Below are 56,693 nucleotides of genomic sequence, written 5' to 3' on the forward strand. Positions count from 1 at the left end.
CTTTATCAGATTTGCTCAGAATGTTTGTCCATTTAAAAATTAGGTTTAACAAGATGCTTTCGTAGAAAAGCACATGTCTCCCCAAAGCATAGTGGTAATAGGCAAGAAGTCAACTGGACAGGAGCGAAAGCCAGACACTGGCGGTTGGCTTAGTGACTGAAATGCAATAGACATCAATTACTCGGCATGTCCAATCATCCCATGAAGTTTCAACATTCTGGGTTATGGTTTTCCATGTCCTGGCCCCTGTGACCTGGACATCTGAATGAATGGCTCCAAGATCAGAAGGGGTCATCTACTACGCATGTCCAACCATCCTATGAAGTTTCAACATTCTGGGTCAACTGGTTTTCAGGTGCCTGTGGTTCTCAAGTTATTGATCGGAAATGAAGTACGACAGACGGACAATGTCTCCCCCAGCGGAAAGGAGACATAATTCGTAACTGGGTCACTTTGGGAAAAACTACTTCACAAGGGAAATTATAAACATTTTTAACACTTTAGAGGCCTTTTCGTTAAATTCAATAATCATAAATCTTAGAATGTTTGTATGTATGAAATATAGGTCAAATTAAAAAAGTTGGATACCAGAGGTCAAAAATATGTCACTAGGTCAAAATATTGAAAAACTTGGTTAATGATATACACATGTTTAAAAGTTTCTCCATGCAATCTAGGCAAGATTACATACTAGGTTAACTGTATCTGTGGGAAGAACAAATTAAGTCGGGTGAGCAATACAGGACCTTTATGACCCTCTTTTTTTCGCTACAGGTAGCAGGGCATTTATTTTCCAAGGAAATTTGATGAAATGTCCATTAAAAAAATTGTATGTACTTTCCCAAAATGTAATGGTCAAATATGCACTTAGCAGAGTTATTCAATTTTTCATTATAAATTTCTCATATCCTCGTGTCAGAACAGAGATAGATTTGAAGATTGAATACTGCTTAAGCCGGAGCTAGGGGGCGTGGGCAGTGTTGCATTTTCCATTACTGCCCATGAACAGACTCAATCAAACAGTCTGCAATTTTCACTGTTTGCATTGTTCTCGATGCTTCCGAGGGATCTAATTTCCAGATTTTATTATTGATCCGAATTTAGTCAAAACATATACATAATGGAAAGCATAAACCTTTATTGTTCCAAAGGAAACCATTTAATTATCTATTAAAGAGTGATTTGTATGCGATGGCATCAGAGGGACAGAAAGCAACAGAACATAACAATAAAATACAAAATAGCCATTATGTCCGTGTGGAAATACAACAAAAGTCACTTTTCTTAAATTCAGAATTTATTCTTTAAAAGTTGAACAGTTAACATTGATCTCACTAGATTTGATGGAATTGATTTCTTCCTGGAAGTTCAGTAACCACGGTAACTGACAGAATTAAATAGAACTATAATATGAAGGGTTTGAATTAAAATGAATTAAGAAATGAGAACACAAAACCGAAGGACTGAATTAGCTTTGCAACTGTCTGTTGCATATTTTCAACATGGTAATGAAAGTGGTCTTTTGAATGACAACTGCTTTCATAAGAAAGGTGAAAGTTGTGAAGTGTAATTAATCCATAAACATACAAAATAACTTTTCTTTAGGAGAAAAATGGTCATTTATCAGCAATCAATCCAACATTTCAAAAACCACTAACTGAAATCAAGACTTCTACATCCACAGTATACATAATGAATTCAGTATAAAGATTATCCTTCCAACACAAAACAAATGCTGGAAAACACAAACAAATTGTGAATGAATTGCATAACAACTGCTTTTTTGTGTGGAAAATTCAGCTTTATTTATTCTTTTGAAATATTCAGCAGAAAAAGGGTATGAACCTTAGTCCAGTTTATTTTTGGAATATTCAGCAGTAAAAAATATGAACCTTTATAAAGTCTTCTAAAATAGTAACTAACCAAATTCTAAATGATGCCTGCATCTTCATAAGTAATGTATAAGAGGTAGGGTAGCTTTAATGGATTGTTTCCTTGTAATTGTAAACAAGAGGACCATGATGGTCCTGAATCGCTCACCTGTCCCCACATGAACTGAGTATGACATCGTTTATTCTGACCAATTTTCATGAAGATCCACTGAAAAATATGGCCTCTAGAGAGGTCACAAGGTATTTCTATTATCTGACATAATGACCTAGTTTTTGAAGGCATGTGACCTAGTTTTGTACTTGACCTAGATATCATCAAGGTGAACATTCTCACCAATTTTCATGAAGATTTCATGAAAAATATGGCCTCCTGAGAGGTCCCAAGGTTTTTCTATTTTTAGACCTATTGACCTATTTTTGACCGCACGTGACCCAGTTTTGAACTTAACCTAGATATCATCAAGGTGAACATTCTCACCAATTTTCATGAAGATCCATTGAAAAATATGGCCTCTACAGAGGTCCAAAGGGTTTTCTATGTTTAGACCTAGTGATCTAGTTTTTGACCACAGTTGACCCGGTTTCGAACTTGACCTAGATATCATCAAGATGAACATTCAGACCAACTTTCATACAGATCCCATGAAAAATATGGCCTCTAGAGTGGTCACAAGGTTTTTCTATTATTTGACCTACAGACCTAGTTTTTGACCGCATGTGACCCAGTTTCGAAATTGACCTAGATATCATCAAGATGAACATTATCACCAATTTTCATGCAGATCCCATGAAAAATATGACCTCTAAAGAGGTCACAAGGTTTATCTATTATTTGACCTAATGACCTAGTTTTGGACCACACGTGACCCAGTTTCAAACTTAATCTAGATATCATCCAGTTGAACATTCTGACCAATTTTCATGCAGATCCCATGAAAAATATGGCCTCTACAAAGGTCACAAAGTTTTTCTATTATTTGACCTACTGACCTAGTTTTTGATCGCACGTAACCCAGTTTCGAACTTGACCTAGATATCAATAAGACGAACATTGAGACCAATTTTCATGAAGATCCCATGAAAAATATGGCCTCTACAAAGGTCACAAAGTTTTTCTATTATTTGACCTACTGACCTAGTTTTTGATTGCACGTAACCCAGTTTCGAACTTGACCTAGATATCAATAAGACGAACATTGAGACCTATTTTCATGAAGATCCCATGAAAAATATGGCCTCTAGAGAGGTCACAAGGTTTTTCTATTTTTAGACCTACTTTCCTAGTTTTGGACCGCACATGACCCAGTTTCGAATTTTATTTAGATATCATCAAGATGAACATTCTGACCAAATTTCATGAAGATCTCATGAAAAATATGGCCTCTAGAGAGGTCACAATGTTTTTTCATTATTTGACCTACTGACTTACTTATTGATGACACGTGACCCACTTGACCTAGATATCATCAAGGTGAACATTCTGACCAATTTTTATGAAGATCCATTCACAAAAATGGCCTCTAGAGAGGTCACCAGGTTTTTCTATTTTTAGACCTACTGACCTAGTTTTTGATCACAGTTGACCCAGTTTCGAACTTGACCTAGATATCATCAAGATGAACATTCAGACCAACTTTCATACAGATCCCATGAAAAATATGGCCTTTAGAGAGGTCACAAGGTTTTTCTATTATTTGACCTACTGACCTAGTTTTTTATGGCACATGACCCAGTTTCAAACTTGACCTAGATATCATCAAGGTGAACATTCTGACCAATTTTCATGAAGATCTTGTGAAATATATGGCCTCTAGAGAGGTAACAATGTTTTTCTATTTTTAGACCTAGTTTTTGATCGCACGTGACCCAGTTTCGAACTTGACCTAGAATCATCAAGGTGAACATTCTGACCAATTTTCATAAAGATCCCATGAAAAATGTGACCTATAGAGTGGTCACAAGCAAAAGTTTACGCACGCACGCACCGACGGATGCTGCGCGATCACAAAAGCTCACATTGTCACTTTGTGACAGGTGAGCTAAAAACGTCTGCGCACAACTCATGTGCATGTCTTGTGTCAAGAGAACATGGACCTTCAAAATGTGCGCATTTCTATAGCAGTGTTACACATCTATTGGAATGAAAACTAACATTTTTTTGCAAAACGTGAACAGCAACAATTTAATTCAACAGAATTTAACACTTTAAACATAAAAAAACATAACTTTTGAAAATATCAGTAGATCTAATGGATTATCTAGGTAAAAAAACTAGGTCAAATAATAAAAATGATATACTCAGCGTCACTGAAAAGTTAACACTCTATTGACCCTTATATTTTGAAAATCGCACTGAACTGTGTTAAAAGCACATCGCGACAATGTTTTTGACCCAGCTTTACTGGTGTGATCTAATGCAGTTTATCTTGCTTCTTTAACTTTATATACTTCAGCAGATACAATGTATCCAATGTGTCAAAACTTCATCCAATAATTTGAAATCATTCCAGTATTACAATTTATAGTTTTCACGGTTAAAATCGACAAGGCAAAAAGTGGTCAGTAATTTATAGTTTTGTTAAAATCAAAGAATGAGAAAGTGAAGACAATATTTCATAGTTTTGTTAAAATCAAAGTGGAAGAAAGTGAAGTCAATAATTTATAGTTTTGTTAAAATCATAGAGGAAGAAAGTGGTCAATAATTTATAGTTTTGTTAAAATCAAAGGAGAGAATGAAGTCAATATTGTATAGATTTGTTAAAATAATAGAGGAAGGAAGAGAAGTCAATATTTTTTATAGTTTTGTTAAAATCAAAGATCAAAATGTGAAATACTCTGAAAGAACTCTTACACATAATGTAAACATTACTCAACTTGCAATGTGTAATTTTAACTTTTATTCTGTGAAACAAGATAAACGTTGCAATTTTAGAGCAAAATGTAAAAGTAATAAAAAAACACATTTAGTGTTATGCAGGTCTATTACATAATAATATTGCAAAATGGAATACGTCATTGTAATGCATTTTGAACAATGCACAGTTTATACATGTGTGAGAAAAATATCTGTAAGAGGAGCAAGCAGGTGTTTCAACAGGTGAACACTGGAGGCATGTTTCAGAAGTTTCTGCCGCTGTGGTATGGTCAATCTGGACACATCTGTATAGTGGACTGGCAAGCCAAGCACTCTGGAAAGAAAACATATATACATATTTAGCTATACTCTATGGCTGTTAAAAAATACAACATTCAGCTACAATAAACAGGTCTGAGATTTTAAAACTGGGTCTGAACATTCCCTAAAAATTCCAGCCAAATTCTGCGCTCTCTTTTGTAACTGACAAAGATGGTCTCAAAACTTAGTCTGATAAACTCAGACCCAGGTTATCATTAAAATTTCAATAGGCATTTCATGGTATTCTACATTATGCACTTACTGAATGGCTTGGTGGTAAATATTCCAAACTATTGCCAGAGGTCCAACTACTGAATTTTTTTCACTATTGACTGGCAAGCCATTCAATACTCGTTTTATTACATGACAATGGAAATTTAGTATTCAACTACCTATCAATTAAACACTTAAATATAGAGTTGTGTAATAATAAATTCAAGACAAAAACAGACATGCTTTATGTATTTAAAAGATAATTTTAGCTTAACCACTCAAAACAATATATATTTTTTTAAGAGATACAGAAATATTGCTTAGTTCTTCAGCAGCAAACATAGAGTAAAATCTATGTTAAAATCCACTTTTGAACAGAGACCACTTGATTATTTCATTTTTTTATGCAAGTATTTTAAGCTTATTTTGACATATGAATACAGATCAAAATAATGTATAGCGGGTTATTTCTACGTATGGGATATTTCTGCGTTTCTGTGGTCTCTCGGTATAATTGCAAAAATATTTCCAGCAAAATATTTTCCCAGCAGTCTAGGCCTTCTGGTTTATTTTTAGAATTTTTTTTAAGATTTTCCTATGTGAAATCAAGTGACCCCTGGATGGGGTCAATTTGACCCCGGGGGTCATGATTTGAACAAATGTTGTAGAGATCCACTAGGCAATGCTACATATCAAATATCTAAGCTCTAGGCTTTCTGGTTTATTTTTAGAAAATTTTTGAAGATTTTTCTATGTAAAATCAAGTGACCCTAGGGCGGGGTCAATTTTGACCCCGGGGTCATGATTTGAACAACTTTAGTAGAAGTCCACTAGGCAATGCTACATGTCAAATATCTAAGCTCTAGGGCTTCTGGTTTTTGAGAAAAAGATTTTTTAAAATTTACCTATGTAAAATCAAGTGACCCCTGGGGTGGGGTCAATTTTGACCCTAGGGGTCATAATTTTAACAAATTTTGTAGAGGTCCACTAGGCAATGCTACATGTGAAATATCTAAGCTCTAAGCCTTCTGGTTTATTTTTAAAAAATTTTTGAAGATTTTCCTATGTAAAATCAAGTGACCCCTGGGGCGGGGGTCAATTTTGACCCCAGGGTCATGATTTGAACAAATTTGGTAGAGGTCTACTAGGCAATGCTTCACACTAAATATCTAAGCTCCAGGCTTCTGGTTTTTGAGAAGAAGATTTTCCTATGTAAAATCAAGTGACCCCTGGGGCGGGGTCAATTTTGACCCTAGAGGTCATGGTTTGAACAAATTTTGTAGAGGTCCACTAGGCAATGCTACATGTGAAATATCTAAGCTCTAGGCCTTCTGGTTTATTTTTAGAACTTTTTTGAAGATTTTCCTATGAAAAATCAAGTGACCCCTTGGGCGGGGTCAATTTTGACCCCGGGGTCATGATTTGAATAAACTTGGTAGAGGTCCACTAGGCAATGCTTCATACCAAATATCTAAGCTCTAGGGCTTCTGGTTTTTGAGAAGAAGATTTTTTAAGATTTTTCTATGTAAAATCAAGTGATCCCTGGGGCGGGGTCAATTTTAACCCCGGGGTCATGATTTGAACGAACTTGGTAGAGGTCCACTAGGCAATGCTTAATACCATATATCTAAGCTCTAGGGCTTCTGGTTTTTGAGAAGAAGATTTTTTAAGATTTTCCCATGTAAAATCAAGTGATCCCTGGGGCGGGGTCATGATTTGAACAAACTTGGTAGAGGTCCACTAGGCAATGCTTCACACCAAATATCTAAGCTCTAGGGCTTCTGATTTTTGGGAAGAAGATTTTTAAAAATTTTCCTTTCGGTTGCCATGGCAACCAGAGTTCTGCATGGAATTCAATTCTTTGAACAATTTTGAAAGGGGGCCACCCAAGGATCATTCCTGTGAAGTTTGGTGTAGTTCTGCCCAGTGGTTTTCAAGAAGAAGATTTTTTTACAAATTGTTGATGCACGACGCACGACTGACGATGGACATCAAGCGGTCACAATAGCTCACCTTGTCACTTTGTGACAGGTGAGCTAAAAACAAGAAAGTAGGTCAGCAGATCAAGGTCAGTCAAGTAACATTATATTACTGGGGATCATCAGGTAATTATAATTAAACAGTCTTGGAAATAGGATCAGATAATTATTTAAGTATTTTTTCCTATATAACTCATATAATAACTAAATGACCCGAGGGCGGGTCATTTAGTTATTGCCTCTTTTAACCCAAGGGGCATAATTTCAACAATTTTGGTAGAGGACTACTAGGCAATGCATCATACCAAATATCAAAAACCTAGGTCGTGTGGTTTTAGACAAAAAAAATTCCTATATAAGTCTATATAATACTTGGGACCCCCAGGGCAGGGCCACTTTTCACCCCAGGGGTACATTTTGAACAATCTTGGTTGAGAACCATAAGACAATGTCACAAACCAAATATCAAAGGCTTAAGTCTTGTGGTTTCAGAGAAGAAGATTTTTAACATTTTTCTCCAATATAAGTCTATGTAAAACTTGGGATCCCCGGGACGGTGCCAAATTTGACCCTAGGGGGATAATTTGAACACTCTCGGCAGAGGACCACTAGAGGATGCTACATACCAAATATCAAAGCCCTAGGCTGTGTGGTTTTGTACAAGAAGATTTTCAAAGTTTTCCCCATATAAGTCTATATAAACCATGTGACCCCCGGAGCAGGGCCACATTTGACCCTAGGGCGATAATTTGAACAATCTTGGTAGAGGACCACTAGATGATGCTACACACCAGATATCAAAGCCCTAGGCCCTGTGGTTTTGACCAAGAAGACTTATAAAATTTTTCCTACTTATATCAACCGGTCACTGTGGCCCAGTGGTTAAGGTGTCTGCTTTGGGATCGGGAGGTCGAAGGTTCAAGCCCCATGGGATGTTTGTCATGGGACTCATTCCGAAAAGGCCGGTTCATGAGCCGCGAGCTAGTTAAATGAACGGTTACCAGCACCTGGCATAGTGGAAAGAGTTGGGAGGTAATTGGTACGCACAATAAAGGTGTCTCATAAGCCAAATTGGCAGGCCCTTTCAATAGGGGTGACACTATAATAAACAAGCCCTTTACCTTATACTTTAGTAGCCTTTACATAAACTTTATACCGGTATATCACAGTTTGCAGTTGTAATTTGTACAATTGCTGTTGTACTTAAAAACAGTAGCATGAGTATCTTACGATCACTCAAAGAGAAATGATATATCTGTTGTTCCTGAAAATGATAGTGGACTAAAAGGTTTAATTGGCGAGAGTGTGCTTAAGGAAGTAAATGATAAAATAAGGAATGTAATCACTTCTTAGTCTACCCTTGGAACTTCTGGAAACCTTACATCTAGGGGCAAATATGCATCATACACACCATCTGACCGCGCTAGCATTGCAAAATACTGTGCTGAACTGATTTAATTTACTGTTTTTCACGTGCTAGTCATTCTAACGACAATGCATGCTGGGAATTACCTCCTCCTTGGCATTGAAAACACAGAAATTTCTCTCCCTTTTATGTAAAAACGTAGAAATTTCTCTTCCTTTTATGTGAAAACACAGAAATAAAACACCAGAAATTCATTCCACAATTTTCGGTACCAAAACGCAGATTTTTTTGACAGCAGAAATAACCTGCTATACAGTAAAGATCAAATCTTACCTCTCCAATTATGATTTTAATCTGCAGGTTTGACTGTAAATATAATTTCAGTTGTGCTCTAATAAAGCATGTCAATTCTTTACCTTCAAAATAATCTTAAAATAATTTAACCTTTCAACTTCGCCTATCCAAATGTTGGTACTCATTCCATCCATTTGAACTGGTAGAGAAAACATAGTGCTATTAGCAGAGCTCCTCTTTGGTTCTGGGGTTCGATCTGGCCCCTCCCCTTTGTTGCTGTCAGGGTCAACCAGTTCATCATCCACTGTAAGTCCTCCCATGCTGATCATTTGCATGTCAATGGCACAGTTTCGTAACTTCTTTACCTGCAAAATCAAGACTTGCTATAACAAAGTAAAGGTAAGAGTAATATTAAAATGTCAAAATCAAATTGCACAAAAGCTGTCTATTGTACTTAAGTAATTGTCAGTTTAAATAAGTTGTGACCTAGAATTTCAATGTAAGAATAGAGGTCATGTACAGGAACAATTAACTATGTATATTACTGGTAGTTGGTCCAGGTATTTTCCAGTTTATATGTAGTTAGCCTATGAAGTTGGACAGTCATAGGACTAAGCATTGTTCAGTTATTGATCAAAAACCATTTCAGTCTCTTAAGACACTGAAAGCTCTGCAATAAATATATTCAATCAGCTTTTTTCTACTTGTACAGCAGATTAGTTAAGCCATATTTTCCAATCAAAAGCATTTAAAATTCATTCCCTGTGCAAACAAGTTCAGTGATATTGTGAAAATTACAAAATTTTGAAAATTCTACCTGCGGGAATCTCTTAATATTGGCAGCAAGGTATGACTCCAGGGTAGGAAAGTGCTCCTTGTTGTCTTTATAATACTGGAATGAGCTGAAAATACAGAAATCTACCATTTTTAAAGGTTAATATTTTATTCACAGACAATTTACAGGTAGAGAAAGGAATTTGCTTTAGAATTCCTTCTTAAACAAGACCAGTCCTGTTTGTAAAGCACATGCTCCCAATGATTGCCTGTCTGAGACAAAAGGGTATGGGATTTTGTATGCAGTGACCTTGACCTTTGAAATGACTTCAAAAGTAGCAGACATTATCTACTGACTACAGAAAATCATCCTACGAAGGTTGAAAGCTATCCCTTACAGAAGCAAGCCTCTGTGGCGTACATGCTGCGTATTTGCTGTGTATATGCCGCGAACACAGTAGTACGCCAGAGGAGTACATTTTACATACACCGCATGCCGCGTACATGCTGTGTACTATTTCGACTAGTACACAGCATGTACGCAGGAGGTCACTAGTACACTTCAAGTACGCAGCACAGACTCTGAAAATTTAAGGAGTACACTGCATGTACGCAGGAGGGACTTGTACAAGAAAATAGTACACTGCATGTACACCGCAGATACTTTGAAATTTGTGCAGTACACTTAATATACGCGGGAAAGACTTGTACAGTTTCTTTTGGCATTTATACTTAGTTTTTTTTTTATAAGTTAAAGTCTGAAGTAAACTTCATATACGCGGGAGGGACTTCATGCAGGAAGGATTTGTACATTTTTTTTTTTTGGAAGCAAGAACTTTATTTCCGAGTAACTTTTATCTTAATAGCATAGAATAGTTCAGATTACCGGTATTCTGAACAATAAAAATTTGCCAAACTATTTGCAATGTTCATTTGTAAAGCTTACATCTTAGTGATTTCTGAGCTGCACCTTGCATGCAGTGTAAAAATATATTCTTTTTCATTTTGAATTAATCCTGGAGCTTTCTAACTTGGATAATTGAAAAGCCTTATTTGAACTTCGTTGCATTACATTTTGTTATACATGAAATAATTACCAAGATAATGCCGCAACAGCGCCCGAATGAGAAGAATTAATAGCTCTCACTGTTATTTGAATACTCTTAAGCAAAACACCACTCTATCATGTTTTATAAAGGCTTTAATGCTCATTATGTTAACTCATTAAGGCCTCACCAAATTAAAAAGTTGTTCATCAAATTTGCCGCTCGTATATTTTCAGAACGTTTTTGGCTAATTGCGCTTGCCCCATTGGAAAAAATCAATCCAAAACTTTTTGGTGCGCTACTTTTTACGGACGTAAAAGTGTATAAATGCTTATATAATTCCAGTCCTAGATTGTTTTCAGATGGATTTTAATCAAAATAAATACATACTACGCACACATCGTCTATAATAAATCATAACACTTATATTAAGTTGCATTAAAGTTGTTTCCCCTTGATGCAGTTACGCCATTTTCTTCAAATGTTTACCAAATTACATGCTACAAAAATTGATTTATTTCATTGAAAAGTGGATTGAGAAAAGCATACTAATTTATTTGATAACATCAATCTACATTATTTTGGTAAGGGTAAATACTTATTGATGCATGTCACTTATCTTTTTTCTGTTTTTTTCTGTCCAAATGATCAGCATTTGCATACGAAAGTTGGTGGGGTAAGGAATTTACATTATCACAGCAGTTTCGCCACAAGACTACACAGCATGTATGCAGCAGAAGTACACAGCATGTACGCCGCAGGACTCGGGCCAGGAGTACACAGCAGGTACACCGCAGGAGTACACAGCATGTACGCCGCAGGGGTAGTACACCGCAGGCTCATTTGCATGTGAAAAGTGTATGTGCCGTGTACATGCTGCGTACTATTTCTCGCATACTAAATTCCTCCAGCGTACATCCTGTGTACTATGTAGTCCACAGCATGTACGCAGCAAGTAGTACGCGGCAGAGCTCATTTGCATGTCAAAAGTGTACTACAAACGTACTATCGGTGTATGTGCGGTGTATATCCTGCGTACTATTGATTTCAGTACACATCATGTACGCATCATATACGCTGTATGTACACAGCAAGAGTACGCAGCAGGCCTTTTTCTTCTGTAAGGGATAGGTTGACCTATGGCAATAATTCTGTGAAGTTAAAAAGCAGACATAAGTCTTTATTTATTAAGCAATAGATGTTTTCAGTCTCAGGGTTAAAGAGACTTTGAAAAGATAGTTGTCATTTAAGTATTTCTATCAAGTTTGAGGGGTGAAGGACAAAGTGATCTGTAGTTATTGAGCAGAAACCATTTTCATTATCAAAGTTACTGTGTCCTTAACCTTTTGTACCAAAAAACCATAGAGATCATCTACTGACCACAGGCATTCAATATATTAGGATAATGGAACCAAAATTGGTAAATTATGTATCATCTGTTTATTAGAGAAACAATATACCACCTCTTCTTAAAAGGAATTATATTTTTATCAAAATCTTTTATAGTTGAATTTACATGACAAGCAGAAAAGAGTAAATTAATGCTTAAGATACCTCCAATGCCGGTGTTTATGGTGAACTTGGCCGGTACCCTTTGTATATTTCACGATATGTTAGAATGGTAAGATACTGGTGTAAAGTAAAACATTCTAACAATATTTTGATTAAGACAATGTACGAACAGGGTTTACTTGATTGTAATAAAGGTTGTAAAAACTGGGTATCGAATATTAAAAAGTTATTAAATGAATATGGATTTGGATACATATTTGACAGTGATAATTTTGATGTCAAGATGTTCCCAGTTATTTTTAAGAATAGAGTTATAGACAATTTTATACAAGAATGGCATGGATCGATAGAAAGAAATTCAGTTCTTGTAAATTATAGACAATATAAATCGCAATTGTATTATGAAAAATATTTAGACATACTACCAAATTCATATTTGCATTATTTTAGTAGACTGAGACTCTCAGCCCATCCGCTACATATACAAACCGGACGTTATGCTAGAAACAATATTCCAAGAAACCAAAGAAAATGCTTATATTGCTCCTTAAATGATATAGAAGACGAGTACCACTTTATCTGTATATGTCCTACCTTCGAAAACTTAAGACAGAAATATGTTAAACGATACTATTATAAAAAGCCGTCTATGTATAAATTTTTAGAATTACTGAATACTACTAATAAACAAGATTTGTGTAAGGTCTCATTGTTCGTAAAAGAGGCACTTATTGTAAGAAATTCTATACATAATGCATAAAAAACAAATGTTTGCTTTGTTCATCCTCAAGATTATGTTCTTTTGATAATATATATTGTATGTTTATGTCCATGATTAGTGACATCTCTTTAATATATCATTGTGACTGTGTTAATGTTATTTATATTTTGTATGAATATGACAATGTACTATGTACAAGTCGGAAATAAATATCTGTTCTGTTCTTAAGATATCAAAGAAGTAAAGCTTTAAAAATGAAAGCTTTGCACAAATATACAAACCTGTAGAGAGCAGGAATGTTCCCCCAGTAAAATTTTGGAAGGACATACGGAGAGAAAAACTGTGCATCCCACATGCATGGTTCTTTCTAAAATATAATACACAACTGATATTAACACAAATGTATAATCAAATAAGACCAAATTTGATTGTGCAGTCTGATCATGATCTGCACTGTTTGCCATTCAGTCAGTATTATTTTGGAATGCACCCTTTTTAACAGTTAATGGTACTGTCCAAATTGAAAGATAGATCAGTCCATTATAGAAATTTAGCAGGGTAAGGGTTAAAACACTCATTGTCTGCAGATGGACAGCTGGACAGAGTAAGCTTCATGTTATATGTTATTCTATGAAAAGTTAATCTTCCAAGACACTATTTTGAACAATATCACTGATCTACAAGTACCTTTGTTTCATTCCAATACATAAAATAGTTTTCACTCTGTTATAGTCAAATTGATTTATTACCTGTTTTTCTGTAAATTGTCACAATATCAGAGTAAAATACATCTGGTATTTGTGCACTGAAAAATGTTTGAAACAATTTTTTAGACAAAATAATGTAACCCAAATCTTCTCTATATTTAAACTTCTGGAAAGAAAATACTTATTAGCACACAAACTTATACAACAAACCTGAAAGAAGTTGGAGAGTATTTTCCTGAATTCTGACTTCATCGCTGCTGTACTTTCAACTAGCCAATAAACAGAGTTACTGCCCTTGCATATTGTTTCAACATCCTTTAAGATCATCAAAAACTTAAACATCAACATTCCTGTGCCATCTGCAATCAAACAATGCACACTGTGAAGTGAGTTAATCTTGGGAGCATAAAATTCATGGTCTGGTCCAAACAGCTAGTTTTGAAGGTTAGGAATTTTTTGGATTTCACTTTGGAAGATGAAATTATGGGGATTTTATTTGTTTATTAGGATTAAATTTCATGGACAGATGCAAACATAAAATCAAACCACAAAAACATATGAGTCGCACCATGAGAAAACCAACATAGTGCAAATGCGACCTGCATGGATCCAGACCAGCCTGCGCATTTGCGCAGTCTGGTCAGGATCCATGCTGTTTGCTAATGGTTTCTCTAATTGTTTGAGGCTTTGAAAGTCAACAGCATGGATCCTGACCAGACTGCGCAGGCTGATCTGGATCCATGCTGGTCGCAAATGCACTATGTTGGTTTTCTCATAGTGCGGCTCAATTATGTTATCTTTGCTGTGAAATGCCTAGTACAAGTACAAGAAGTATTTTTCCAATTAATAGTGTAATTTTCTTCAAGATTGAAAAATATAATTCTGGAGTATCCCCTACTTTTATTATTTTACTTACAGTCAATTATAACATTATACATGTAGTTTGCACATTTCGTTACAAAAGTAACTAAATCCTTGCATACAGCATGCACATTTTGTCACACAAAATCTATGCATATAGTATGAACATTTTGTTAAAACAATAGTCATGCCCTTGCATACACTTGCCACCTTTATATCTCTACAGGTAATGAAAACTCGTATTAAAGTTTCATTCAGACTCCACCAACAGCACAAAAAAAAGAACTCTGAACAAATATACTGAAAAACTAGAGCTGCTTTTGAGAAAAGCACATGTCTCCCACAACTGCCTAACATCTGAATAGTAGTATATGAGTCAACCATGCACCAAGACCTCAACTGCCTTATCAGACTTTCAGTGCTTTGATTATAAAAACAAGTTTCAACGACCATAATTCCGAAGTGCCTGGGCCGATTTGGCTAGTTATTGAACTTGCCTTATTGGCAAACACATTTTGTTCAAGTTTGGTGAAGATCAGATGAGAAATGATCGACTTTAGAGTGCAGACAAGATTTGTAACAGACAGACACACACACAAACACACACAGAGACAGGAGTAAATAAATATGTCTCCCACACCACTATAATGGTGGGAGACATAATTACCTTAAAGTGGCCATAATTCCAAAGAAAATAATTTGTGTTGGACATGTCAAATATATTCACAACCTGACTTAATATCAACCACTCACATGAAGTTTCACTGCAATCCTGCCAAATGTTACGTAGATGAAGCGTGAACAAGTTACTTGTGGTCAGACTGACAGACAGTGAAGAAAAAAAAACAACTGTTTCCAATAAAATGGGTAGACATAATAAGTAAATTTAAAAATTTAGACAAAAAGTATCTGAATAATATGTCAACTTACTAAACCCTTCATATTCTCTGTTAGTGACATCAAGGTCTTCTGATGGAGGACTGGCAACCACAAGATCTATTGGACATATCTCCTGAAGCTGAAGGCAAATATATCAAAACGTGTTATTGACAGTCATTAAGTCATTCCTTTTTCACGATCGAACAGACAGATGTGTTTGTTTGGGATTTTTAAACAATTTTTGTTATAAAATGGTAATAACCTAACTTACATAATAATCGTTCCCAACAAAGAACTGGCTATTTCCTCGCATGTGAAGAGGTAGAAGAAGCTTACTGACTTAAGTAATAGAAAATTTTGCTTTGTCAAAGGACTGGCCTTCAGTATAGAAAGTATTGCTTCAGCCTTTAATAAACTTACCTTATCTTTAGTGATATTGTTCACATCTCCGAGGTGAACAATAGCAAAGCCTTGGTTGAACAAGCTCACATGTTGGGCATTGGCATCACTTTCAGCTGCATAGTATGCCTCAACGTCCAACTGTAGCTGGTCTAACGCTAACCTTAGAGAGCCAATCCCATCAAATAAAGACAAAACTCTCAACTTCCTACCAGTGTAACCAACTGTATCATAAGATGGAATCACCTTAAAACAAGAACATCATATTTTTGGGCATCAAAACACTAAAATCAGCTGGGCCATGAGAAAACCAACATAGTGGGTTTGCGACCAGCATGGATCCAGACCAGCCTGCGCATCCGTGCAGTCTGGTCAGGATCCATGTTTTTCGCTTACAGTTTCTCTAATTGCAATAGGCTTTGAAAGCGAACAGTATGGATCCTGACCAGACTGCGCAGATGCGCAGGCTGGTCTGGATCCATGCTGGTCGCAAACCCACTATGTTAGTTTTCTCATGGCGCAGGTCTTATTTTACATCACATACTGCAACATCTCTATTTTTTTGTGATGGACAACCCTCTGTGGGTCTGCCAGTTGCATCATAAACAAAAAATATTATAACAAACGAATCTCTTTTATAATTAGAATTTTAAATCCATAAATTGACGCCCCCATATAACAGGTGTTTTCCAAAGAAAAAAACAGTAAATTGTATGCGCACACAATGAAATGATTTCAAAGACAACTACATCAAAAGCTATGATTCTGCAGTAATCTCAGTTGTGAATGATATTTTTCTGCATGATTAATGACAAACAATTGTTTTGACATTAAGGTGTTGACTGTTGAAATGTCCATATCAACTCCTTGTACTTGTGGTAATAAAGCTAACCTGATCAAACACTGGATTATAAAACTTGATTAGTTCATCTCGCCACCCCTCTCTAGGTACCAAAACACCATGGCTCATCAAACTGTAGTTTGTGCATAGAAAACACAGCCAGGGAGATTGACCTCGAGCCTGGAAACATGGTAAAATGTTAAAATAATTTGTGATATTAATTACAAGCTAGCCAGCTTTAGCACTTGCTTTTGTTTTATAGATATTTGTTTGTTATGGCAAGAGATTTCATGTACCAAAAACATCTTCAAGGCCATGCAGTAACTTCAAAGCTTAGAGAAAAAAAATCCCCCAACAGCACCTCTGTGACTCTCCAGCATCATTTCAGACATGGACTGGTATCTAAATGGAACAACTGCCTTTTGTTTCACTGAGTCTCAGTTTACCATTTCAAAAATCTATCATCGTACTGGCTGCTTAAAAATAAGCACTTTCAAATGCAAGATTATCGAAACATACTCATTACTGAGAATCAAGCTCAACCCTTTGCCATATCACCTCTTCTTCCCGAGCATTACTATTACTTTCAATATGTAATTTGTTTATGTGCTAGATCTAAATGGTGTGTTATTGGTGTGTTATTGTTTTGTGTCAAGAGCTTTCCACTAGCATTAAATTTTGATAATGTATTTTCCTGTCTCAACAATTCTTATAGATGTATCACATACCCTGCTCAGTTTTCAAATTGTAACTAAACCCCAACATTACTCACCTGTTTCAGGGCATCTGCACTGAGGTAATGCCGCATACATCTCACACAGAAAGATCTGAAATGTTACATTAAATCGGAACTATTAAAAAAGATAACAGTACAAGTGTATGCAAGTATGCAAATTCCCAACAAGACTGTGGTTTATATTAAATGTCATCTGAACGCTCACTTTGGTACAGATGCTTTTCACATAGCACAAACTGTCTCCCTCCAGCTGCCATTTCAAGGGTCATTCCTACATACATATTGCAAGAAGCAGGAACTATCTATATTTACACATCTCTAGTACCCTAGTAAAATGATTCAGTATGTTCACAGTAACAAAAGCTGTCAGAATTTAAACAACCCTGTCATGTATTCATCAACAAATGAAAATGTAAGCCATACAAGTGAGTTTTTCACATTCCTTCATTTTCTACGATTACCTCCCACAATCCTTTTCTTCACATACATACAGCTCACCACCTTCTCCACAGACAGCACAGAACAGCTGTAAAACAAGCACAGTCCCACTGAGGCAAGTTCATGTACAGTACGCACAACATACAGCATAGAATAGCTGTAAAACAAGCACAGACCCACTGAGGCAAGGTCATGTACAGTACATGTACACAATACATACAGCACAGAACAGCCATAAACAAGCACAGTCTCAATGAAACAAGTTCATGTATAGTACACACAACATGCAGCACAGAACAGCTGTAAAACAAGCACAGACCCACTGAGGCAAGTACATGTACAGTACATGTACACAATACATACAGCACAGAACAGCCATAAACAAGCACATTCTCAATGAGGCAAGTTCATGTACAGTACATGTACACAATACATACAGCACAGAACAGCCATAACAAGCACAGACCCACTGAGGCAAGTTCATGTACAGTACATGTACACAATACATACAGCACAGAACAGCCATAACAAGCACAGTCTCAATGAGGCAAGTTCATGTACAGTACATGTACACAACACATACAGCACATAACAGCCATAAACAAGCACATTCTCAATGAGGCAAGTTCATGTACAGTTCACAATACATACAGCACAGAACAGCCATAACAAAGAACAGTCTCATTAAGGCAAGTTCATGTAAAGAACACGATACATACAGCACAGAACATCCATAAACAATCTCAGTCTCATTTAGGCAAGTTCATGAACAGTTCACACAACATACTGCATGAAACAGCTATACAGCACAAACCCACTGAGGCCAGTTCATGTACAGTACACATAACATACAGCAAAGAACAAGCACAGACCAACTGAAGCAAGGTCCAGTCTACACAATATACAGCACAGAACAGCTGCAAAACAAGCAAAGACCCACTGAGACAAGTTCATGTACAGTCCACACAACAAACAGCACAGACCTGCTGTTATACAAGCATATACCCATTGAGGCAAGCTCATGCACAGTACACATAACACACAGCATAGAACGGCTGTAAAACAATAACAGACCCATTGAGGCATTTTCATGTACAGTACAAACAGCACAGAACAGCTGTAAAACAATAACAGGCCCATTGAGGCATGTTCATGTACAGTACACACAGCACAGAACAGCTGTAAAACAAGTAGAACAACAGCATAAAATGAACAGCATAGAACAGATTTAAAACACAAACCATTTTTACAAAATAAACCATTTATAGGCCATTATATAGGTATCAAACTGTTGTAAAACAAGCACAGACCCAAACTACACTACAGTCAACATTGTATTAAGAGACCACCCAAGGGACTGCTAAGAAGTGGTCTCTTAATGGAATGGTCTCTTAATGAATTTCAGTCAAATGAAAAGAAAAGTTATTTTTAACTGTTAATGTAACAATATTAATTACGAACATACATGTATGGTTCAAAAATCTGTTTTTACATCGTGAACACTTTTCCAAGTACACAAACCATGAAAATTATGGCTAGATTGTTTGTAAGTTCGACTAATACAAAAGTTAATTGCATTTAGTCACGTGCAAAACGTACCCAATAATTACACAGATGAAGAAATGCCCGGTAGAATTTTGGTACCTGGTCGCTTAATAGATACTTTTTTCGAATATTTTACCTGTCGGGACTACATTAATGTGGTTGCTAGTCGTTTAATAAAAAAGTCGTTTAATGGAATGTATTTATGTACTGAAAACGTTCGGGAGGGATTTTGACCGGTCGTTTAATACAAAAATCGCTTAATAGAGGTGGTCGCAAGTACGATGTCGACTGTAGTATAAATACAGCACAAAATATATGCATGTTAAATCAAGCTTAAACACATACAGCTGTGCATTCCACAAAAGAAATTAACATCAGTTACTGTCAAGTTCACAGCAAAGAAGACTAGAAGATGCTTTAGTAGAAAAGCACTTGTCTCCCCCAAAACATAATAGTAATAGATAGGCAAGAAGTCAATACAGGACAGGAGCGAAAGTCAAAGAGACACTGATAGTTAGCTAAGTGACTGAAATGCAATTGCGATCATCTACTCGACATGTCCAATTATCCCATAAGTTTCAACATTCTGTTTCAAGTGGTTATCAAGTTATTGATTCGAAATGGTTTTCCATGTTTTGGCCCCTTGTGACTTTGACCTCTAAAAGAATGGCCCTAATATCAATAAGGGTTATCTACTAGGCATGTCCAATCATCCCGTGAAGTTTCAACATTCTGGGTCAGGTGGTTCTCAAGTTATGGACTGGAAACAGTTTTCCATATTCTGGCCCCTGTGACCTTGACCTTTGACTGAGTAACAAATACAATAGGGATAATCTGCTCTGTAAGTCCTGTCACCCTATGAAGTTTGAAGGTTCTGGGTCAAGAGGTTCTCAAGTTCTTGATTGGAAATGGTTTTCCATGTTCTGGCCCTGTGACCTTGATATCTGATCAAGTGACTCCAAAATCGATAGGGCATGTACTCTGCATGTCCAATCATCCAATGAAGTTTCAACATTCTGGATAAAGTGGTTCTCAAGTTATTGATAGTAAATGGTTTTCTATCACCCTATAAAATTTGAAGGTTCTAAGTCAAATGGTTCTCCAGTTATGACCAGAAATGAAGTGTGATGGATGGACGCGGCAAAAACAATGTACCCTTCAAAGAAGGGAGACATAAAAAAAAACAACAAGTGTCAACAGAATTGCATAAAAACACTAACTAGCTGTCAAACAGCGCCACAATCATTCCCAATTTTAGTAAAACTGTAGATCAAGACTGAATGAATCCACAATTGTTAAATTGTGAAAAACTACATAAATCTGCATATTGCTTTTAAGTATTAGCTTACTGGCTAGCCTAGAAGGTAACAATTACAGAATGTACTTACATTACATCCATCATTATCCAGGGCAAGCAGACTTTCCGTTAAAGCATCCTGTAAATAAACTGATAATGTCAGAATGTAATGCAGAATAAGATTTACTGATAAACTTCATATACCCTTATTATACACCTTTCACCAAACCGTGCATTTTTATAAGCTAAACATACTTTTGCATCTGGACACAATACAGTTTGTGGACTTAGACTATTAAATTCATAAAAATCAAACTTGTCTCAAAAATGTCCATGACCTTTAACCTACTGACCCAAAGGTGAAACTTAAGAACAGTCTAACAAAAAACTATCATTAAAACTGACAGAACAAAAGCTTAATTCTTCAGCTGGACACATACTTCATCCTTACTTGTGAAGCTTCCGGAGAAGTTTCATTGAATATCAGCTAGGGATTGCTGAGGAATATTTCAGACAAGATACGGTACAATAGTAAACTATCGTTCATAATCAAAGGACTGTAACTTGAAACATCACATTGGAACATGGAGACAATATGTGCATTTCTTCTTGACAGTGTAGCTTTCCATGAAGTTTTGCTCAATTCCAGCCAAAAGTTGCTAAGAAATACTCTGGGCAAGGATGTTTCTACAGTTTAGAAATGTTGAATAAACAAAGGCTATAACTTGGTAAAACAAGGCAGTCTGAAAGACAGCTAAATCCCCCGCCACTGCTATGGACAGTGAATGGGTAAAACCTTTGATTTTAGCTGTGACCTTGACCTTGAACTGACACGGCTGACTCATGAATTCTGCACAACGTCTTGATGAGGTATCATTTGACCAAAGTTTCATGGAGATACAGAGCTGAAACCTTTGACCTTCAGATGTGACCTTGACCTTGAGTTGACATGGCTGTCTCATGAGTTCTTGATGAGGTGATCATTTGACCAAAGTTTGATGAAAATCCTTCAAGGGGTTAAAGAGATACAGAGTGGACACCAAATGGAAGGCTCAAACCTTCGACCCTTAGTTGTGACCTTGACCTTGAGCTGGCATGGTTGATTCATCGTCTTGATGAGGTAATCATTTGACCAAGGTTTTATAAAATTCCTTCAAGGGGTTTAGGAGATATAGAGTGGACATGAAATGGAAGGCTCAAACCTTTGACCTTCAGTTGTGACCTTGACCTTGAGCTGACATGGCTGACTCATAAGTTCTGCACATCGCCTTGATGAGGTGATCGTTTGACCCAAGTTTGATGAAAATCCTTCAAGGGGTTTAGGAGATATAGAGCGGACACAAAATGGAAGGTTCAAACCTTTGACCCTAAGTTGTGACCTTGACCTTGAGCCGGCATGACTGACTCATGGGTTCTGCACATCGTCTTGATGAGGTGATCATTTGACCCAAGTTTTATAAAATTCCTTCAAGGGGTTTAAGAGATATAGAGCGGACACAAAATGGAAGGCTCAAACCTTTGACCTTGAGTTGTGACCTTGACCTTGAGCCGGCATGGCTGACTCATGGGTTCTGCATATCGTCTTGATGAGGTGATCATTTGACCCAAGTTTTATAAAATTCCTTCAAGGGGTTTAGGAGATATAGAGCGGACACAAAATGGCAGGCTCAAACCTTTGACCTTCAGTTGTGACCTTGACCTTGAACCGACAAGGCTGACTCATGGGTTCTGCACATCGTCTTGATGAGGTGATCATTTGACCCAAGTTTCATGAAAATCCTTCAAGGGGTTTAGGAGATATGGACCGGACACGAATTTGTTACGGGTGGAAGGACGGAAGTACGGACCGAAGGACGGACGCAGACCATTCCTATAATCCCTCCGCCACGGCAGGGGATTAACTAGAATGAGTCTGTAGGACACAGGGTGTGCACCCACTGGTACATTTGTCACAAATATGGGATGATAATTCAAGTGTCTGCAGTCTTAAGGGGATATAGCTTCAACAAACATTTTATATAAAAGATTCTAGGCCATATACTTTTTGAACTATGAGCATCAAAACAAAAATCCACTATTTCGGCTATTTCAAGGGCCGTTACTCTGTAATTAGCACTAAAGAAGAGTGCCAAGTGTGCAGGGTCACATCATGATAAACAAGAGGACCATGATGGTCCTGAATCGCTCACCTCTTCCCACATGACCCAGTTTTGAGTATGACGTCGTTTTTTCTATTATATGACATAGTGACCTAGTTTTTGAGCTCATGTGACCCAGTTTTGAACTTGACCTAGATATTATTAAGATAAAAATTCTGACCAATTTTCATGAAGATCCATTGAAAAATATGGTCTCTAGAGAGGTCACAAGGTTTTTCTATTATTTGACCTATTGACTTAGTTTTCGAAGGTACGGAGCTTCCATAAGCTTTCATAAAGATCCCATGAAACGACGGACACCGCGCGATCACAAAAGCTCACCTTGTCACTTTGTGACAGGTGAGCTAAAAAACTCATGCAAAGTTTCATGAATATACATCAAATACTTTTTGAGCTAGGCACGCCATTAGGTGAAAATGTGCATTTTTGACTATTTCAGGGGTCATAACTTTGAGCTAGGCACTTCACAAACATTTTTTGGACGGACGGACACTCAGACAAGACCAAATCTATATGCCCCCTCCACTGAGTGATGTGGGCACAACAAAAACTGCTTTTATCAGTTGCATGTGAATTGTGTGTGTTTCATATTGTAATCATATAAGATAACAATGTGACAGTTTGTAACAAAGATTATACAAAACACCTTGCATACATGAAAAGCAAAATGAAGTTTTAAAACAATGTAGATATCCTACATCGAAAACTGTATTAAGCAGTCACTTGTCTTAGTGACCACTTTCAGCCAGTACCTTTGATGACCACTATAAACAGGTTAGACTTATTGCATTTTCTCTTATGAGTAAAGCTTTCTATGACATTTTTGCTGAATTCCATTGGTTGCTCAGAAATACACTGGACAAGAAATGGTGCTATACAAATGTTGAGTAATCAAAGAACTGACTGACTGACTGTAATCAAAGGACATATGGACAGACGGACGGACTGGCCGGCCGGCTGGCTGACTGACTCAATGATTCATATCCCTAAGACACTGGTAGATCATCCTACCTTACAATTCCTAAATGCATATCCCTACAAGGCAGTCTGAAAGACAGCTATATCCCCTGCCATTGTTATGGATAGTGAAAGGGTTTATGGCACTGGGTGGAACAATTAAACAATCGAGTTGTGACCTTGACCTTAAACTGGCAGGGGTGAATTTTGAATTCTGCACATTGTCTCTAAAAATGATATATTACAGCCGAGTCATATTAAAATCCTTCAAGGGGTTATGGAGATACAGAGCAGACATAAAATGGAAGGCTCAAACTTTTGACCTTGAGTTGTGACCTTGACCTTGAGCCAACAAGAATGATTTATGAGTTCTTCACATCATCTTGATCAGGTGATCACTTGACCCAAGTTTCATGAAAATCCTTCAAGGGGTTTAGGAGATACAGAGTGAACACGAAATGGAAGGTGACTTTGACCTTAAGCCAACATGGCAGACTGGTAAGTTCTGCACATCATCTTGATGAGGTGATTATTTGACCCAATTTTCTTAAAAATCCTACAAGGGATTTAGGAGATACAGAGCGGTCACAAAATGGAAGGTTTAAACATCTGACCCAGAGTTGTGACCTTGACCTTGAGCCAACATGGATGACTGATAAGTTTTGCACACTGTCTTGATGAGGTGATCATTTGACCAAAAGTTTCATGAAAATCCTTCAAGCGGTTTAGGAGATAGAGTGGACACAAAATGGAAGGCTCAAACCTTTGACCTTGACTTGTGACCTTGACCTTGAGCCGACATTGCTGACTCATGGGTTCTACACATTGTCTTGGTGATATGATCATTTGACCAAAGTTTCATGAATGACTCATGGGTTCTGCACATTGTCTTGATGGTATGATCATTTGACCAAAGTTTCATGAAAATCCTTCAAGGGATTTAGGACACAAAATGGAAGGCTCAAACCTTTGACCTCGACTTTGAGGTAGATCGTTTTACCTTACATTTGCTGCACACATACCCCTCAAACACTGGTAGATCGTTTTACCTTACATTTACTGCACACATACCCCTCAAACACTGGTAGATTATTTTACCTTACATTTACTACAAACATACCCCTCAAACACGGGTAGATCGTTTTACCTTACATTTACTGCACACATACCCCTCAAACATGGGTAGATCTTCTTACCCTACATTTACTACACACATACCCCTCAAACACTGGTAGATCGTCTTACCCTACATTTACTACACACATACCCCTCAAACACTGGTAGATCGTCTTACCCTATATTTACTACACACATACCCCTCAAACACTGGAAGATCGTCTTGCCCTACATTTACTATAAACATGACCCTCAAACACGGGTAGATCGTCTTACTCTACATATACTACAAACATATCCCTCAAACACTGGTAGATCGTCTTGTCCTACATTTACCACACACATATTCCCTCAAACACTGGTAGATTATCTTACCTTACAGTTACTGCACACATACTCCTCAAACACGGGTAGATCGTCTTACCTTACATTTACTACACACATACCCCTCAAACACTGGTAGATCGTCTTGCCCTATATTTACTACAAACATACCCCTCAAACACTGGTAGATCGTCTTACCCTACATATACTACAAACATATCCCTCAAACACTGGTAGATCGTCTTACCCTACATTTACTACAAACATATCCCTCAAACACTGGTAGATCGTCTTGCCCTACATTTACTACACATATATTCCCTCAAACACTGGTAGATTATCTTACCTTACATTTACTACACACATACCCCTCAAACACTGGTAGATCGTCTTGCCCTACATTTACTACCAACATACCCCTCAAACACTGGTAGATCGTCTTACCCTACATTTACTACAAACATATCCCTCAAACACGGGTAGATCGTCTTACCCTACATATACTACAAACATATTCCTCAAACACTGGTAGATTGTCTTGCCCTACATTTACTACAAACATACCCCTCAAACACGGGTAGATCGTCTTGCCCTACATTTACTACACATATATTCCCTCAAACACTGGTAGATCATCTTACCTTACCTTTACTACAAACATACCCCTCAAACACTGGTAGATTATCTTACCTTACATTTACTGCACACATACCCCTCAAACAAGGGTAGATCATCTTACCTTACATTTACTACAAACATATCCCTCAAACACTGGTAGATCGTCTTGCCCTACATTTACTACAAACATACCCTTCAAACACTGGTAGATTATCTTACCTTACATTTACTGCACACATACCCCTCGAACACGGGTAGATCATCTTACCTTACATTTACTACAAACATACCCCTCAAACACTGGTAGATCGTCTTTCTCTACATATACTACAAACATATCCCTCAAACACTCGTAGATCGTCTTGCCCTACATTTACTACACATATATTCCCTCAAACACTGGTAGATTATCTTACCTTACATTTACTGCACACATACCCCTCAAACACGGGTAGATCGTCTTACCTTACATTTACTACAAACATATCCCTCAAACACTGGTAGATCGTCTTGCCCTACATTTACTACATATATATTCCCTCAAACACTGGTAGATTATCTTACCTTACATTTACTGCACACATACCCCTCAAACACGGGTAGATCGTCTTACCTTACATTTACTACAAACATATCCCTCAAACACTGGTAGATCGTCTTGCCCTACATTTACTACATATATATTCCCTCAAACACTGGTAGATTGTCTTACCTTACATTTACTGCACACATACCCCTCAAACACTGGTAGATTGTCTTACCTTACATTTACTAAACACATATCCCTCAAACACTGGTAGATTGTCTTACCTTACATTTACTGCACACATACCCCTCAAACACTGGTAGATTGTCTTACCTTACATTTACTACACACATATCCCTCAAACACTGGTAGATCATCTTACCTTACATTTACTACAAACATACCCCTCAAACACTGGTAGATCGTCTTACTCTACATATACTACAAACATATCCCTCAAACACGAGTAGATCGTCTTACCTTACATTTACTACAAACATACCCCTCAAACACTGGTAGATCGTCTTACTCTACATATACTACAAACATATCCCTCAAACACGGGTAGATCGTCTTACCTTACATTTACTACAAACATACCCCTCGAACAGGGGTAGATCGTCTTACCTTACATTTACTACAAACATACCCCTCAAACACGGGTAGATCGTCTCACTCTACATATACTACAAACATATCCCTCAAACACTGGTAGATCATCTTGCCCTACATTTACTACACATATATTCCCTCAAACACTGGTAGATTGTCTTACCTTATATCTACAGTACACATTTCCCTCAAACACAGGTAGATTGACTTAACTTACATTTACTGCACACATACCCCTCAAACACTGGTAGATCCTCTTACCCTACATTTACTGCACACATACCCCTCAAACACTGGTAGATCGTCTTACCTTACATTTGCTGCACACATACTCCTCAAACACTGGTAGATTGTCTTACCCTACATTTACTACACACATACCCCTCAAACACTGGTAGATCGTCTTACCTTACATTTGCTGCACACATACCCCTCAAACACTGGTAGATCGTCTTACCTTACATTTGCTGCACACATACCCCTCAAACACTTGTAGATTTACTTACCCTACATTTACTGCACACATATCCCTCAAACACTGGGTGCTGGCCAACAATTTTCCTTCCATGCTTAGCACATGACAAACAGAAATCAACTAAAATACAGTAAAAAATGATGACATATAAATTACAGAGATGATGATACTCCAAGTCCTTTTTCAATCAAAACCTAACTATTTTAAGAAGCATTACATATTCTGTACAACTCAGCAGGGGTGGCAAAGTTAGTTGTCCATATTGCCCAGGTGGTCCCAAAGCTTGTACGGAGAAGTGAAATTTGACCAGAATTTACTATAAAACTATCATACGGACAAGTACAAAAAAAGCAATTGACAAAAACAGACAAGCAAGTCACCCCTGACAACTGTAAGTTTCAATTTCAAATAATTAAGCTTATTAAGGTAGTTCTGCACGTTTGGATCAAAATTTTGTCTACAAAGTAGAATTTGAGTAAACTCCAATTTTTCAAATCTTCAGAATATACCTAGAAAATTCAGCAAATAAAAAGGATAGGGTCATGTGCTTGATTTTTTGCTAGGCTGATTTGAAAAATTTGGACCTCAAGCAATATTTCATAATGGGAGTCTATGGGAAAATCATAACTTTCATAACATTTTCACAAATAGAATTTTGTGTACAATGTAGATTTTGATGAAAATTCTCAAAGTTGTAAATAAACACATGGTCTATAATTTGGTGAAATAAAATGTATTGGTCCGTGTGCTTATTTTTGAGATATTTGACCATGATTAAAGGGAACTGGATATTTCACATTAATTTTAAGACATTACTTTGATTTTTTTAACGTGCCATACGTTTTAATATCATACTTTGACTTTAGAAATATAGCAACAGTGCCAATGTTACAGATTTACTTACAGGTTTCGATTAATTCATAAACTGAATTTCATTTCCATACACCGAATCCAGGCTTTATTCTACGTTTTCCGGATAAATGACGTTACGCCAGCACTTCCGGTTTTTCAAACGTGCAGAACTACCTTAATTGGAAATGTCAGTTTTTAGCAGTTAAGATTCAAGGGGCACAACTCTCAGGATAATGGTACCAACTGTCTGAAATCACCTGCTCATTAGGACTTAAACCATAACAACAATTGTTATAGGTATACTAAAATTCAAATAAATGAAAAATTCTCTTTGAATGAAATATCTTTTGATCAGTTTACAAAATGTCATGCATTAAATGCTTTTCATTGCCATAAATAGATCAAATAGAATGAAACTATTTGCATGCATTATACTTATACAAAATCAGTAACAGACCATCTTTCAAAATGCCAGTTTCAAAATTTCCTGACTTCTCCAAAGGTTCTTCTTTTTGGAGGAGGGAAAAGTCCTCATCACTGTCAAAATCTGAACTATTAGCCTGGTCTCGTAATTTCCTCAGTTCCTTCAATATCATGGCTGGGAATTCTGATCCTGGTAAAATATCCAAAATACTTCTTATTTTTACTGAACAGTTTGTTGCTCCAGCTTGTATGATTTTTTAAATGCCAGCAACGGTAGAGCAGAAGTGTGTGAAACTCTAGTCTTCAAAGCAAGGCAAATGTTATCTGTGACGATCAGACAGAACAAACTGTTTCTGAGGTTATTAATCCGCCAAAGCTGATTAATGTAGAAAAGTTGTCATTTATTTAAAGATAACAAACAAGTAATGGTACAAACAGGCAAAAAAGGGTAGGTCTCCGCTTTTCCTTTGCCCCCAAACTTGGAATAACAGTATTGGCACACTGCATTTTATTAAATCAATTGACCATAAACAAAACAACGAACAAAACAATACAATGCAAAGTTTCCAGTAGAGCGCTCTATATCAAAACAAGAGGACCATGATGGTCCTGAATCGCTCACCTCTTCCCACATGACCCAGTTTTGAGTATGACGTCGTTTTTTCTATTATTTGACATAGTGACCTAGTTTTTGAGCTCATGTGACCCAGTTTTGAACTTGACCTGATATTATCAAGATATAAATTCTGACCAATTTTCATGAAGATCCATTGAAAAATATGGTCTCTAGAGAGGTCACAAGGTTTTTCTATTTTTATACCTACTGACCTAGTTTTTGACCGCAGTTGACCCAGTTTCAAACCTGGCCTGGATATCATCAAGATGAACATTCAGACCAAATTTCATACAGATCCCATGAAAAGTATGGCCTCTAGAGGGGTCACAAAGTTTTTTTATTATTTGACCTACTGACCTAGTTTTTTACGGCATGTGACCCAGTTTCAATCTTGACCTAGATATCATCAAGGTGAACATTCTGACCAATTTCCATGAAGATTCATTCAAGGGTATGGCCTCTAGAGAGGTCACAAGGTTTTTCTATTTCAAGACCTACTGACCTAGTTTTTGATCACAGTTGACCCAGTTTCAAATTTGACCTATATATCATCAAGATAAACATTCAGACCAACTTTCATACAGATCCCATGAAAAATATGGCCTCTAGAGAGGTCACAACGTTTTTTCATTATTTGACCTACTGACCTAGTTTTTGACAGCACATGACCCTGTTTCGAACTTGACCTAGATATCATCAAGATGAACATTCAGACCAACTTTCATACAGATCCCATGAAAAATATGGCCTTAAGAGAGATCACAAGGTTTTTCTATTATTTGACCTACTGACCCAGTTTTTCAAGGCGCGTGACCCACTTTCAAACCCGACCTAGATATCATCAAGATGAACATTCAGACCAAACTTCATACAGATCCCATGAAAAATATGGCCTCTAGAGAGGTCACAAGGTTTTTCTATTTTTAGACCTACTGACCTAGTTTTTGAAGGCACATGACCCAGTTTCGAACCTGATCTAGATATCATCAAGATGAACATTCTGACCAATTTTCATGAAGATCTTGTGAAATATATGGCCTCTAGAGAGGTCACAAGGATTTTCTATTTTTAGACCTACTGACCTAGTTTTTGATGGCACGTGACCCAGTTTCGTACTTGACCTAGATATCATCAAGATGAATATTCTGACCAACTTTCATAAAGATCCCACAAAAAATGTGACCTCTAGAGTGGTCACAAGCAAAAGTTTACGGACGGACTGACGACAGACGCTGCGTGATCACAAAAGCTCACCTTGTCACTATGTGACAGGTGAGCTAAAAAAGAAACCTACCAGGGCTCCAGATAATTTTTTTGGCCTATGAGTATTTACTCATCATAATTTTTGTGAACAAGTAAAATGGTAAAATCTGAAATTGAACAGGAGTAATTTTACTCCTGAAAATTTGTAAATGTGAAAAAAAAATCAGAAATCCATTTTATAACATATTTCTTGGGTGTAACACCCATGGATTTGTTTGCTGTTCAATTTTAGTTCAAAACTTTATCATGACATCACCGTACATCAGGGGTCCTAACTGACCAATCAGAGAGCTGCATTTTAGAGTACCTACCAGTTTCCACTTGGGTGTAATGAAGTATATTTACAATGAACATAGTGACTTTAGAAATAAATATACACTATTTTAGAAATCAAGATTTTTCACTGCAAATGCCCCAGATGATACTACAAACAACAAAATTTTAAAGTTTCATTGAAATCTTATATGGATTTAATACCTTTATTTTAGTTGAAAGTTTAACATTTGACATAGGGAGTCTATGATAAAGTCAGAGTAAAATGTAATCATTACCCAAGTGAAATTATCATCATTCCGCAATGTTTTGGACATGTTAAAATTATGAATTCAGCATTCAAGTTTTTGATTCTTTTTTCTCCCTTGGCTTGCTTTGGCTTCACACTCACTACCGAATCCAGTAGAAAATATTCAATATACCTTTAACTGTTTTGGGGATAATTTTTTGTTGGTTTAAAGAATGTGTAGAGCGTTTGTTTACTTTTTACATTCTAAGAAAGAGACATTTTTGTTGTTTACTCCGCACAGGAAGTTGATATTTTAAATAGACACCGCTTTAAAATACACTACTGTACCATCAATATAATAATTCACAACTGTTTAATTTACGCACACACTGAGTGTATAATATTATAGTTTAACCTAAGTTTATAGAGTACCATTCAATCAGGGTTCAAATTTAGACAAGCATACAAGCTAAATGCTAGTGGAATTTTAAAATAGCTAGTGGGTTTGAAATGTACTAGCTAATTTCAGCTAGTCAATAATATAACAAGCAAATGTCTTCAGAGCTTTAATAAACTTTAATTGTTTAGAAGGTACACATTTTTCTTCATGTAAGGAATGTTATCACTTATGTTTATATTTTATTGTTCAACAAAAATGGCACAAGTTATTCTAAGCTAACAGAAAACATCATTTTTGTTTGTGACTGGCTACTAACAGAGATCAATCAGAAAGTTTTGGCCAGTAAAATATCAATAGAGTAATTAGATATTATTAACTTTAGCTGGTAGCTTTTCATTTTAGCTAGTGATCAAAAAGGGCACTAGCTAATTTCAGCTAGTACAAATTATTGTTAAATTTGACCCCTGTCAATGCATGTGAATGTTCAATGTGGGAGACTTAATGCTGACCGTGCTCTGTTACGTAAAGCATCCAGAGGATTCAGGTTTTGTTTACACTAGTAAAAAGTCATCGCGTGCGTTTCTGTTATTTCATATACGTTTTTATACACTTAAAAATTATCAGACATGCGTATATGCATTATTTCAAAGCGTAATTTACGCTAATACGCATCTTATCTGGAGCCCTGACCTACATTGAACAGTTCTTTAAACAGCCACATTTTCCTTACACAATAGAATGTATGAGTATCAAGAGCCTAGTGCCTATTTTATTTACACAGAAGAGGCAATCTGCGGAAAATTACTCAATTATTCTTTCACCCCAATGCTGTTCAAACAGTCTAAACTTGCAATATTTGGACAGTTGTGAAAGAAGTAACCAACCTGTTTTAGGTACAAAGGGATCTACATCTTTTTCTGCAACATCAACAATGTCATGGAAGCCCATTTCTAGAAGTCCCCATCTCCTAATATTGTTATATCCATCCAGAGATATGTCAGCACGATCTGCACATACCTGTAATACAGCTGGACACATCTACAAATACCTTCAGTATATCAATTAGAATATAAATACCTTCAGTATATCAATTAGAATATATGACTGTTGACACCTACAATACACACCTAAAATATGTAAGAGGACACCTACAGTACATTGGCACATAACCTATAATACATCTGTAGCCACCAAAAATGCACTGACACATGCCTACGGTACATTTGTAGCCAACAACAACACACTGACATGTGCCTACAGTTCATACACTGACACATACCTATGATACATCTGTAGTCATCAACAACACATTGACATGTGCCTACTGTTCATTTACTGACACATACCTATGTTACATCTGTAGTCATCAACAACACATTAACATGGGCCTACAGTTCATACACTGACACATACCTACAATATATCTGTAGTCATCAACAACACACTGACATTTGCCTACAGTTCCTCCTCTGCAACATACCTACAATACATCTGTAGTCATCAACAACACACTGACATGTGCCTAAAGTTCATCCACTGCCACATACCTACAATACATCTGTAGTCATCAACAACACATTGACATGTGCCTACAGTTCATACACTGACACATACCTACAATATATCTGTACTCATCAACAACACATTGACATGTGCCTACAGTTCATCCACTGCCACATACATACAATACATCTGTAGTCATCAACAACACATTGACATGTGCCTAAAGTTCATCCACTGACACATACCTACATTACATCTGTAGTTATCAATAACACATTAACATGTGTCTACAGTTCATACACTGACACATACCTACATTACATCTGTAGTTATCAACAACACATTAACATGTGCCTACAGTTCATCCACTGACACATACCTACATTACATCAGTAGTCATCAACAACACATTGACATGTGCCTAAAGTTCATCCACTGCCACATACCTACATTACATCTGTAGTTATCAACAACACATTGACATGTGCCTACAGTTCATCCACTGACACATACCTACAGTTCATCCACAGACACATACCTACAATACATCTGTAGTCATCAACAACACACTGACATCTGCCTACAGTTCATCCTCTTCAACATACCTACAATACATCTGTAGTCATCAACAACACATTGACATGTGCCTAAAGGTCATCCACTGCAACATACCTACAACACATCTGTAGTCATCAACAACACACCGACATGTGCCTACAGTTCATCCACTGACACATACCTACAGTTCATCCACTGACACATACCTACAATACATCTGTAGTCATCAACAACACACTGACATTTGCCTACAGTTCATCCTCTTCAACATACCTACAATACATCTGTAGTTATCAACAACACATTAACATGTGCCTACAGTTCATCCACTGACACATACCTACATTACATCTGTAGTCATCAACAACACACTGACATGTGCCTAAAGTTCATCCACTGCCACATACCTACATTACATCTGTAGTTATCAACAACACATTAACATGTGCCTACAGTTCATACACTGACACATACCTACAATATATCTGTAGTCATCAACAACACACTGACATGAGCCTACAGTTCATCCTCTGCAACATACCTAAAATACATCTGTAGTCATCAACAACACACTGACATGTGCCTACAGTTCATCCACTGACACATACCTACAGTTCATCCACTGACACATACCTACAATACATCTGTAGTCATCAACAACACACTGACATCTGCCTACAGTTCATCCTCTTCAACATACCTACAATACATCTGTAGTCATCAACAACACACTGACATGTGCCTAAAGTTCATCCACAGCAACATACCTACAACACATCTGTAGTCATCAACAACACACTGACATGTGCCTACAGTTCATCCACTGACACATACCTACAGTTCATCCACTGACACATACCTACAATACATCTGTAGTCATCAACAACACATTGACATGTGCCTAAAGTTCCTCCTCTGCAACATACCTACAATACATCTGTAGTTATCAACAACACATTAACATGTGCCTACAGGTCATACACTGACACATACCTACAATATATCTGTAGTCATCAACAACACACTGACATGAGCCTACAGTTCATCCTCTACAACATACCTAAAATACATCTGTAGTCATCAACAACACACTGACATGTGCCTACAGTTCATCCACTGACACATACCTACAGTTCATCCACTGACACATACCTACAATACATCTGTAGTCATTAACAACACACTGACATTTGCCTACAGTTCATCCTCTTCAACATACCTACAATACATCTGTAGTCATCAACAACACATTGACATGTGCCTAAAGTTCATCCACTGCAACATACCTACAACACATCTGTAGTCATCAACAACACACTGACATGTGCCTACAGTTCATCCACTGACACATACCTACAGTTCATCCACTGACACATACCTACAATACATCTGTAGTCATCAACAACACACTGACATGTGCCTACAGTTCATCCTCTGCAACATACCTACAATATATCTGTAGTCATCAACAACACATTGACATGTGCCTACAGTTCATACACTGACACATACCTACTATACATCTGTAGTCATCAACAACACACTGACATGTGCCTACAGTTCATCCACTGACACATACCTACAATACATCTGTAGCCATCAACAACACTTTGACATGTGCCTACAGTTCATCCACTGACACATACCTAGAATACATCTGTAGTCATCAACAACATTGACATGTGCCTACAGTCCATCCACTGACACATACCTACAATACATCTGTAGTCATCAACAACACTGACATGTGCCTATAGTTCATTCACTGACACATACATCTCAAGGGGTGAATGGGAAAGAGTTCTAAGTGCATATAAATTAAGAAGCACTTTAAACTGTTTTGCATTCACCCCTCGATCTGTAGTCTTCAACAACACACTGACATGTTCCTGTAACAAAATATTGACTTGTTTACCTTTAGTGCCTCTATAATAGCGTATTCCAGAGCTGATGAAAGTTTTCCTCTACAGTGTTGTCTGAACTGATGGGTAAAATTCACAACCTGGCTCAGTCTCATCTGGAATGATATTTTTTGTTGAGTTTAAAGTCATATGTCAACACTAATGTTGGTGACATGGCACCTTTTCAGCTTTTAATGATGGAGGAAGACCCCAGGTGTCCCTTTGAGCATTATTTGAGGGTGGGAAATAAGTCAGAACCATATGTACAGACCATCAAGTCTTCAAGCCCCAATGTTTTTTCCACCATTTTTGAAAAACAATTCCCCTCAGATATTTTTTAGGTAATCATTCCAATCAAAACTCTGAATCCCCTCTCTTGAAACCATTGTGAACTTATGTGATTACAATTTCATATGAACTCACATTGCTATGACATCACCATAAAGGCGGAACATTCTAGAGGTCAAAATGCATGACTTTTTGGGTTATAATTGCATTTTGCCAGATGTTACTATTAGAAAGCACACATTGTGATGCAAAATAAATATCTATTTTTCCAACAAGCTCCATTAACTCTTAACTTTGTCATTTTACTGATCTCATCCTCAAAGTATGTGTCACTGAATCAACTAAAACAATGTGAAAAAAAAACAACAACAGAAAACATAACTGTAAATACAAGATAAAAGTTTAGAAATTTCCAGTTGGTTGTGATATATATGAGTTTGAAGTATATGTATACATAATCCACACCATCATAAATAGTTTATTCAGTATATTAATAAAAGCAAACTATTAAACCACGATTAATTTCTTAAATGTATACATTTGTTTACCTGAGAGATTTTATGGTCACCAAACCACATAAGCCAAGTCCAGCCAGCCCTAGCCTTTATTTGACCAGCCACTGGTCCATCAATAATGATTGCTGGCCACCATCTTGTTTTGGACAATCTTCCCCAAACTAAGCTACCATTTGACCAAATCTGCACATTAAACAAGAGGGCCATGAAGGCCCTGTATCGCTCACCTGACCTATTGACCTAATGATCCACAAGATTAACATTCTGACCAAGTTTCATTAAGATATGGTCATAAATGTGGCCTCTAAAGTGTTAAGTGTTTCCTTCGACTTGACCCAGTGACCTAGTTTTTGACCAGACATGACCCAGATTCAAATTTGACTTAAAGATCACCAAGATTAACATTCTGACTAAGTTTCGTGACGATACAGTCATAAATGTGGCCCCTAGAGTGTTAACAAGCTTTTCCTTTGATTTGACCTAGTGACCTAGTTTTTAATCCCACCTGACCAAGATTTCAACTTGACTTATAGATCATCAAGATTAACGTTCTGACCAAGTTTCATTAAGATATGGTCATAAATGTGGCCTCTACAGTGTAAACTAGCTTTTCCTTTGATTTGACCTGGTGACCTAGTCTTTGATCCTACATGACCAAGACTCAAACTGGACATTCAAATCATCAAGATTAACATTCTGACCAAATTTCATGAAGATAAGTCATAAATCTGGCCTCTACAGTGTTAACAAGCTTTTCCTTTGATTTGACATGGTGACCTATCTTTTTTTCCCTGGATGACCCAATACCAAACACGTCCAAAACTTTATTGAGTGTAACATTCTGACCAAGTTTCATTAAGATTGGGCCCAAATTGTGACCTCTAGAGTGTTAACAAGCTTTTCCTTTGATTTGACCTGGTGACCTGGTTTTTGACCCCAGATGACCCAATATCAAATTCGTCCAAGATTGTATTGAAGGTAACATTCTGACCAAGCTTCATTAAGATTGGGCCAAAAATGTGACCTCTAGAGTGTTAACAAGCTTTTCCTTCGATTTGACCTGGTGACCTAGTTTTTGACCCCAGATGACCCAGTATCGAACTCGTCCAAGATTTTATTGAGGTAACATTCTGACCAAGTTTCAATAAGATTGGGCCAGAACTGTGACCTCTAGAGTGTTAACAAGCTTTTCCTTTAATTTGACCTGGTGACCTAGTTTTTGACCCCAGATGACCCAATATCAAATTCGTCCAAGATTTTATTGAGGGTAACATTCTGACCAAGTTTCATTCAGTTTGGGCCAAAATTGTGACCTCTAGAGTGTTAACAGTCAAACTGTTGACGACGGACACAGGGCGATCACTAAAGCTCTCTAAGCACTTCGTGCTCAGGTGAGCTAAAAATAGAAATTATGACCAAACTATTGTACAGCTGTCGTCATGACCCAAAAATGAAGTTTAAATTTCTAGAAGAGTTGTCCATAAATCTGTGTGCTCAACTATTTGACCATTTTTAAGGTATAGATCCATGTTTCAGAGAAAAAAGTTCGAACGTCATCAAATCAAAGAAAGAAAGCATTGTTTTACTTGAAAATTAAACAGCGTATAAAACATTTATATTATTCTACAAAACCATTGTCAATTTACTGATATATGTATTGAATTCCGGAAAGGGACTGCATGAAGAGGCCACACTTCTGGACAGTTCAGCGCCTTTAAAAACTCACCATTTTTTAAAAGCTGCTTGACGTCTTCGTTTTGATGCATTTGTAACATCGTGCGAGTTTTTAAACTTTACATAACTAGGTAAAACATCGTTTTTGACAATTGTTTACATTTTTTCTTTACAAATGGCATTCTTATTTAAAGGGGGACAACTCATTAAGAATATTTTAGGTATCCAACTCTGTGGGACAGAACAGTAAAACATGTATTGGACAGATAAGTTGTGTGTCAAGATGCTGTTCATTCGTTAAAAAAATCTGTTGTTTGTGATATACTGCTAAACCTTAACTGGAATGATGGTTACAATTTTCAATATAGTGAGGCACAAAAACTTGATTCTGGCAATGATATAATAGTAAACAAGAGCTCCGCCAAGCGGGGCAATATACGCCTGAAGGGTTATATCAGAGGAGGATGGGAGCAAAATTTAAAGAACTTAACTGTTGAAGCCCAAAGGACAGGAAGAACAAAGGGAAGAAATTTTAAAAATTCTAAGTCCAGAAAAAAAAATTATAAGTCCACAAAAAAATCCTTACCAAGTACAGATATGTCAAAATACACCTAACAATTGGAAGTACCATCCATGTTGTACCACAGAAAAGTGGTCTCGGTTTTTCCGTATGACCAAAAACAAGAAAGTTACAAAATAAGCTATTTATAGTAACATCAAAGGGAAGTAATTCAATAAAAAAAAATTACTGTAAGTGAACAAAAAAGGGATCTGCCGAATAAAAACAAAAGCACTGCAATGCAGTGCAATATACACACAAAAAAGTCATATGACCTTTGACCCTTAAGTTTGACTTTAACCTTGAGGCGAGCCATCCGAAACATGCGCTCTGCACGTCAACTCATTGTGGTGAACATTTGTACCAAGTTTCTTTAAAATTCTTCAAGCGGTTCAAGAGTTACAGAGCTGACACTAAACAAAATCATATAACCTTTGACCCCTTAGTGTGACCTTGACCTTGAAGCAAGCCATCCGAAACATGGCGCTCTGCACGTCGTCTTGATGTGGTGAACATTTAAGCCATGCTAACGGATGGACGGACACCAGCGTCATAATACGTCCCTTTGGGCATATAACAAGCAAATTCAGTGGATTTTTATCTCCCGCCAAATAAGTTGTTTTGTGAATGAGGTGACAATAAAGTAAAATCATTTAATTTCATCTGCAAAGAAATTCTTTGTTTCAGACAAAAGCATTATTTATGGGAAGATATATTTTTATGTTTCCAGATTTAAATAAGAAGTAAACACGTATTTTATGTTTGTTGAAAGAAGCAACCATGAAATTCACAAAATCTTAGATCCTCACAATCATTTTACAGCAAAGAACATGTACAAAGCTCTAACTGGAAATACTACACAGAGTACAGAAAATTTCCATTTCATTTTTGTATCCTTTCAGGAAGACAGTAAATGTTGTTCAGTTGGATAAGATACACAACACTGTTTGTATACTCAAAGAAATACCTTCTCAGAACTTCCATGATCTGATTCCCTTGTATTCATCATATTCTCATAGTAATATCTTGCATCATCTGATTCCACCTCCGTATTTGAAGAGTAGTTGTTGTTGTTGTTGTTATCGTCAACCATTGGAGAGTTTAACATCGCAAGCAAAGAACCATTTTCTTTACTACTGAACTCCTCTATCCAAGCTAAAAATAAAACAAAACAAGGGTGCAGAATGTCACAATATACGCCCGTCACAGCAAATTTGTTTACACTAGCACCTGTATTTGCAAATGGAATTTTAATTTTCTAGTTGTTTACAATGTTGTTTTTTTTAGAAATTATTGTAATTCTTTTATTTTTCTAAGTCCACAAAAAAAATCCTTACCAGGTAGAGATACCTTAAAATACACCCAAAATTTGAAAGTAATATCAATGTTGTACCACAGAAAAGTGGTCTTGGTTTTTCCCTACGGTCAATTATAAAAAAGTTACAATGTAAGTTATTTATAGTAACAACTAAGGGAAGTTAATCTTTAAAGAGAAAAAAAAAAAAAAAAAAAAAAAAAAAAAATCGAAAAAAAAAAATTACAAGTCCACACAAAAATCCTTACCAGGTAGAGATAGCTCAAAATACACCTCAGAATTGGATGTAACATGCATGTTGTACTACAGAAAAGTGGTCTCGATTTTTCCCTACGACTTGTAATGAAAAAGTTACAATATAAGCTATTTATAGTAACAGCAAAGGGAAGTAATTCAAAAGAAGGGACCAGTGCATGACACTCCGTCTCATGATGGTGTACAATTGTGCCAAGTTACATCAAAATCCCTCCATGCATGAAGAAGAAATGCTCCAGACAAAGTCATTCTTGTATCTGACCTTTGACCTTTAAGTGTGACCTTGACCTTAGACTGAGGGACCTGGTTCTTGCGCATGACACTCCGTCTCATGCTTGTGAACATTTGTGCCAAGTTGTATCAAAATCCCTCAATGCATGAAGAAGAAATGCTCCGGACAAAGTTTTCATTCTTGTATCCTTTGACCTCTAAGTGTGACCTTGACCTTACCCCTAGGGACCTGGTTCTTGCGCATGACACTCTGACTCATGATGGTGAACAATTTTGCCAAGCTACATCAAAGTCCTTTCATGCATGAAGAAGATATGCTCCGGACAAAGTTTTCATTCTTGTATCCTTTGACCTCTAAGTGTGACCTTGACCTTAGACCTAGGAACCTGGTTCTTGCGCATGACACTCCCTCTCATTATGGTGAACAACTGTGCCAAGCTACATCAAAATCATTCCATGCATGAAGAAGATATGCTCCGGACAAAGTCATTCTTGAATTTTTCATTCTTGTATCCTTTGACCTCTAAGTGTGACCTTGACCTTAGACCTAGGGACCTGGTTTTTGCGCATGACACTCCGTCTCATGATGATGAACAATTGTGCCAACTTTCATCAAAATCCCTCCATACATGAAGAAGATATGCTCCGGACAAAGTCATTCTTGAATTTGACCTTTGACCTCTAAGTGTGACCTTGACCTTAGACCTAGGGACCTGGTTCTTGCGCATGACACTCCGTCTCATGATGGTGAACAACTGTGCCAAGTTTCATCAAAATCCCTCCATGCATGAAGAAGATATGCTCCGGACAAGGTCTGTGGACGCCGCCCGCCCGCCCGCCCGCCAGGGGCGTTCCCATAATACGTCCCGTTTTTCAAACGGGCGTATAAAAAGAGCTGTCTGATGACAGCGCGCTCGACTATTCGAAGCATTGATTGAAGAATGGGGTCAAAATATTTCCATGGATATTCAGACAAAAGAAATAAATAGATTAGACAAACAATGTTCCTGTATTACTTTGATTTCAGTAAGTCTTCCACTAAATGGCAATGTATGAGCCAATTTCAAAGTCCAAAAAGGGCCATAATTCAGTCAAAATAGTTATGTACTCTTGCCTACAGATGGAAATCATAATGATAAACAAGTGTTCAAAGTTTAAAAGCCATATGTCAAATAGTTTTGACAAAACATAGACTTGTATGAAAACAGAACCAATTTCAAAGTCCAAAAAGGGCCATAATTCAGCCAAAATAGATGACAGAGTTATGTTCTCTTTCCTACAGATAGAGACTATTATACTAAACAAGTGATATAAGTTTCAAAGCCATATGTCAAACACTTTACAAAAAATATGAACTGGTACGAAAAACTTAACCAAGATTTCTAAGTCAAAAGGGGCCATAATTCAGCCAAAATCCTTGATGTAGTTATGTACTCTTGCCTATAACTGGACATGGTGATGATAAACAGGTGTTGAAAGTTTCAAAGCTTTATCTCAAAAGACTTTGTCAAAATATGAACTGGTACAGAATATTAACCCAGATTTCTAAGTCAAAAAGGGCCATAATTCAGCCAAAATCCTTGATGGAGTTATGTGCTCTTGCCTATAACTGGACATGGCGATGGTAAACAAGTGTTGAAAGTTTCAAAGCTTTATCTCAAAAGACTTTGTCTAAATATGAACTGGTACTTAACCAAGATTTCTAAGTCAAAAGGGGCCATAATTCATCCAAAATCCCTGATGGAGTTATGTACTCTTGCCTATAACTGGCCAAGGTGATTGTAAACAAGTGTTGAAAGTTTCAAAGCTTTATCTTAAAAGACTTTGTCAAAATATGAACTGGTACGAAAAACTTAACCATGATTTCAAAGTCAAAAGGGGCCATAATTCAGCCAAAATCCTTGATGGGGTTATGTGCTCTTGCCTATAACTGGCCATGATGATGGTAAACAAGTGTTGAAAGTTTCAAAGCTTTATCTCAAAAGACTTTGTCAAAATGTGGACTGGTACGAAAAACTTAACCAAGGTGTGACGCCGACGCCGACGCCGTGGTGAGTAGGATAGCTCTACTTATTCTTCGAATAGTCGAGCTAAAAATTTATGGGCAATTTGCGCAAGTTATTCCATATTGGCCAAGAAATAAATTTAACCTGTGTGACTTTGACACATAAAAATATATGAAATTCCAATAAGACTTAACTTGCATTACATTTTTCTAAAGGAAAAAAATGGACAAGAATGCACAGGACATGTCATGAAATCAAGGGTAAAATTTGTGTCAAGCCATATTAAAATCCCTTGACGGGTAGCAGAGTTGTAGAATGGACATAGAATGGTTGATGAACAGAAGCAATGCTGGGCTGACGGAAAAAAGCATAATCCTATCGTCCCCTGAAACTGGCTTTCCATCAGTAAGGGACACAATATGTTTATAGAACTTTTAAAAGAGTCATGCCTAAGATTAAAGCAATATTGGACAACAGTCTTAGAAACGCTTACTCAAACAGACCAGTTTTCATTGTCTTTATCTTTGAAATTTTACCAAAATTTTGATCATGGATCAACAAAGAATGATCTTAATGAATTGATTTAAAGAAATATAATATTTAATTTAACAAGAGAAGAAATACTTCATATATATTACACAGAAGACTTACCATCCACATCTTCAGGAAATGAATTATTGAAAAACATGTCTGGGATCGGTGAGCTACTGCCAATCTCCTCTGATTCTACCAGTTCTTCTTGATCCAGGTTTTCATTCTCTGTGCCAACATCAATATACTCTTCACTGTCAACATCTAGGTTCTTATTTTCACAAGATTTAGTTTCATCTGAAGGAAATAATGACTTTTAGATATTACTTCTTGGTTCTTATTTTGTGCGTGTGTGTTTTTTGCCCCAGAAAGATGAGTTTTTTTAGTTTGGAAAAGCAACGTTCAAAGAATTAATTAATATTCACAGGTCCTCTGCTAATTATATATCTGAAATCCAGATACTTCCTTGTAATAGCAGATATTTTATTCTAACCAAGTACCATTGCAAGTTTTTCAGTTGATTTACGTTTCTTGGTATTGTTACAATTACATACCTATAACCTCCTGCTGCTTCACCTCTTTCTTTAATCATTAGTCTAAAAATGTTCAATTTGTAAACAATCACAGAAGAAAACGGAATCCATCGTTAATGTATCTTACATCTGAAATGTGTATAACATAAAAACCAGTTATGTAAAGTATAAAATATAATTATATACCTGCATGTTTGCCTAGGATGTCTCGTAAGCTGAATTTTGGTTGTCGCTTCTCAAATATTTTCTTGGATGTAAACATTCTTCTCCCATGCTTATTTTCAATGGGTGGTGATCTTGACCTTGACCTTGGTTTACTTTCTTCATGTGACTTTGATCTGAAATCTGCCTGACCTTCTTTCCTCTCCTTTCTGTTATCTTTGATTTCTTTAGATTCATTCTTTAGTGGAGTTCTATCTCTAAATGATGACCTTGAAGTCTGATCTTTGCTCTGACTTTTTTCAGAATTGTCTCTTTCATGACTTTTTTCAGACGACTTTTTACTTTTTATGTTATACCCTTTCTCGGTAGAACTTTTACTTGGCTGCAGATTATTTGTACTTGGTTTTTTGTTGCTATGGTGACTGAAAAGTTTTGCATCAAGTTTGTCCAACATCCTCTGGCGACCCTCTGGATAAGACATTGCAATGGTGACTGAAATATGAAATAGAAATTGAAACACAATATACCAAACTATGTTAACTCCCCAGTAGCACGGTATATGCAGTAGCTTGATACTATTGTTTTGAAATAACATGTCCCCCCACCCACTTTCCCCATTGACTGCATGTCAGAGGTAACTTGGTCCAATAGGTCCAAGCCGCCTTCTCTAGTTAATATAGGAAAAGGTTTTCAACTGCCAGGCCACTGTCACAGTGTGACTTAGAACATTGACAAATGACCAACAAAACTACATTAGCAATCTACAGAACATAGAAAAACATCAGATGAAGATAGGGACTTCCAGTTACTGATCACAAACCTAAACGTCTACAGATGAACAAGAGCAATTTTACAGGCCCTATATCACTCATCTGTTATCAACGCACTTGAGGACAAGAAGGTCCTAAAAATATCTAAGTCCAAAGGACAAGAACAACAAAGGGAAGAAATTTAACCAGAAAGAAAAAAAAACTTACAAGGTATAGATATGTTAAAATATACCTAAAAATTGGCGGTACCGTCCATGTTGTACCACAGAAAACTGGTCTCGTGTTTTCCCTACGGCCAATAATAAAAAAGTTACTAAAAATAAGCTATTTATAGTAACATAAAAGGGAAGTAATTAAAAAAATAAATATTGTAAGTGGACAAAAGAAGGATCTGCCAAATAAATCTGTTGACATAAATGAAATTTCAGATCAGTATCTTAATTAGTTATGGAGATATAACAATTTTAATTTGAAATAAAGGGAGGTAATTTGACACAAAATCAGTCCATAGTTATCTACCCTGATTGTCTCAGTCCAACTAATAACAATAATGTAGTTTCAAATAAGTCCTGTAAATACTTACTGATATAAATCCATTTTGATTACAATCAAGGGGAGGTAATCAGATATGAAATAACTCTCGAACCTATAAATTGGATCTGATTTGTCATGGAATCCAAGATTTATTGTTGTTGAAGATATTTTGGAAGTTTGTATCAAATAAAACCATAAATGAAGTCTCTATATAGCTGCAAAAGCCAAAATAGCCAATTTTGGACCTTTAAGGGGCCATAACTCATGATGGAATCTGGCCAGTTCGAGAAAGGGACCGAGATCTTGTGGTGATACAAGTTGTGTGCAAGTTTGGTTAAAATCAAATCATAAATGAAGCTGCTATTGTGCAGACAAGGTCAAAATAGCTAATATTGGCCCTTTCAGGGGCCATAACTCTGGAACCCATTAAGGGATCTGGCCGGTTCAAGAAAGGAACCGAGATCTTATGGTGACACAAGTTTTGTGCAAGTTTGATTAAATTCAAAACATAAATGAAGCTGCTATTGTGCAGACAAGGTCAAAATAGCTAATTCTGGCCCTTTCTGGGGCCATCACTCTAGAACCCATAATGGAATCTCACCAGTTCAAGAAAGGAACAGAGATCTTATGGTGATACAAGTTGTGTGCAAGTTTGGTTAAAATAAAATCATAAATGAAGCTGCTATTGTGCAGACAAGGTCAAAATAGCTAATTCTGGTCCTTTCAGGGGCCATAACTCTGGAACCCATATTGGAATCTGGCCAGTTCAAGAAAGGAACCAAGATCTTATGGTGATACAAGTTGTGTGCCAGTTTGGTAAAAATCAAATCATAAATAAAGCTGCTATTGTGCAGACAAGGTCAAAATAGCTAATTCTGGCCCTTTCAGGGGCCATAACTCTGGAACCCATATCGGAATCTGGCCAGTTCAAGAAAGGAACCAAGATCTTATGGTGATACAGGTTGTGTGCCAGTTTGGTAAAAATCAAATCATAAATAAAGCTGCTATTGTGCAGATAAGGTCAAAATAGCTAATTTTGGCCCTTTCAGGGGCCATAACTCTGGAACCCATAATGGGATCTGGCCAGTTCAAGAAAGGAACCGTGATCTTATGGTGATACAAGTTGTGTGCAAGTTTGGTTAAAATAAAATCATAAATGAAACCACTATCATGCAGACATGAAATTGTTGACGGACCGAAGTTCCTACATATGGATATCTATGTGGCTACTCTTTTGTTCTCTCTATTGTTCTTTTAGCCACGTAAGAGAAAAATAGCCACAAATAAGCCTTACGGAATGAATGACATCAAAGAAAAAGTACAGTTACATTGTTCCTATAGCCACCTAAGTATGCAAATGTGAGCTTGGATGGACGCACGCACGGACTGACGACGGACGAAGGGTGATCACAAAAGCTCACCTTGTCACTATGTGACAGGTGAGCTAAAAATATACTCTCCTTTTTTATAAAGACAGTAAAACTACTACAAACTTTACAGTCTACCAGTAATAAAAATGTTTGGTAAAAAAGCTGGGACCAGGAATCGAACCCGGACTGCTGGCGTTGTAGTCCAACCTGCTAACCATTGTGCCACTGACTCCCTCTGGGACTTTAGCAAGATCAGTTTTTTCTGATTACCAGAAAGACTGTACAAGTGTACAAGAAAGGAGAAATCCAAAATATTTCAAAGCCCTTTCCCATGATACTGGATTTCAGGAATGTTCATCCTCATCATTATCATCATCAATACAATTCAATGACATCATCACCTAAAACAAGCTGATCTTTAAAATGGCTGCAAACATCAGGGCAGTTGCCTAAATCTGCACTTTTTTTGCAATACAACAATGCAAAGCAAAGAGGGGTGTGTGAGAGACAGACTTAAATCAAAACACAAAGACAAAGAAAACATGGCAAAACATGTTTTATAATAATGTAATATCCTGTAAAGTTTTTCTATTTTTACTTGGAAGTGTATTTTGTGTGTTGAACAGGGGTGACCATTTCAGCGACCGTCACAATTTAATTGCTTCTTTCTATGGAATCTGGCTGTAGCACCCTTTCTCACACATGTTTAGCTTCTATCCACAAACCTGCATTACCATCAACATTATATATTAATTTCATTATACTTACAAACATCAAACTCAATAGAATCCTCCATGACGTTTTCATTTCTCAAACATGGCCTTTTTCTTAACAAGTCTCTTTCTGTTTTCCTTCTCAACACACTGCTCTCTTCATCCTCCGCACTGTTGCTGGGACCAGCCTGGAACCGTCTGATCTTGGGTGGTCGAGAGCGCAAAGAGAACTCACTCCATTCACTTCTGACAGGTGCTTGGTAAATCTGATGATACATCTTGCTGTTCAAACCTCAGTTTGTGAAACAGGGCCTTAAATAAAAATATAATACAATTATTAATTAGATGTCCAGTGAATTCCATAGAGTGGGGTGGGGAGGGAGTGTATTTACTTCCTTATCCCCCACTCCATCTCCCAAAATATCATTTTTATTCCATTAGTAAGTACATGTATACTATACAATAAATTCAACTTCTAATGTATGAATTCTAAAATGATACACTACCATAGTGCTGATATTTACTCAAGATATATTTCTTTAATATCATGGGGGATTATTAGGGGAGGGCTCACGGAATACACATAGTACCTCACTTTCATGGCCAAAGTTACACTCCCATACAAAGCTATCATTTAAAATTGTTTGTAGACCCCCAACCAACCCATGAAAATGGTCCTGATCCCAATTTTTTTGTCCATTAAAGCGTAAAACATTTTTGGGCATGTCTTAGTCAGTTAATTTCTATTGCAGAATGTGATTTCCCTTGATTTTTTCCCATTCAACAACTCAATATAATTATATATATGCGCTTCAGATTATTCATCACTGATATCCATGATGACCGACTACTGACTTGAAGACATTAGGCAAACATTCCCTCTGTAATGAAATGTCCTTGTACATGCAACAATTGCATTTAATAATTTTATGCGACCAAAGTTGTCATTTTTTGTAGGTTACCTATTAGGCTAATATGTCATAAAATGATACCATTCATGTCTGAAAATTCAGTCTTGTGCTGAAAATAATTTTGTTTCTAACTCTTCTATAATTTTTGGCAAGATAGAAGAATGTACACTCTATGTTGGACACTAGTTTTGTGACTGGGGTGAGATTTAATTATTTATCTATTTGGGTTTTACGGCGCACCAACACAGTACAGGTTATATGGCGCCAAACACGACTACAAATTTTGGTTTCACATCTCATTTACATCGAAATAAAAACATGAGGTATGGAAATCCACAGTAACTTTCTAGGTTAATGTAAATCTGGAGCACGAACCAATGTGTCCGTCCATCATTGTTTATCATTATTTGAAAAAAATAATTAAAGGATCATTTTCTGAAAAAGTTATTTGAGGGTTATATAAGATAAGGACAGGATTTTTTTTTTAAAGAAAAAGCAAAATTCCAAGATTTTTTTTTTTTGGGTGATGGTGGGTGGAGGGAGGGGAGGGTGTAATGTAGATTGTTGCAGTCTGCACATTGTCTCATCACCACCTGCCTATATTCCAAGTTTCAAGGCAATACCTTTTATATTTCTTAAGTCGATCATGCTCTGGACACGAAATATGATGGTCAGATTTAACCTTACTGTGACCTTGACATTGACTTACTACCGTGTTTCATGCACCGCGCACATCATCTCATCACCACCTACCTACATTCCAAGTTTGAAATCAATACTTTGAATAGTTAACAAGTTTTACTCCAGACACTAAATATGATGGACAGATTTGACCTTTGAGCTCAATTTGTGACCCTGACCTTAAACGTACAGACCAGGTTCATGTTCTCCGCACATAGATCATCTCATCACTACCTACCTACATGTCAAGTTTGAAGTCAATACCTTGAATGGTTAATCAAGTTATGCTCCGGACAGGAAATATGACAGATGTTACCTTTCAGTGTTTTTTTTTCTGGCCAATCTGGGGCCGAAATTGGGCCCCAATCCCAATTGCTATTAGTATGTTTTTCCCCCCTAATTTCAAAGCTAAAATTCCCAGAGTTAAATTTATAGTCTTTTTTTTTTTTCTCAACTTTTTCAAACAAGATGAAACCTCAAACATTTGAAACACAAGACAGTTTGCTAACTTAATGCATAATGATAAATTATGGATTTTTTTTCTTAAATGTGACATTTTAATAAAAAATATGACTTTTAACAAATCCCAATTTAGGCATTTTACGGCGCATTTTTCCCAATTGTAAATGCCCCAGTCCCATTCCCAAACTAGTGGGAAAAAACACTGCCTTTGAATTCAATTTGTGATTTGACCATTGACCTAAAGACCTGTTCATGTGCTCTGCAAATTATCTTATCGCCATCCACCTACTGAAGTCAATACCTTGAATTTTATTTAGTTATGCTCCAGACACAAAATATGATAGTTTGGACATTTTAGTTCAATTTGTGATCTTGACCTTTGTCCTACAGAGCCAGTTCAAGTGCTCTGCACATCGACTCATCGCCATCTACCTACCGTATAACCCCGTTTAAACGCCCCTGGGGGCAATGCATTTTACGAAAAAATTTGATCAAAACAATGTCAGTAACTCGTATAAACGCCCCCCTATTCATCCCTGTTCATGCACTGACATAAGCCGATACGTAATCGTACTGGGAATCTGTGTAAAGTCGCGCGCTGAGTGACATCATCCGAGTTAAATTCAATCAATACTGTAGTGTTTATAGCGTGGCATATTCAGTACTTACACACAGTAGATTTATTTGTGCCATGCCTGTTGACGTGTTTAAAAGTTTGTTTTAATAAAGTGTGGGTTTTTTTTTTTTAATTCATTTGTATTGTTATGGAATTGTTATTATCTGGATATTATTGTGTTGGATCTAGGACCAATTTTTGAAGGTAAGATTTTTTTATTTTCCCCAAAAAACGTGGGGGGCGTTAATTAGAGGGGGGGGGGGGTAAACGGTATATGCCTAGTTTAAAGTCAGTATCTTTAATGGTTGTAAAGTTATGTTCTGGATACGCATTACGACAAACGGACAGATGCAAACGCCCACATTTTTCCAAATTGGGCATATAACAAGAGCTGTCAGAGGACAGCAACGCTCGACTATTCAACAGCCTTGTCGATTGAATGAATACGAAAGTCGAAAAAGGGGCATAATTTAAAAAAAGCAAAATAGGGTTATGGAACCTGCATAGTTTATCAGCTCATGACAGTGGACAAGTGTGTGAAGTTTCAATCCATTCCCATTAGAGGGTACTGAGATACCAGCTTACATATAAGAATTTAACCCAAAACTCCTAAGTTTAAAAAGGTGCATAATTTTGTAAAATGCAAAGTTGAGTTATTGACCCTTTGCACTGCATGTCATATCATGACAGTGAACAAGTGTGTGAAGTTTCAATCCTTTCCAGTTAGTGAGTACTGAGATACCAGCTTACATACAAAACCTTAACCAAGTCGAAAAAGGGGCATAATTTTGTAAAAAAGCAAAATAGAGTTATGGAACCTGCTTTGTGCATGTCAGATCATGACAGTGAACAAGTGTGTGAAGTTTCAATCCATTCCAGTTAGTGAGTACTGAGATACCAGCTTACATACAAAACCTTAACCAAAAAATTCTAAGTTGAAAAAGGGGCATAGTTTTGTAAAAAAGCAAAATAGAGTTATGGACCTGTGCAATGTAAGTCAGTTTATCACAGTGAATAAGTCTGTGAAGTTTCAATCCATTCCCACAAGTGGTTACTGTGATACCAGCTTACATACAAAACCTTAACCAAAAATTTCTAAGTCAAAAAAGGGGCATAATTTTGTAAAAAAGCAAAACAGAGTTATGGGACCTGTGCAATGTAAGTCAGTTTATCACAGTGAATAAGTGTGTGAAGTTTCAATCCATTCCCACACGTGGTTGCTGAGATACCAGCTTACATACAAAACTTAACCAAATCGGGACGCCGACGCCGACGCATGGGCGAGTGCAATAGCTCTACTATTCTATGAATAGTCGAGCTAAAAATGATTCTGGGTAAAATATTTGAAACATATGTGTAAGGGTCATGGTGGCCATAAGTGACCTGGACTACTTGGACATTGAATATACATATGACAGTGTAATATTTGTGTTTAGCTTACAAAAACACTAAACAGGTAAAGTGCCCCATTTGACCAAATTTGATGATGGACCTTAAAATGACTACATACCAAGTTTAATGGAGATCAGGAAATCAGTTGTTTACAGGTTTTTCTATATTTAGCTCTAACAGCCCCTTAAAGGAGCCAAGTGCCTGCATCTGAAAACAAGAGCACCGCCATGCAGATGCTGGCGCTCATCAGATTTTTTTGTCTCTGTATAACAGAAATATTGTCCTGCCCATGATTTTCCAAGTCCAAAAGGGGCCATAATTCTTGCAAAAAGCAATGTGGAGTTATGGTACTTGCTGTGCAGAGTCAGCTTTTAATGGCAAATATCTGCTCCTAGTTTTAAAACAATAGCTTTGACCGTTAAGGAGAAAATTTGACCTAAACGCAAAACATAACCATGAAATCTGGTCCAAAAGGGGCCATAATTCTCGCAAAAAGCAGGATGGAGTTATGTTTCTTGCTGTACAGAGTCAGCTATTGATGGTGAACAAGTAGTGCAAGTTTTAAAGCAATATCTTTGGTAGTTTAGGAGAAAAATTGACGTAAACATAAAACTTAACCAATAAATCTGATTTTCTAAGTGCAAAAGGGGCCATAGTTCTTGCAAAAAGCAGGATGGAGTTGTTTCTTGCTGTACAGAGTCAGCTATTGATGGTTAACAAGTGTTGCAAGTTTTAAAGCAATAGCTTTGGTAGTTTAGGAGAAAAGCTGACCTAAACATAAAACTTAACCAGGCAACGCAGACGCCGTCTCTAATGTAATGACAATAACTCATCATTTTTTAAAGAAATCAGATGACCTAAAAATGGGAGAGTCCTTATAAAGATCCTAAAGGCCAAGGTTGATGAAGAACCATCAAGCAGTTCATGAGAAGAAGTTGTTTAAAAGTTCTGTTTTTTTTCTATTTCAGCTCGAGCAGCCCCTACAAGGGGCCAAGTATCCAATTTTGAAAAAAAAAAAAAAAATGAGAGAGGACATTACAATGATGCAACAGACAAAGACTGATGGGGATCCATCAAGGGATTCATGAGAAGAAGTTTTTTATAGGTTTTTCTATTTATAATTCTAGCAGCCCCTTAGAGGCTACGTGCCCCCATTTGAACAAATTTGCAAGAGGACATTACAAAGATTTTAAAGACCAAGTTTGATGAAGATCCATAAAGTGCTTCATAAGAATAAGTTATTCAAAGGTGTTTCTATTTTAGTTCTGGCAGCCCTAAAATAGGAGCCAAATGCCCCCATTTGAACAAAACTGAGGACCTTACACTGCTGCTTTAGACCAAGTTTAATGAAGATCCATCAAGCATTAAGAAGTCGTTTAAAGGTATAAAAAATTCTATTTTTAGCTCTAGTGGTGCTCTTTTTAGCAGCCCATGTAATGGGCCAAGTGACCCCATTTTAGAACAGACCTTACAATGATGCTACAGACCAAGCTTAATGAAAATTCATCAAGCGGTTCATGAGAAAAGTAATTTAATTGTGTTTCTATTTTTAACTCTAGCGGCCCCTAAAAGGGGCCAAGCGTCCCCATTTATGCAAACTTCAGAGAAGAATTTACAATGATGCTACTCTCCAACTTCGATGAAGATCCATCAAGTGGTTCATGAGAAGAGGATGCTGAAATAATTTAGCTCTAGCAGCCCCAAAAGGTCCAAGGTGCCTCCATTTGAAAAAAACTTGGGACAGGACCTTGCCAGGATGTTACAGACCAAGTTTGGTGTAATTCTGACAGGTAGTTTTAGGGAAAAAGCTGTTTTAGTAAAAAGATTGACAAGGCAGTACGACGACTGAAAACTGACCGCCTATAATTATAGCTCACCCTGAACCCAAATGGTTCAGGTGTGCTAAAAACTGAATCAACTCCCATGAAAATTTATTGTAGGCTTAGGTCAGAGCTCTCCACACGTCCCGGCGGCCGGCGATTTCGCCGGCTACTGATGGTACCTCAAACTGAACAAAAAAATGAACTTTAAAATATAAAATAATAACCCGAAATTAATTGTGGAATGAAAACATAAACAAACTACTACCATTACGGGCCTACCATTACTTTATACATGTGTATTCCAACAGTTAAACTATGTTATTTTGGTATGCTGACGTCATATGGTTGTTGGTTTCCCAAGTCAGTGAATTGGGCAGGATCTTAGCTCATCTATTTTTAATCAGTCTCACCACGTGACGAGCACTGACTAATAGTTTAGCAATATGAGCGGGCACCTGTGGGTTTTCCCGCTTTCTTTATTTATCCGATCCAATGCATCCGCACATTTCCGCAATCTTTGCAAAATTAAATTGCAAACCTGTACTGTAAGTAACTAAGTAGAATCAATAAATTAATTTTTAGTCTTGTTAGTTTCCATTCAGCCTGTTCTGACCGCTTGTAGCGTTATTTTAACTGGCACGATGCACTGCGAAAAATCAAAGAGCTATAAAAAAATTTTTTTATACTTCTTTGGAAAAATATTTCATATGCCGTTGCTCGCATCGCATGCTGTGCGTAAATGGTTTGCATGTGGGCTTGGAAGTAAAATTTTTCTGAAAGATTACTCACTTGCCCAAAAGACGGTCATGCAATCATTGATAAAGAAATATTTTTGAAACAAAAAATACAGACCTGGAAGCAGTAGATCTACACGTCAAAATGCTCATGATTGCCTTTCTAATGGCTCATTGTTACAGGAGGAAAAACTCAGAATTACTTTTTTGGCATTTTTTTTTCTCAGAATACATTATCACTGTAATAAATTTAAGTGTATATGGCTCATGGCCTAGATATATATAATCCCTCTATGTGCCAAGGCTTGAATAGACTGTGATGCTGAACCGTTTTTGACAGATTTTTTGACGATATATAATGACTCTGGTTTAGAGTGAGGGTATGACTCTGATTTTTATGTGATGTCACAAATACATTTTTCAGAGGAATTATGTTTTTGTCTTTTTTGTATAAAAAATATAGGTAGTCAAAGCAAAGAAAGAACACCCAAAAATACACCAGATTGCACCATTTTAAACCTTCAATTTCAAAATTTTCAGGGGGAGGACCCCCGGAAACCCCCCACTCACATTCCGCTGGCTACTTTTCTTTCATCACTGACTACTTCAAACTTTAGTGAGAGCCCTGCTTAGGTGACAAGGTACATTTTATTTTTCTGCATACTATGCACTTTTCATGTGTATACTAAGGCATGAGAAAAATCATGCATAATTAGTAGATAGATTTGAGCAATGTTAGGCTTAAACTAGTGTTTGGTTAAATGATTTTTAAAGAAAGATATGTAAAGATCAAATTAAGAAATGCCCTAGTATAGGGGAAAGTTTACATTTGAGGAAGAGATCGAATTCAAAAGTGCGCTGAATTTCACAAGGTGAAATACGTTGATAAAGCTGGTGATGGAAAAGAGAATAATCTCTGCTACCTACATTTATGCGTGTCAAAGTACCAGAAAAACATCTAAAAATATGAGAAATACAAATAAGAACACGAAATGCCTCCCTTGAAGCATTCAGTAATTGCACAAGGAACAGAAATTATTTGGTCACTGTGCACAAAAGTTCTACTGTTCTTGGTCAAAGTGACCTTGACATTTGACCTACTGACCTCAACATCAATAGTGGTCATCTGCTGGTCATGATAAACCTCCCTATTAAGTTTCATGATCCTAGGCCCAAGCATTCTTATGTTATCAGGCAGACACAATTTAACTGTTCTAGGTCACTGTGACCTTGACCTTTGACCTACTGACCACAAAATCAATAGAAGTCATTTGCTGGTCATGATCAACCTCCCTATTAAGTTTTGTGATCCAAGGCCCAAGCATTCTCAAGGTATTGTCTGGAAATGGTTTTACTGTTCCAGGTCACTGTGTCCTTGACCTTTGGCTTACTGACCTCAGAATCACTCGGGGTCATCTGCTGGTCATTTTTACCACCCTATGAACTTTCAAAATCAACAGTGGTCATCTGCAGGTCATGATCAAATACCCTATCAATTTTTAGATCCTAGACTCAAGCCTTTTAGAGTTATTATCAGGAAAGCGTTTAACTGTTCTGGGCCACTGTGATCTTGACCTTTGACCTACTGATCTCAAAATCAATAGGGGTCATCTGCTGGACCAGCCACCCTATCAACTTTCATGATCCTAGGCCACCCTATCAACCTGTAATCTACCTGTGTCCTTAGTATTAGCCTAAGCTTTAATGTCATGTCATCATCCGAAAATGGACTGGTCTACATACCGACCAAAAACATATGCTAAACAATATACCCTACTTCTTCGAAGTGGGGCATAACAATCCGAGGACAACTTATTGTAGATCTATACATAGACTTGAGCTCTGAATTCGGCTACTCCTATCAGGCCTCAGTAAAACGGCAGCATGTCAGTACATGTGGGGAGTAGAAGCTAGGACTACATTTGTTGCAAAACTGGGCCTCGACTTTATCAGCTTCAAACTTGAAACTCTACCGAGTAGCCTATCACATGGCTGGTGATCGCAAACAAGTTTTAGGTTGGAATCAAATCTTCCCTTTAAACAGTTTCACATTTAAGTCCGAGTAGTAAAAGGGGACGTAACCCGTGAAATATCTGCTCCCCCTCAAGGCCGCTGGCATAATTCATATGCCAGATTTTCTACATCAGATGGCACGAAGACAGACGAAGCCATATCCGGCATTACCCCACCTTTCTTCTTAAAAATCGAAAATGTGAGTGCTAAATAGATATGTTTCTCATTTTACCAATTGACAGTCTCCGCATAAATTTTCCCGCCAAAATGTCAAATAAGTTGCGCAAACGAAAAATTGCACAAACTATCAAATATACGCCTAAAAATATGCGACCTTGCTTCCTTTTAATATAAAAAGAATATTTAATATCTAGGGTCTTATTAAAACCAATCATTAATTTAATATCACTACCTGTGCCGTAATTACATTTAAGTTCACCGAGCTGTTTCGGTGATTTTGATCAAATTACATTCTTTAAAAATGCAGTTCTCTTTTATATATATATATGCAAATATCTACTGTATACAACACCAAAGCCGAAAACTCCGGACAAATGATCGACTTCCTACGTTTTTATGAAAATATCCTTTTTACGTTGCTGATTTTTAAACCGTAGGTGAAGCAAATATTTTTTGTATTTTTTTATAGTTGTACTTTTGTTGTATACAGTACAGTACATGTATTTCTTTGTGTATGCGTGTGCGTTTTGTAAACTCACTGTTAAGGTTTCGCATTACGAAATGCTAAAACATGCATGATTTCCATGAAAATAATACCTATAGCCTGTTTTCTCTCTGACTTTGAAACTAAGTAAGTTATGTTTGTTGCGGCAGTGTGAAAGGTAATAAACCGACTATACAGATATAAAAGGTCGTAAATGAAAAACAGTACAGGAAAATTACTCGTTCTTCAATTGATAAACACAACAATGTTAAAATCAGATCTCAGAAAAACTATAATAGAGAAGATTCATTACTTTCATCTGACTGGTCATCTGTTATACTCAGTGATAATGTTAGAGAAGCATGGTGTAATTTCAAAAACATTTTTCTGTCTGTTTTGGACATGCATCCCCTGTAAAGGAAGTTCACATTAAACGGCGAACAGAGCCATGGATCAATGAT

General features: G+C 36.9%; 1 protein-coding gene across 2 annotated transcripts; it reads right to left on the reverse strand.

The window, feature by feature from the left end:
* Positions 1 to 4,774: 4,774 nt before the first annotated feature.
* On the reverse strand, positions 4,775 to 55,828 carry LOC123553105 (DNA (cytosine-5)-methyltransferase 3B-like). 2 transcript variants are annotated; one of them, XM_053542045.1, is made up of 21 exons: positions 55,801 to 55,828; positions 46,992 to 47,248; positions 43,574 to 44,041; positions 42,975 to 43,151; positions 39,484 to 39,671; positions 36,317 to 36,466; positions 35,495 to 35,596; positions 32,403 to 32,535; positions 28,772 to 28,927; positions 27,494 to 27,582; positions 20,767 to 20,814; positions 17,857 to 17,921; positions 17,432 to 17,486; positions 16,711 to 16,839; positions 15,840 to 16,064; positions 15,471 to 15,558; positions 13,890 to 14,038; positions 13,254 to 13,339; positions 9,737 to 9,821; positions 9,070 to 9,284; positions 4,775 to 5,080 (listed from the first exon to the last, which is right to left on the reverse strand). In XM_053542045.1, exons 2-21 carry the CDS (start codon positions 47,212 to 47,214, stop codon positions 4,936 to 4,938), a joined length of 2,976 nt encoding a protein of 991 aa, XP_053398020.1. In that variant the 5' UTR covers positions 47,215 to 47,248; positions 55,801 to 55,828; the 3' UTR covers positions 4,775 to 4,935. The 2 variants fall into 2 exon arrangements, with proteins under 2 accessions (XP_053398020.1, XP_053398019.1); XM_053542044.1 differs by having other exon boundaries at positions 32,403 to 32,556.
* Positions 55,829 to 56,693: the final 865 nt, after the last annotated feature.

This window comes from Mercenaria mercenaria, chromosome 4 (assembly GCF_021730395.1).
Source record: "Mercenaria mercenaria strain notata chromosome 4, MADL_Memer_1, whole genome shotgun sequence".
In the NCBI taxonomy this organism is placed as follows: Eukaryota; Metazoa; Mollusca; class Bivalvia; order Venerida; family Veneridae; genus Mercenaria; species Mercenaria mercenaria.

What these genes read in the sequence shown, in the direction of transcription:
- LOC123553105 (XM_053542044.1), bottom strand. Translation starts at nt 47,214, where the DNA reads ATGTATCATCAGATTTACCAAGCACCTGTCAGAAGTGAATGGAGTGAG. An exon ending in ATCATGGAAGTTCTGAGAAG is followed by an intron (nt 36,467 to 39,483) that starts GTATTTCTTTGA and finishes TTTAATGTGCAG; the next exon opens with ATTTGGTCAAATGGTAGCTT. An exon ending in CTATTATAGAGGCACTAAAG is followed by an intron (nt 32,557 to 35,494) that starts GTAAACAAGTCA and finishes AGGTATTTGTAG; the next exon opens with ATGTGTCCAGCTGTATTACA.